The sequence below is a fragment of the Phoenix dactylifera genome, chromosome 1 (genome assembly GCF_051530095.1).
Source record: "Phoenix dactylifera cultivar Ajwa chromosome 1, Ajwa_hap1_PhDact_Kaust_v1.1, whole genome shotgun sequence".
NCBI lineage: Eukaryota > Viridiplantae > Streptophyta > Magnoliopsida > Arecales > Arecaceae > Phoenix > Phoenix dactylifera.
The window spans coordinates 15,481,377-15,553,465 of NC_143190.1; the positions used below are offsets into that span (position 1 = coordinate 15,481,377).

Here is a 72,089-nt window from a genome sequence, read left to right on the forward strand (position 1 = left end):
ATTCTGTATACCTTCCATAATACTCTCTGCCCTTGTCTCATCTAACAATTTTAATTTTCTTTTCGGTTTGTTTCTCTACCTCTGCTTTATATATTTTGAAAGCATCAAGCGCCTCAGTTTTATCATATAAAAGATAGAGACACATATATCGAGTATGGTTATCAATGAATGAGATAAAATATCTCTAACCATTCAGACAAGGTGGGGTAAATGGTCCACAAAGATATGTGTGTATTATCTGAAGAGTCTCAAAACTCCTTTTGGCTCCTTTAGTGGTCTTGTTGGTTTGCTTTCCCTTTATGCAATCTACACAAGTACCAAAGTTGATAAAATCAAGAGTACTAGTACCCCTTCATTTATTAACCTCTTTATTCTTGCCATTGAGATATGTCCTAATCACATATGCTATAATAACGAGGAGTTCTTCTTAATAATATTCCTCTTTATGCCAATCTCATCATGCAAGTTCGAAAAATTAGTTTCATACGTAGGATCTAAAATAATTTTGAATAAACCATCCATCTAAAAACCATCACCAACAACATCATTGTTTTTCATCAAAACAAGTTTTTTATTATTGAAATTGAATTCATAACCAAATGACAATAGTCTTGAAACATAAATCAAATTTTTAGAAAAAGATGGAATATAAAAGGTTCTTTCTAGATCCAAAACATAACCAAAATGCAAAACTAATCTAAATGTTCCAACTCCTTCGACTGATGAACTCATCCCATTTTCCGAATAGATGCATCGTTGACTTGTTGTTGGTTTTCTTAGGGAGAGGAAGCCATGCATGATATTGGTAATGTGAATTGTAGTACCAGAATCAATCCACCATGTATTATTAGGAACATTAACAAAATTAGACTCATAACACACAAGAGATAGTGGATTACCTTTCTTCTCGAGCCACTTCTTGTGTGTGGCGTAATCCTTCTTCATGTGTCCCTTTTTCTTGCAAAAGAAGCATGCAATCTTATTGCCTTCATGCTTAAAAGACACTTTAGCATTCTTTCCTTTAGAGTCACCTTTTCCTTTATGAGTTTTTTCTTTTCGTTAAAATGTTAAATTAGCTACTTTAAGTGTCTCATGTTTTAATCTCTTCCTCTTGAACACACATGGTCAAGAGTTCATTAATCGACCATTTTTCCTTATGTGTTATAGAAAATTTTAAAAAGACCATATTCCTTAGGAAGAGAGTTCAAAATAAAATGTACCAAAAATGACTCTAAAATTTATGTCTCTAAACCTCTGAGTTGAGCAGCAATGTCCCGGATCTCCATATTGTGTTGACGCACACCTTTAGAACCATTATGCCTCATGTCTGAAAGTTTTTTTATCAGGGTGCTAGCCAAGGCCTTATTAGAGTTGATAAACTGCTCTTCTATGGCCTTCATGAAATCTTTTGCCTTATAGTAATCAGGGATTGAACCCCTGATACCCTTACTGATATGAGACTTAATGAGTATCAAACTTAAGCGATTAGATTGCTCCCACCGCTCATAAGAAGCCTTATCAGTTGGTGAACTTGATTCCGTGGGGATGGGTGGTTCATCTACATAAAGCGCCAAATCAAGGTTCATGCACCCCAAAGTCAATAAAAACTTATCTTTTCAGTCAAAATAATTATCACCACTTAATAATGGAACCCGAGATGATTTAGTACTAAAAAACATAGTAGAAATTGTGGAGTAATTGAGTATTCCCTAATTGATTTTGATGAGCACAAAGCATTATGAGTATGTCTTATGTTGTACTAATGAATTTAATCTAGTGTTTCAAGCAAATCTTTATGAATTTCTATTTAAGTACCTCGAGCTTTGGTTCAAAATATTTTGGCTAAGTATTTGACTCAATTTGAACCAAAGTCTGCATCACGAGTCGACTCCAGAACTTTGCGAGTCGACTCCGGGACACTTAAAGTTTCTGGCATAAGCTCGAGTCGACTCCAGGACTATCCGAGTCGACTCCGACTGAGAACAGACAGAAAGACAGAACGATGAATTTTAGACACTGTTAGCGAGTCGACTCCAAAAGGTTTCGAGTCGACTTCGATGCTTGACGAGTCGACTCCAGATGGTCCCGAGTCGACTCCAAAGGGTAACAGACAGAAAGACAGAACGATGGATTTTAGACCCTGTTACCGAGTCGACTCCAGAAGGTTTCGAGTCGACTTCGATTCTTGGCGAGTCGACTCCCAGTATGTCCGAGTCGACTCCCAGAGGAAAGCAGTCTGAAAAGGCAGAGAATCAGCTTTCAGAGACCCTGTGAACGAGTCGACTCCAAGTGTTCCAGAGTCGACCCCCAAGATAGTCGAGTCGACTCCAGTAAGGTCTGAGTCGACTCCAAGATAGAAATGTTCAAAAGACAGAGAATCGATTTTTCGATCTCTGAGAACGAGTCATCTTCCGAAAATATCGAGTCGCCTCTCAAGTCAGCTAAGTCGACTCCAAGTAAACCCGAGTCGACTCAAGGAAGAAAAACAGAAAGTTGAGCTTCTGGAACCCTATGAACGAGCCGACCCCTAAGTGCCTGAGTCATCTCCAGCTGTTGGCGAGTCGACTCTAGTTTGGTCCGAGTCGACCCCAGGACGAGGCATACACTTTAATTCAAATCTGGAATAGCGGGCGAGTCGTATTTCAATAAAGTGCGAGTCGACTCCAGATCGCACGAGTCGACTTCGATCCCAACGGATACATTGTCAGATTGTGCAGACGGATCAGAACGGCTCCAAATCACTCTCTAACTGCTAGTTTTCGAAAGAAATCACTTAATGTTGCCCAAGGTGACAATCCAAGAGGGGGGGGGGGGGGTGAATTGGTTTCTTCTCAATTTTGGTGTTTTAAAAGCTTTCTTAATTAAGTGCGGTGGTTGCTTTCTTAGATTATTTGAATGAGTTAAACTAGAACAAAGATGGAAGATAATGCAAGAATAAATGTAAACACAAGCACAACACAAACACAACAATATATAGTGGTTCGGTGCTCTCCTTGGCACCTACGTCCACTCCCCAAGCGACCCCTTGGGAATTCACTATAATCTCGCGGATTACAGTTGGATTGTTTTCCGGGCTCACAATCTAAAAACCTTTGTTGGTTTTACGGGCTCACCAACGAACCTATACACTTTGGTTTTCCGGGTTCACCAAAAACCTTTGTTGGTTTTACGGGCTCACCAACGAACCTATGTTGGTTTTACGGGCTCACCAACGAACCTTTACACTTTGGTTTTCCGGGTTCACCAAAAACCTTTGTTGGTTTTGCGGGCTAACCAACGAACCTTTACAGAGTGTTTGACAAACAAAAAGAAAAGATTCAAACTCCTAAATGAGCATATGAAACAATATAAACTACAAAGAAGAGTTAGAAAGTATTTATCGCTTTGAAGTGGCTTTGCTCTTCTTTGTCAAGGATGCTTCACTCTTCAAGGAAGGATGGAGCTCTTGATGCCTCTTTGAAACTGCTCAATCCCTTTCTTTGATTGTTGAATGAAGCTCTTGATGAAGGAGATTAGGGCTCTTTTGTTTTCTTGTGTATTCTTTGATATCCCTCTCAAAAGTTCTTCTCTCTTGGGAAGGACAAAAAGTACATCTGCAGAACTAGCCGTTACTGTTCAGCCCGTGTTTGGGTCGGCTCAACCTGTCCTTGGGTCGACCCAACTTTGCCTTGGGTCGACTCAAACATTCCTTGGGTCGACCCTCTCAGAAACCACAGAAACCTCAATTTCAGCCTTCCTTCCCATGGGTCGACCCAACCATTCTTTGGGTCGACTCAAAGTTCACTTGGGTCGACTCAACTTCTTCTTGGGTCGACCCTCTCAGTAATTCCAGAGAACCATTTTCTGTCTGTCTTTCTGTCTTGCCTTTGGGTCGACCCTCTCAGGGTTTGGGTCGACTCAAGCTTGGGTCGACTCAACCACTGTGTGGGTCGACCCTCTCAGTAAATCCAGAGAGCATTCTTCTGTTATGTTTTGAGGTTCTTTGGAGGTTGGGTCGACTCATGCTTACCTTGGGTCGACCCAACTCACTGTTCATTTGTGCCATTTTGCAGGAGTGTGCCAGATGACTTCTTGATGTACCGGGGTCGACCCAATCAACCTGTGGGTCGACTCAAACCATACTTTGCTGCATTCTTAAGGTTAGATTCATCCAAATGAACAAGGCCATTTATCCATTTTCAATTAAACAAATATACTAAGAGTAATGAACTTATAAATGAAGTATCAATTTAACTTATAGCATGCTCTAGATAATTGCTTGTTAATCATCAAAATAACACTATCATCCTCAATCTCCCCCTTTTTGATGATTACAAAATAAAGAGTATAAGCCTATTGATACTTGTCTTTAAAATCAGTTTATAAAAGGGATTAAACTGCTGAATTTCAGCTTTTCATATATACTTGTGAAATCTCCCCCTATATCATTTAAATGTTGCCAATTTGACTCTTTGAATTGCTCCCCCTTTCATTTATAATTCATTAGCGATGAAACTTCAAAAATTTGAGATAATATGAGTTTCAGGCTATGTATCGGGGTGCGAGAGGTGCGTGCCAAATTCTGAATTTATATGTGACAAATTCTGAATTGTGATATAAATTTTTGATTTGATCAATTTCATTGTACAAATCGCTCCCCCTTAGATGTATAAACTTTCTTATATGATTTTCAATTTGTTTGCCCATTCATTTCTCTTTTCTTTACATAACTTCTTTATTCACTTTTTCTCCCAAAATTAATACTCTTTCTTTATTCACTTTCTTTACATACTCTAAACACTATCTTTACTTCTCCCATTTTTGTTATACATATCTTTACTTCTCCCAAAATTAATACTCTTTCTTTACTTCTCAAATAAAATACTCTTTCTTTTCTTAAATTGATATACTCTTTCTTTTCTTCTCCCCCTTTTTGTTATCATCAAAAAAAAATATATATATGGGGAAGAATGCAATAAATAACAAACTTCAAATTTCATTGATCAAAATAGGAACATTTTCATACATGAATGTCAAAAACAAAAGCAGATACAATGTTCCTTAATCAAGATTTAAAGATACATATCATAAAAGCAAAATATATATGAGAACTAGATACATATCCTAGTCTCTAAACAAGATCGTGAGACTCTCCCGGATCGCTTGGCTACGGCTCTCTCGGGTCCCATTTCTCTAAGATCTTGAAGTAATCTACTGTTTGGAGATGATTGGAGAAGATTTGAGAGTGGAAAATAAGGTTTTCGGAAGAGGACAAAGGGTAAATAGTGCCCTAGATAGCTCACGGGTCCCCCTTTTAACAGTGGGATCCCGACGTTGGGTCGACTCAAGAAACTTCTTGGGTCGACTCAACGTTGGGTCGACCCTATTCTGTGTTGGGTTGACCCAAGTGCAGAATTTTTCTTTTGCTTCTAAAAATTTTTCTTGCTTCCAATCCTTATAAATTCTTTCTGGGACAATGATACGTGAGTAAGGAATCTATAGATAACAAGTTTGACTCATGTTTCATGGATTTTTAGAAATTGGAGAAATGTATCATGAGACTACTTGCTCCCTTTTATATTTCTTCAATAAAAAGGATCACATATACCTAATTCTCTCCTTAGCGTGCAGAATCTATCTTCACTCAAGGATTTTGTGAATATGTCGGCTAATTATTTTTCAGTACATATATGCTCAATACATATGTTTCTATTTTGCACACGATCCCTAATAAAATGATATCTTATTTCTATGTGTTTGGCTTTAGGAATGAGATATTAAGGATGTAAGCCAGAAGTGATCTCTAAATGTAGATTCCAAAGATATTTTTCAAATCAAGTGTAGATGGAATCTTTTTCAAGTTATTTCAAGGAGTATCAAGAATAATATTCAAAGAAGGCACGAATGAAAACTCAACATCTTTATATATATATATATATATATATATTAAGTATATAACAAGATGAGAGCAATCTAATTAATTTTCAGAGTATAGTATAAGAGCAAATAAAGATCAAAACTTATATACTCGAAAAACATAAGATTATGTTGAATCCTTAATTCTTAATGACTTCAAAGTTCTTTCATGATATAAAAGTATTGGGGCATATATACCAAAACATGAATTTATGCAGTGTAGGATATAAAATTCAAGGCTTTGAAAGTTCTTTTAGAGCTCTCTTAAAAACTTTCTTTTACTCCTTTAAAGATCATAGCATCAAAATCAATTAAAATGAATTGGCTCAGGATTGAAACACCAAAGTGCAAGCCAATAAGAACTCATAAGTAGATTCCAAGATAAATTTTCAAAACTAAGACAGATGGAATCCTTTTCAATTAAATTTTCAGAAATAAATGATTTACCGATGAATACAGATGGAAATCCAACTTTCAAAAGATATTCAATGAAGCATAAAGTTTAATACCACTTTACATTTAGTATTCTTTGTCTCATCTTTAGATGCGAATTTATACGATTAAGTTCTATATGATCTCTCACTCTGAAATTTTCTTTCTCCCCCTTAATTAATCATTCCATTTGAGAGTTTAAAGTTTGAAGATAATTTTCAATAAAGAGATTGAGTATTTAAAGCTCCCCCTCAAAAGATGCATTTTCTTTCAAACCTTTTTTTTTGTTCTTCTATAATATCAAGAATGTAGAGTGATCTAGAATTTTTCAAAATTTATAGCAATCACTCTTTTTAATCTTTCAAGAATAAATTATATTTTCTTTTTTTTTTTGAATATGTATGGAAATATTAATCAGAAAATAATTCTTTTGAAGCTCAAATTTCTTTCAAAAGTAATTACATTTTCTTTCCTATAAGAATTATTGAAGTGAGTTGAAATATTCTAAGCTTTAGGATCATTAACTCTCTTCTTAAAAATAGCTTTTCTTTTTAATGATAGAAGCATTTAATTATGTAGGAGTGTATATTCAAAATATTAATTTCTTAGTCATAGTTTTTCAGCAATGTATATATGAAGCACCATAAATCTTTTTAATATCAAAATAATATCATATGTTTAGAACCATTTATTTGCAATCAAGATCATTGAAAAACGCATCATTTAGACTAATTTTAATAAACTTATAAGATAGAAAATGATATGTTTCAGATGCGTATCGGAGCAAACAATCAAGGCATCAAAATTAATTCTATTTTTCTTAGACCGTAGTTTTCATCTAGGAATCATATTGAGTTATTCCTCAAAATGATGCAATCATTGAAGTATATAATGAAAGTTACAAAAATGCAATGATAGAAGCATTTTTTTAAATTAAGTTTAAGCTTTTATACAAAATCAGATTCTGAATTTCATAAAAATTTTCAAGGAGGCTTTCAGGATTATAATTTGAGATATGCATCTTCTACATTGTAGCTCATCTTAAATTATTAAGATTGAAAACACATATTTCAAGAACATTAGAGCACATCCAGAATCTTTGTAATTCATATTGAATTTTGGTACAAATTGGAGGACATTATGTACTAATGTTAGACAAGATAAAAGATAAATCAGAATCAATTCATTTTGCCTAATTTGCAAATTCAAATTATTCTTTTCTTTTATTTTTCAAAATATATTCATTAAAACAAAATGATGTTGTTGTTGGTAATAACATGTTTCAATCAAATTTTATAGGCATGAAGCATTACAAGTTATATTTAGGAAAGATCTTTGTTATTTGAATATTGAAAACACATAATTCATAACATCATGTTACATGCAAAACATAATATGCATTAAGTCATAACATCATGTATTAAAACATTAAGAGCAAGCATGTCAAGGATCAAAATTTATTCTTTTTAAATAAACTCTCCCTATTTATATATAATTCTACACTGATTTTATCCTAAAGGTGTGTTTTCAAGTGATCGAAACTTCATTTGGCTTTTCACAAGCTTTTTATATACTTTTATTTATCTTGTCATTCATTTCCTCATTTTTGAATTTCTTCCTTTAACCACTTAGTGAACATTCTAATCTTCATTTCTTTTGGTCTTACTTTTCTATGCTCTATACTCTATTTGCTCCCTATCCGGTAGAGTTGGAAGGGGCACGAGGTACTACTACTAGCCTCCCTCTTGTGCCGTCCCTAATATGCCCTACACCGAATAGTTGGGTCAAATAGTGTCGGGTACTACCACTAGCCTCCCCATTGACACCATCCCTATGATGAGCAATATAGAAGGGTTAAAATGTTCACTTCAAACTTTTCTTGTAATTAATTACGGATTTTATCTCTTCCAAAGGAATGTTTATATTAGTCTTACAAATGTGCCAAATATATTATGCTTGTTTTGCTTTTCCTAAAGATTGGAGCATTTGCCTTTACTTAGATTTTACTTTCCTTGAATAATTGTTCATTTTCTTTTCCTTATCTCTCCCTCTTTTTGTTATTCTCAAGTAATTTACATGAAAGAGCAGAATAAAGAATTAATCTAATATGCTGCATATAAATGTATATCATGCAAACAACATTTTCATTATGCCCAATGATTCATAGCTTATCACAAGTTATTTTGAATTAGAGATTTGAGGCATAAACTTGTGTATTTCATGGTTATGCATTATATAGGAAAAAGTAAACTTCAATTTAATCACACCATTAAACAATTATCACTAGCATGAGAATGAAGCATGATATCAAGATGATTAGCAATTAAAGGTTTAATCATGCTACCATATAATTTCAGACTATTAATTTTGCTCAACTAACTCACAAGAGAAGAGTTTAGATTACCAGTACATTTAGCATTCTTCAAGCCAAATACCTTTTAGATTCTTTACACCCTTAGCTGAAGAAAATCTTCCTCTTTTTTTGTTTCCAAGGGAATGTTTATTGTATCTTTCATCGAGGTGTCCTTCAAGTTGAAATTTCTTGCTCACAAATCCTGTATCATTAGCAAAATCTTTTTCTTTTCTTGAAGGCAATTCATTAGGTTCTCTAGGATACAAAAACATTCATACAACATATCTCTTAACTAGATGACTCAACATGAGACATGACAATAATTGAATTTGAGTCACTTTACTCAAGAGATTGCCTAAATATAAGCAAGCACAAGTCACTTGAACTAAAGAGATAACTTCATTAAGTAAAATGGTTCAAGGACAAGCATGTGAGGCAATAGAAGGATTCATCAAGGTCAAATCAATTTTTTTTTTTATTTTCAGAATTAATTTAGCTTAGATTCTATTTGCTTAAGATAATTATCAATAAGATATACAAGTTGAGTTTTAATCAAATTATCTTAAACAATTGTTTCTATCAAAATTCAGATTGTTACATAGAATCAAAGTGATAAACTATATTCTCAATAAAAGATCTAGTTTTAATAAGAATAATATAAATTGATCTTTCTACAACTAGTATCTTTTCATTGAATATTCTATATGCATTGCTTAAAGAGTAATATCCAAAGAAATACTTGTTTTATCAGATTTGGCATATATTTCATTCTTGAGAACATAATATGTATAACTGAAAAACATGAAGGTATGCAACATTTGATTTTTTGTTTTTCATGAGTTCATATGGGGTTTTCTTTAAAAATAGATTTAATAGAAACCTTATAATATGACAAGCTGTGATGATAGTATTAATCAACTGCTATCACGAAGCATTGTCCTTACACAACAAAGATTCTATTTTTTTTTTATTTTTATAACCCCTATATGCAATAGTGTTCTTGGTGCAAGCACAATTGTATTCAATACCATTTTATCAATAAATTGGTTTTCAAAGCTGTGCCATGAATTTTCACAGTTTGCAAACCTTTTTCATTTGAAACCTTTTGTAAGTTTGTGCCAAAGCAGAAAATATTTCAATTTAAGTGCCAAGAATAAAACCAACATTAGCTTTGAGAAATCATCCATAATTACAAAATTAGAGAGCTTATCTCCTAGGTTCACAATCCTAGAGATCCAAATAAGTTCTTATGGAGAATTTCCAACGGCTAAAAGGTGGAAACAATATTTTCAAATTTAGAAATGATTCTAGTTTATTTTTCTAGATGACATACATAGAAAACTTTGACCTTGCAAAAATTAATTTAAGTGAACCAATGACAAGGTCTTTTGAGATTAAGTCCATACTAGTATGAGTTGATTTTATATGCCAAAAGTGGTTTCTTTAATCTTGGTATTCATAGTGCATATATTTAAAGGCATACCAAGTATACATTCTCATGTCTATGATCAATAAGATAATACCATTGATAAAAACTCTCAATCAAGTAGATAGAGAATTCATAGAGTTATTCTTAATAAATTGATTAATCATTTAGCAACTTATCCAGCAGTAAGTAAGGCATACTATAAAATGAAGTGATTTGATTATATTTTTAAAAATATTACCTATATCACAAAATTGATTAATACCTCCAATTTATGTTTTAATTAGATACTAAGGCAAAGAGAATGAGATGCAAGGATTACTAATTTCATTATTCTTTTCATTTCAATTATTTTTCTAAAGTATATTTTAAGTTTCATTCTTTAATATATGTCTAGAGCACCCAATTTCTAAATTAGCATCTTTTGTTGGAGCCTTGAGTGCTAGACACACCTACAGAAAATATTCAGATTTTCAACTTAGGAACCCAAGCTCTTTTGGGTCCTTGTAGGTTAGCTATTATTGTTCCTTTTAGAACCCATATTTTCTTAATGGCTATTTTGTCCATAGGCTTGCAGAATTTAGGATTATAAGGAATGTATTTCTGCATACTCTTATTAAATTTAACAAACATTGATTTAATATAAGTGGATGATGGATTTTTAATTTTCTGTTTTTGTTCATTAGGTTCATCAGATAAATTAGAATCTGTTTTAGGATAGATAGTGGAGGATTTAACACATATATCATTAAGGAATTTTTGTGTGTACCAAGATTGATATCCTAATCCAGCCTTTTCAAATTCAGCTCTTTGATTATTTATCATTAAGTTCAGTTTTTCAGAGCTGATAGTAAATTTTTCAACTATAGGCTTAAATTTGTTAACTTCTTTAGTTAGCCTTTCATTGTCTTCTGAAAGTAATTTATTATTTTTCTGAGTTATATTATAGCTCTCAGCAAGAGATAGATTTTTCTGATTTAGCTTTTTATTCTTTAAACTAAGCTTCTTATATTCTAAGTATAAATCAGAAAAAGCATCATGAAGTTCATCAAATGTAAAATCAGATTGAGCTTCAGTATGTACTTGATTTTTGAATGAGAAATCACTTTGTGTTCGAGTACATACCTCATCTTCATGTGCTCCAAAGCATAGATTTTCAGTTTCAGTTTGATGCTCTTCTTCTTCGGAACTAGTTTCAAATTCACTAGAAACGTTAGTGCATTCATATTTAACTTCAAGCATATTCCATATTTCCTTAGCAGTTATGCAAAAAGATATGCTATTAAGTTCACTATCATCCAATGCACAATATAGAATATTCATGGCTTTTGCATTTTGCTGAGCCCTTTCTTTATCATGATTAGTGTTTGTGTGTAGCCCATTGACTATGATACTCCATAAATCGTAGTCATATGCTTGAATGAAAATGCGCATGCGTGCTTTCCAATATGTGTAGTTTATACCATCAAATAGTGGAGGTCTATCAATTAATTGTCCCTCACTCATAGAATATCCCACTTGGGTTGTCATGATCTTTAACTCTTGATTGTGAGATCAATGAGTACTATTAGAGCACCTTGCTCTGATACCACTTGTTGCCCAAGGTGACAATCCAAGAGGGGGGGGGTGAATTGGTTTCTTCTCAATTTTGGTGTTCTAAAAGCTTTCTTAATTAAGTGCGGTGGTTGCTTTCTTAGATTATTTGAATGAGTTAAACTAGAACAAAGATGGAAGATAATGCAAGAATAAATGTAAACACAAGCACAACACAAACACAACAATATATAGTGGTTCGGTGCTCTCCTTGGCACCTACGTCCACTCCCCAAGCGACCCCTTGGGAATTCACTATAATCTCGCGGATTACAGTTGGATTGTTTTCCGGGCTCACAATCCAAAAACCTTTGTTGGTTTTACGGGCTCACCAACGAACCTATACACTTTGGTTTTCCGGGTTCACCAAAAACCTTTGTTGGTTTTACGGGCTCACCAACGAACCTATGTTGGTTTTACGGGCTCACCAACGAACCTTTACACTTTGGTTTTCCGGGTTCACCAAAAACCTTTGTTGGTTTTGCGGGCTAACCAACGAACCTTTACAGAGTGTATGAAACAATATAAACTACAAAGAAGAGTTAGAAAGTATTTATCGCTTTGAAGTGGCTTTGCTCTTCTTTGTCAAGGATGCTTCACTCTTCAAGGGAGGATGGAGCTCTTGATGCCTCTTTGAAACTGCTCAATCCCTTTCTTTGATTGTTGAATGAAGTTCTTGATGAAGGAGATTAGGGCTCTTTTGTTTTCTTGTGTATTCTTTGTGGAGTGATCGATTAAAACCCCGTTTGATTTTGATGAGCTCAAAGCATTGGAGTATATCTTGTGATTACTAATGAATTCTGTTACGGGGGGTTCCCCGAATTTAGTCCCACATCGGCTAATCAGCGGGAAGGTCTGTGCCATATAATGGGGGGCTCAATCACCCTTCCCTTAGGAGGCGCCTTTTGTGGGGCAAAACCGTGAGGCGCCGTGAGGAGGGCTCCGGGTACGCTCGACCCCCAAATCGGACCCAAAGCGGACAATACCTTCTGAGGGACACTCTCTCTTCCCCTGCTCGGCTGGTGTGTGGGCTCTGCTGGTGACGGGGTGCAAATCCCGCATCAGATGGCGCTAGAAGGAGGGCCTCGGCCCTCCGCCTATCCAGTAAGGAGCCGACCCGGGCACAGGACCTCCCCGCTGGGGGGGCTGTGTTACGGGGGGTTCCCCGAATTTAGTCCCACATCGGCTAATCAGCGGGAAGGTCTGTGCCATATAATGGGGGGCTCAATCACCCTTCCCTTAGGAGGCGCCTTTTGTGGGGCAAAACCGTGAGGCGCCGTGAGGAGGGCTCCGGGTACGCTCGACCCCCAAATCGGACCCAAAGCGGACAATACCTTCTGAGGGACACTCTCTCTTCCCCTGCTCGGCTGGTGTGTGGGCTCTGCTGGTGACGGGGTGCAAATCCCGCATCAAATTCAATTGAGTGTTTCAGTGAAAATCCTGTCCAAGTGTCTCTAGACTTGGTTCATAGCATTTTGGATAAGTTAAGAAGTCTGCATGAACCAGTGTCTGAGATACGAGTCGACTCCCGAGTTTCACGAGTCGACTCCAAGCGTATCAAGGTCACTGGCACGAGCTCGAGTCGACTCCTGATCAGTACGAGTCGACTCCGACTGAAAACAGACAGAAGGACAGAAGAGCAGTTTTTCAGGTCTGAGATTCGAGTCGACTCCAGTGGAACGCGAGTCGACTCCCAGCGGTACACACAAAAAAAGTCAGAGAGCGTTTTATGGACTCTGAGATTCAAGTCGACTCCAGTGGAACGCGAGTCGACTCCCAGCGGTACACAAAGAAAAAGTCAGAGAGCGTTTTATGGACTCTGAGATTCGAGTCGACTCCCGCAGTACGCGAGTCGACTCCGAGACTGTGTGACCATCGACAGACAGAAGACCATGTTACTGCCTCTGAGATTCGAGTCGACTCCCAGACAGCTCGAGTCGACTCCAAGACAAGCTTCACGTCAAAAGGCAGAAGACCAACTTTCGGAAACTGAGAGCCGAGTCGACTCCAAGGAAGTTCGAGTCGACTCCAAGACTGGATGAGCCAAAAGACAGAGAATCGGGAGTTCGGGCTCTGAGATTCGAGTCGACTCCCAGGACAGTCGAGTCGACTCGAGTGGACAAAATTCAAATTTGGATCCACGGACTACAGAGGATGAGGCGACTCCAAAATTGCCAGGTCAGCGCCAGAAGTTGGCGAGTCGACTCCGGGTCAAGACGAGTCGACTCCCAGTCAAGACGGCAACTTTAATTCAAACTGGGAACAGTTGCCGAGTCGACTCCGGAAAAGCTCGAGTCGACTCCTGCTACAGCCGAGTCGACTCCTGATCGCGCGAGTCGACTCCAACCCACCAACGGTCACATTGTCAAGCTACGCAGAGTGTGCAGAACGGCCAGAAAAAGCAGAGTAACGGCTAGTTTCCGTGGGGGTTGGCTTAAATAGCCACAGAAGACTGTAGCAAGGCAGAGAACACACATTCCACTCCTAGCATTCAAGTCTTCAAGCTCTCTAAGTGCTCTTCAACGAGAAAAAGGGAAGATCTGTATTTACTGCTCCACCAACATCTTCCCAGCATTCAAAGCTTCCTCCTCCTGCTTTCAAGTCGATCACTCTTTCAAGAGGAGACCGGAGTTCCAGAAGCCACACCTCTTCACCATCTTAAAAGCGTTTGAGGGCTTCTAACTCCTTTACGATTATATTGTTTTAAATCTGCTTTTTGAGAAGCTATTTTCTGTTTTCTTCTATCTCGTATATTTACTTGATTCAATCGGGGAATTGAATCAAGGGGATTAAGGTTGGTTGGTGAGCCGTTTTAAAACCAACGAGTGTAAGGGTTTGATTGTGAGCCCGGAAAAACAATCGGGGTTGGTTCTAGTCGGTGAGCCTGGGAAAACCGACCGAGTTCGTTGTGAGCTCGTAAAACAACAAGTTCGGTTGTGAGCTTGCAAAACAACCGGCTGTAATCCAAGGGGGTTATAGTGAAATTTCCAAGTGAGACTTGGGGAGTGGACGTAGGAGCAAGGGTTAGCTCCGAACCACTATAAAACTTTGTGTTTGTAGTGCATTGTCTCTCATCTTCTTTCCCACACATTACTCACAGCACTTAGCTTTAATTAAATAACTGGCTATAGTATTTAGTTAATCATCCACAAAGTTTTAATTAGCTAAGTTAATTTAAAAACCCAATTCACCCCCCCCCCCCTCTTGGGTTGTCTATCTGGGCAACAAGTGGTATCAGAGCCAAAAACTCTTCCACTCAAGAGTTAAAAGATCAAAATGACAACCCCATTTGGATCTTCTCACATTGAGGGTCAGTCCACCCAAAGACCTCCTTTCTTCAATGGATCCGACTACTCATACTGGAAGGCTAGGATGAGAATATTCATCCAAGCCCAAGACTATGAGATGTGGACCATTGTAGTGAATGGCCCATACATCCCATCCACATATGTAGAGGGTGTTAAGGTACCCAAACTAGAAACGGATTAGGATGAACATGACATGAGGAAGGCACAACTAAACTCTAAAGCAATGAATGTGTTTTATTGTGCCTTAGACCGTAATGAATTCAATAGAGTTTCAACTTGTAATTCTGCAAAAAAAATTTGGGACAGACTTGAAGTGACCCATGAGGGCACGAATCAAGTCAAGGAATCCAAAATAAACATCTTGGTTCATAAATATGAACTATTTAAAATGGATTCAAATGAAACAATCACAAGCATGTTCACTAGGTTTACTGATATTGTCAATGGCCTAAAAAGCCTTGGCAAGAACTATACTAACAGTGAACTTGTCAGGAAAATCCTTCGGTGTCTACCAAGGTCGTGGGAAGCCAAGGTGACGGCGATCCAAGAAGCTAAAGACTTGAACAAGCTTCAACTTGAAGAGCTCCTTGGATCCCTGATGACGCATGAGCTTACCATGAAACAACACAACGAGGAAGAGTCCTCCCGTAAGAAAAAGGTAATAGCTTTAAAATCTACTTCTTCTAACAAGGACCTGTCTTGCAGCAGCAGCAGTGAAGAGGAAGAAGATGAGGAAGATGGTGGTGAGGCACTTCTTGTGCGCAAGTTCAAGAAGTTTATCAACCACAAGAAGACGTATCATCAAAGGAGAGGTCCCTCAAATTCCTACCGCAGAGACAAAGGTAAGGAAAGGGAAAATGAGGGGATTGGGTGTTACGAGTGCAAGAAGCCGGGACACATAAGAGCAGAGTGCCCCTTACTGAAGAAGGGGAGTAAGTACAAGAAGAAGAAGGCACTTGTCACCACCCTATCGGACTCCGACGCATCATCTTCATCATCGGATGAAGAACAAGAAGAGAAGGCCAATTTCTGTTTCATGGCCAACGAAAATGAGGTAATTTCCGATACGCATTTTGATTTTACATTTGATGAACTTTATGATGCGTTCAATGAATTAATGATTGAGTATAAGAATATAAATGTTAAAAACAGAGAACTAAAAGTAACTAACCAAAGTTATATTCATAAGCATGATTCATTAATTAAGGATAAAGATAATCTCACCAAAGAAAATCTAGAACTTAAGACAAGCAACCAACTCCTAATTAAGAAGACTAACACCTTAACGAAAGATATTGAGAAACTAACAAAGGAATTTTCAGATCTCAAAAACCATAAACAAGTCTTAAACAAGGATCTAACTAAAGAGCTAAATGATCTAAAAACCGAAAATCAGACATTAACTAAAGAACTAAACAAATACAAACCCTTAGTTGAAAAATTCACATATAGTTCTGAAAAGTTAAACATGATACTTAATAATCAACGAGCCGTATTTAATAAAGCGGGTTTAGGGTATAAACCAAGGAATAAGCAAAAATTTCTTAGTAACTTCTTTGTTAAAGCTGGGGAAACTAAAATTAAGAAAATAACTTGCTTTTGTTGTGGAATAGTAGGACATAAAGCAAAATGCATGTAATTTTAGGAAAAGTAAAACTAAAAGAAAAAATAAAAGGGTATGGGTTCCAAAAGGAACCAACTTGACTAACCATGAAGGACCCAAGAAAACTTGTGTACCTAAGATGACATGATTTGCTTGTGTAGGAGTGTCTTGCAGCCAAGGTCAACAAAAACTGCTGGTATTTGGATAGTGGCTGTTCAAGGCACATGACGGGTGATAAAGATCAATTTTTCACCCTTGAAGCTAAGAAGGGAGGTGCTGTGACTTTTGGAGACAACAACCAAGGTCACATCATTGGTATTGGTAAAGTTCAAATCACCCCTTCTATCTTTATAGATAATGTTAGATATGTTGATGGTCTTAAGCATAACTTGTTAAGCATTAGTCAATTATGTGATAAAGGATATGATGTTATGTTTCAACCATCACTATGTATTATAACAAATCCTAATGATAATAGTTTAGTTTTTAAAGGGATGAGACGTGGAAATGTATATGTGGTAGATCTAGAAGACCTTACAAAACATAACCAATGTTTAGTTGTAAATGAAACTAAAGAAAATGATGCTAGTTGGTTATGGCACCGTAAGTTAGGTCATGCAAGCATGGACACAATAACTAAACTAGTTAAAAGAGACTCCGTGATAGGTTTGCCAAAATTAAAATTTGAAAAGAATAAAATATGTGAAGCATGTCAATTTGGCAAACAATCTAGAAACTCTTTTAAATCCATAAAATGTGTCTCTACTTCTAGGCCTCTAGAATTACTACACATGGACCTATTTGGTCCAACTAGAACAACAAGCCTAGGTGGAAATAAATATGGTCTAATTATAGTAGATGATTACTCTAGGTACACATGGGTCATGTTTCTAGCGCATAAGGATCAAGCATTTTCTATGTTTAAGAAGTTCCATAAGGAAGTAACAAATGCTAGAGAGTCCTCAGTTATAGCTATTAGAAGTGACCATGGTACCGAATTCGAAAATCAATTATTTGATGAATTTTGTAGTAAAAAGGGGATAACCCATAATTTCTCAGCACCTAGGACACCACAACAAAATGGAGTTGTGGAAAGGAAAAATAGAACCCTAGAGGAAATGGCTAGAACGATGTTATGTGAAAGTAACCTCCCTAAGTACTTTTGGGGAGAAGCCATTAATACTTCTTGCCATGTATTAAATAGAGTTCTATTAAGACCCATCATAAAGAAAACACTATATGAACTGTGGAAAAACAGAAAACCAAAGGTTAACTATTTTCATGTTTTCGGATGTAGGTGTTTTGTACATAATAATGGGAAAGATAATCTAGGGAAATTTGATCCAAAATCTGATGAAGGAATATTCCTAGGTTATTCTACAACTAGTAAAGCCTATAGAATCTTTAATAAAAGAACCCTAGTTATAGAAGAATCTATACATGTTGTTTTTGATGACTCTAGTGACATCTCATCTAGTAAGAAGGTTAATTTTGATGATGATATTGAAATACTTGAAGAAAAGATAGATGAGATGGGATTACAAGATGATAATCAAAAGTTGATTGAAGGAGAATCATCAAACCAAGAGCCTATAGTGGATCATGGGCTAACTAAAGCTTGGAGGTATGCTCATGGGCATCCTAAGGAACTAATTCTAGATGATCCATCCCAACCCGTTAGGACTAGAGCATCCCTTAGAAATTTGAATAACCATCTAGCTTTTGTTTCACACTTTGAGCCCAAACATATAGAAGAAGCCGAAAATGATGTAAATTGGATAAATGCAATGCAAGAAGAACTAAACCAATTTACTAGAAACAAAGTGTGGGATCTAGTAGAGAGACCTTCTGAATATCCAATTATAGGTACAAAATGGATATATAAAAATAAGCTAGATGAAAATGGAATTGTTATAAGGAATAAGGCTAGACTAGTAGCAAAGGGTTATAATCAAGAAGAAGGTATAGACTTTGATGAAACCTTTGCTCCCGTAGCTAGACTTGAGGCTATTAGACTATTATTAGCATATGCATGCTCTAAGGACTTCAAGCTATATCAAATGGATGTAAAAAGTGCTTTTCTAAATGGGTTTATTAATGAGGAGGTATATGTGGAACAACCTCCTGGTTTTGAAAATCATCAATACCCCAATCATGTGTATAAACTGAACAAAGCACTTTATGGACTAAAACAAGCACCTAGAGCATGGTATGAGAGACTTAGTAAATTTCTATTAGAACATGAATTCTCTAGGGGAAATGTAGATACAACATTATTTCTGAAAAAGAAAAATAAGGATATGTTATTAGTACAGATTTATGTTGATGATATCATTTTCGGTGCTACTAACAATCGCCTCTGCAAGGAATTTGCTGATTTGATGTAGAGTGAGTTTGAGATGAGCATGATGGGAGAGCTGAACTACTTCCTCGGGCTTCAAATCAAACAATCTGAAGGAGGCATCTTCATCAATCAAGCCAAATATATCAAGGAGATGCTCAAGAAGTTTGATATGGAGGGAAACAAGTCAATCAGCACCCCCATGAGCTCATCATGTAAGTTAGACCAAGATGAATCAGGTAAATCTGTAGATCAAAAACTTTATAGAGGTATGATAGGTTCTTTACTGTATCTTACTGCAAGTAGGCCTGATATTATGTTTAGTGTGTGCATGTGTGCTAGATATCAGGCTAATCCTAAAGAATCACACCTAGCTGCAGTTAAGAGAATCTTTAAATACTTAATAGGAACTAAGAACATAGGGCTGTGGTACTCTAAAGAATCTAGCCTAAACTTAATAGGGTACACAGATTCAGACTTCGCTGGATGTAAGCTTGATAGAAAAAGTACCAGCGGGTCTTGTCAATTTCTAGGAGAAAACCTAATCTCATGGTTTAGCAAGAAACAAAACTCGGTTGCATTATCCACTGCAGAAGCTGAATATGTTGCAGCCGGGAGTTGTTGTGCTCAAATCTTGTGGATTAAACAACAATTAGAAGATTATGGCATTAAACAAGATAAAATCCCCATTAATTGTGATAATACAAGTGCCATAAACCTAACTAAAAATCCAATTCAACACTCAAGAACTAAACACATTGAGATAAGACATCACTTCATAAGAGATCATGTATTGAATGGTGATGTGACTCTCCAATTTGTTTGTACTGATAATCAATTAGCAGATATTTTCACAAAACCCCTAAGTGAAGAGAGGTTCAGTGTACTTAGGAGGGGATTAGGAGTGATTGACCCATCCTAGTGGGAGTTTCCACTAGATTAATTGATTTTGATGATTAAAATGAGGTTAAAATAGAGTTTCTATTCAATGATCATCAAATCAGATCCCAACTAGGTGATTTTCCCTCATTTGGCACGGTTATAGCATGATTTTTAAGTGCGTGCCAAAGTTAGAGACGACTCGAGTAAGTTTCAGAGCCGGGTCCTAAGGGGGAGTCGACTCGCGCATTTGGGGGAGTCGACTCGCAAAGTTGGCAGCTGAGGGGGAGTCGACTCGCACATTGTCGGGAGTCGACTCGAAGTCTACAGGCGCATAAGGAGAGTCGACTCGCGCATTTTCTGGAGTCGACTCGAGGTCGAGTCGACTCGCGACTCAGGGGAGTCGACTCGCAGTCGGGATCCGACTTTTTAACCCTAGGTTTGTCGTTTCGCAAACACTTTTTCTCAAGCCGCCACTGTTCACAAAGCCCTAGAGCCGACTCCTAGGTCATCCTCGATCGTCTCCAAGCCCTTTTCCCGTCGATTCTTCGCCGGACATTGAGTTTCCGTCCGTTCCTAGGTCTTTTCAGGTCAGTCCCGAGCTTCCTCTATCGATCCTTCTTCGTTCTCTAGGTTTTCATCTCGTTTAGGTCAAGATGCCTCGTAAGGGAGTTGTTAGAAAGAGGTCCCGTCCCGTGGCCGGTCCCGAGCGGCGCTCCAAGGCGCGGCACGATCCCGCGAGGCAACCTCCTCCGGATCGTTCCCCGCCTAGGGTGGTTCATGTTAGGCCGTTGGCCGGGAAGGTCGTCACCTCCGGGAGGTATGTCACTTTCGACTATCTCTCCCGGGAAGGATTCACCATAGGCGATAGGCTTAGAGCCCAGGGTCTAGAGTACTTCCTCACCTTGGACCTTCCCACCTATCCTGGCCTAGTTCAAGAGTTCTACAGTACCGTCCATCGGGGAGATGGAGGTATTGAGGGCACGGTATTAGGTGTCCCATTGCGTGTCACAGAGGACCTCATTGCCCATATCCTCCACCTTCCATTAGTAGGGGTGGCTCCTGCACATCCTGAGGATAGATTTGAGGCCCTTACGATCGTCTTAGGGCATCCACCTCAGTCTCCCCTAGATGAGGTATCTGCTAGCTCACTTCCTATTGAAGTGAGAATCCTTTTGAGCATTTTGTCCAGGTCCATCTTCCCTAAGACAGGGAGATTTGATTTTGTGAATGAGAGGGACCTAGCTATTATGTCTTACATTCTTCAGGACACCCCGGTCAACTTCCCCAAGCTCATTTATAGGTATATGTGTGAGCCCCTGGATAGACCTAGGCTCTCCCTCCCATACGGAATGATATTCACTCTTCTCTTTAGGCAGTACGAAATTTCCATTCCTGAGAAGGAACCCTCTCGTGCCTTGCGATGGACTGATCGCTTGGGTACGGGGACCATGCACAGGATGGGATTTCGGAAGAGAGAAGGGATCTGGGTTAGGAAGTCCACTCTCACCGCTCAGACCACCAGACCATCACCCAGTCCTGAGCCAGATTCTGACTACCCAGAGTTCCCAGACCATCCAGACCTTCCATCCACTCCTCCTGCTCCTACCACCTCTGCCGGACCTTCCTCCTCAGCTCCACCATCTATGGAGGTCCGTATTGATCCAGAGCAGCTCCGGGAGCTGCGGCAGGAGATCGTCTGAGATTTGAGGGACGAGCTGCTCCGGGAGCTCCGAGGTTCCGTGCCAGCTCCCACTCCTGCACCCACTCCATCCTCAGCATTGGTCCCATCCTTGACAGCCGTGACAGACATGACGGCTGAGGTGCGGCAGGAGATCTACAACATCAGGACCCTGGTGCAGGCCCAGTTCCACAGCATGAGCGAGGTCACGAGCACCACGAGGAGGATGCGGGATGACATCCGCCGTGACATGCACACCACCACCGAGGGGGCCGAGCGCTTGTCGAATGTGCTCATCGACAAGCTGGACGCACTTCAGACCTCGGTGACTGGGCTTCAGACGTCGGTGACTGAGCTCTCCACTACACATAGCAGGGCCACCACGTCTATTATCACGCAGCTGGGCCATGTTACAGAGGCAGTCGCCCTCCTCATGGAGCAGAGCCGATTGAGAGGAGGAGTCACATCCTCGAGAGGAGGAGCTACATCCTCCAGAGGAGGAGATGTATCCTCGAGAGGGGGAGCTACATCCTCCAGAGGAGGAGATGTATCCTCGAGAGGGGGAGCCACATCCTCCAGAGGAGGAGATGTATCCTCGAGAGGGGGAGCCACATCCTCGAGGAGGTCATAGATGATTTTGAGTTGTGTTTTGTCTTCTTTTGTATTGTTCTTGCTTTACCTATTGTATGCTCAAATGTATTCACCTTCATATCAATACAATGAGTAGACATCTTATCTTCATTTCTGTGCCATTTGATGATTGACTGTGCCATTTGTGCCATTGATTGTGTGTGATTACCTCCTTTTTGGTATGATGACAAAAAGGGGGAGAAATGTGTAAGTATAAAATATGTAAAAGGGGAGAAATATTAAAAAATATGTAAAAGAAATCAATGGAAATAAATAAAACGATAAACTCTTAAAAACACACATAAATTTGTTCTAAGTGGATTCGGTACCTCGAGGCTCATTATCTCTCTTTTGGGGCTCCTAATGGAGTAATCTCCAGAATCTATTCAAGGGATATTCGGAGATTAGCTGAATCCTACTCAAGAACAAATTGACAGATTTTCCCTCTAAAAACAAAAATTTTAGTTCAAAAATTTCAAAGCATTAAAAGGAAATTCAGAAAATCAAAACATAGTTGAATGCATATGTTGAGGGGGAGAATCTGAATTTTAATCAAGCTAAATCATTAATGTCATATAAGCCAAACAATTGATTGCAGAATATGAAGGCTTATATAATTCCAAATAAAAGGGGGAACTTTAACTCCGAAATTTAATGTTTCACTCCTTTCAAACTTGGATAAATTAAATTATCAGACATTTGAATTCATTTATGGAGTTTATTTCATTATTTACTGAGCAACTCATTTTACATATACTCAAAGTTTTGTCATCATCAAAAAGGGGGAGATTGTGGAGTGATCGATTAAAACCCCGTTTGATTTTGATGAGCTCAAAGCATTGGAGTATATCTTGTGATTACTAATGAATTCAATTGAGTGTTTCAGTGAAAATCCTGTCCAAGTGTCTCTAGACTTGGTTCATAGCATTTTGGATAAGTTAAGAAGTCTGCATGAACCAGTGTCTGAGATACGAGTCGACTCCCGAGTTTCACGAGTCGACTCCAAGCGTATCAAGATCACTGGCACGAGCTCGAGTCGACTCCTGATCAGTACGAGTCGACTCCGACTGAAAACAGACAGAAGGACAGAAGAGCAGTTTTTCAGGTCTGAGATTCGAGTCGACTCCAGTGGAACGCGAGTCGACTCCCAGCGGTACACACAGAAAAAGTTAGAGAGCGTTTTATGGACTCTGAGATTCGAGTCGACTCCAGTGGAACGCGAGTCGACTCCCAGCGGTACACAAAGAAAAAGTCAGAGAGCATTTTATGGACTCTGAGATTTGAGTCGACTCCCGCAGTACGCGAGTCGACTCCGAGACTGTGCGACCATCGACAGACAGAAGACCATGTTACTGCCTCTGAGATTCGAGTCGACTCCCAGACAGCTCGAGTCGACTCCAAGACAAGCTTCACGTCAAAAGGCAGAAGACCAACTTTCGGAAACTGAGAGCCGAGTCGACTCCAAGGAAGTTCGAGTCGACTCCAAGACTGGATGAGCCAAAAGACAGAGAATCGGGAGTTCGGGCTCTGAGATTCGAGTCGACTCCCAGGACAGTCGAGTCGACTCGAGTGGACAAAATTCAAATTTGGATCCACGGACTACAGAGGATGAGGCGACTCCAAAATTGCCAGGTCAGCGCCAGAAGTTGGCGAGTCGACTCCGGGTCAAGACGAGTCGACTCCCAGTCAAGACGGCAACTTTAATTCAAACTGGGAACAGTTGCCGAGTCGACTCCGGAAAAGCTCGAGTCGACTCCTGCTACAGCCGAGTCGACTCCTGATCGCGCGAGTCGACTCCAACCCACCAACGGTCACATTGTCAGGCTGCGCAGAGTGTGCAGAACGGCCAGAAAAAGCAGAGTAACGGCTAGTTTCCGTGGGGGTTGGCTTAAATAGCCACAGAAGACTGTAGCAAGGCAGAGAACACACATTCCACTCCTAGCATTCAAGTCTTCAAGCTCTCTAAGTGCTCTTCAACGAGAAAAAAGGAAGATCTGCATTTACTGCTCCACCAACATCTTCCCAGCATTCAAAGATTCCTCCTCCTGCTTTCAAGTCGATCACTCTTTCAAGAGGAGACCGGAGTTCCAGAAGCCACACCTCTTCACCATCTTAAAAGCGTTTGAGGGCTTCTAACTCCTTTACGATTATATTGTTTTAAATCTGCTTTTTGAGAAGCTATTTTCTGTTTTCTTCTATCTCGTGTATTTACTTGATTCAATCGGGGGATTGAATCAAGAGGATTAAGGTTGGTTGGTGAGCCGTTTTAAAACCAACGAGTGTAAGGGTTTGATTGTGAGCCCGGGAAAACAATCGGGGTTGGTTCTAGTCGGTGAGCCTGGGAAAACCGACCGAGTTCGTTGTGAGCTCGTAAAACAACAAGTTCGGTTGTGAGCTTGCAAAACAACCGGCTGTAATCCAAGGGGGTTATAGTGAAATTCCCTAGTGAGACTTGGGGAGTGGACGTAGGAGCAAGGGTTAGCTCCGAACCACTATAAAACTTTGTGTTTGTAGTGCATTGTCTCTCATCTTCTTTCCCACACATTACTCACAGCACTTAGCTTTAATTAAATAACTGGCTATAGTATTTAGTTAATCATCCACAAAGTTTTAATTAGCTAAGTTAATTTAAAAACCCAATTCACCCCCCCCCCTCTTGGGTTGTCTATCTGGGCAACATTCTTTGATATCCCTCTCAAAAGTTCTTCTCTCTTGGGAAGGACAAAAAGTACATCTGCAGAACTAGCCGTTACTGTTCAGCCCGTGTTTGGGTCGGCTCAACCTGTCCTTGGGTCGACCCAACTTTGCCTTGGGTCGACTCAAACATTCCTTGGGTCGACCCTCTCAGAAACCACAGAAACCTCAATTTCAGCCTTCCTTCCCATGGGTCGACCCAACCATTCTTTGGGTCGACTCAAAGTTCACTTGGGTCGACTCAACTTCTTCTTGGGTCGACCCTCTCAGTAATTCCAGAGAACCATTTTCTGTCTGTCTTTCTGTCTTGCCTTTGGGTCGACCCTCTCAGGGTTTGGGTCGACTCAAGCTTGGGTCGACTCAACCACTGTGTGGGTCGACCCTCTCAGTAAATCCAGAGAGCATTCTTCTGTTGTGTTTTGAGGTTCTTTGGAGGTTGGGTCGACTCATACTTACCTTGGGTCGACCCAACTCACTGTTCATTTGTGCCATTTTTGCAGGAGTGTGCCAGATGACTTCTTGATGTACCGGGGTCGACCCAATCAACCTGTGGGTCGACTCAAACCACACTTTGCTGCATTCTCAAGGTTAGATTCATCCAAATGAACAAGGCCATTTATCCATTTTCAATTAAACAAATATACTGAGAGTAATGAACTTATAAATGAAGTATCAATTTAACTTATAGCATGCTCTAGATAATTGCTTGTTAATCATCAAAATAACACTATCATCCTCACTTAAATAGCCAGAGTGAATAGTAGTAGACAACAAGAGAGCTATACCATCTGAGCATTAAAGCATTTCAACCACCAAGAGCTTCCGTAGAGTGAATCCAAGAAAAAGAAGGAAGAAGTGCATTCAACTCAAACCAAAAAGTGCTTCCTTCGCATTCAAGGCTCTACTACTGTCCTCCATCCTTCGGCACATTCAAGAGGAGACTCAGAAATCGAGAAGCCCCCACTTCCTCATCTAAAATCTATTTGAGGGCTTTTAACTCAACTTTGTTTATATTGTCTCACATTTGCTTTTTTAGAAGCTTTTTTGTGAACTATAAACTCTTATTTTGTATACTGGATTCAATTCCTGATTGAATCAAGGGTTGTAAGGTTTGTTGGTGAGCCAAAGATAAAACCAACGGTGTAAGGTTGTGGTTGGTGAACCGGGAAAAACCAACTGGGTTTGATTATGAATCCGAAAAAACAATCGAGTGGTTCTAGTCGGTGAGCTTGTCAAAACCGACCGAGTTCGTTGTGACCTCATGAAAACAACAAGTTGGGTTGTGAGCTTGTAAGACAACCGGCTGTAATCCTAGAGATTATAGTGAACTCCCAAGTGCGGCTTGGGGAGTGGACATAGGAGCAAGAGTTGGCTCCGAACCACTATAAATCTCTCTGTGTTTGTATTGCACCTTGTCTCTTTCACTCTCTTCACTCATTGCATCTTGTGATCTAACTAATTCATTTGCAGTAGGTTTAGTTAATCACTCACCTTATTTTTAATTGGTCAATAATTAATTAAAACCCAATTCACCCCCCCTCTTGGGTTGTCTCCTTGGGCAACAAGTGGTATCAGAGCAGGTGCTCTCATATCGATTAGTGTTACAATCCTTAAAAAAAGTAAAAGATTAAGATGACAACCCCTTTTGGATGTTTCCTTAGTGAGGGGCAATCCACCAATAGGCCTCCATTATTCAATGGAGCTAACTATACCTATTGGAAGGCTAGAATGAGGATATTTATCCAAGCCCAAGATTATGATGTTTGGAGCATCATAGTTAATGGACCGTATATTCCTTCTATCTATGTTGATAACATTGCTATACCCAAGCTTGAAAAAGATTGAGATGATAATGATAGAAGGAAGGCACAACTAAATGCCAAAGCAATGAATGTTCTTTATTGTGCCTTGGATCCTAATGAATTCAATAAAATTTCTACTTGTAACTCTGCAAAAGAGATATGGGATAGACTTGAAGTGACCCACGAGGGCACAAATCAAGTCAAGGAATCTAAAATCAACATGCTAGTTCATAAATATGAACTATTTAAAATGGAATCTAATGAAACCATCTCTTGCATGTTCACCAGATTTACTGATATTGTCAACGGCTTAAAAAGCCTTGGCAAAAGTTATACTAACAGTGATCTTATCAGAAAAATTCTCCGTTATTTACCAAGGTCAAGGGAAGCCAAGGTCACAGCAATCCAAGAAGCAAAAAACTTGAACAAACTGCCACTCGATGAGCTCCTTGGATCTCTAATGACGCATGAGCTCACAATGAAACAACACAGTGAAGAAGAATCCTCCTATAAGAAAAAAGTAATTGCCCTCAAGTCTACCTCTTCTAACAAAGATCTTTCTTGTAGTGGCAGTAGTGAAGAAGAAGACAATGAGGAAGATGAAGAAGAGGCTCTCCTTGTGCGAAAAATTAGAAGATTCATCAATCGGAAGAAGCCCTTCCATAAGAAGAGATTTTCTTCGAGTTCCTTCAATAAGGATAAAGGTAAGAAAAGGAAAAGTGAGGGAATCGGATACTATGAATGCAAGAAGCCGGGTCATTTCAGAGCCGACTGTTCCTTGCTGAAGAAGGGCAACAAGTACAAGAAGAATAAAGCTCTTGTCACCACCTGGACTGACTCCGACAAGTTATCATCATCATCAGAAGAGGAATAAGAGAAAAAGGCCAATTTCTACTTTATGGCAAATAAAAATGAGGTAATATCTAAAACTCATTTAGATTTTACCTTTGAAGAATTGTATGATGCCTTTAATGAACTAATTGATAAATATAGGACAATAAAATTTAAAAACAAAGAATTGAAGCTAACTAATCAATCTTATATTCATAAAAATGATAAATTGATTAAGGATAAGAAATCTATTGTCAAAGAAAATTTAGAACTTAAAAACAGTAATCAAACTCTAAAAGATAACTTTACAAAAGATTTAAACTTACTAAAAACAGAAAAACTGAACTTAACAAAAGAACTTGAAAAATATAAATCTATTGTTGAGAAGTTTACTTATAGCTCTGAAAAACTAGAAATGATTCTTAATAGTCAAAGAGCTGTATTTAATAGAGCCGGTTTAGGGTATAAGTCTAAGAACAAGCAAAAATTTCTTAAAAACTTCTTTGTAAAAGCCGGTGAAAGTAAAGCTAAAGATGTAACCTGTTTTTGTTAAGGTAGAGTAGGAAATAAAGCTAATATGTGTAACCATAGAAAAATAAAAGCTAAAAGAAAGATTAAAAAGGTTTGGGTTCCAAAAGAAACTAACATAACTAACCTTGAAGGACCAAAGAAAACTTGGGTACCTAAGACTATATGATTTCCTTATGTAGGAGTATCTTGCAGCCAAGCTCAATAAACACTGTTGGTATTTGGATAGTGGCTGCTCAAGACACATGACGGGTGACAAGGAGCAATTCTTCATCCTAGAGTCTAAGAAAGAAAGTGCGGTGACTTTTGGAGACAATAACCAAGGTCACATCATTGATATCAGTAAAATACAAATCACACCTTCAACCTTTGTTGATAATGTTCGGTTTGTAGATGGTCTCAAGCATAACTTACTTAGCGTTAGTCAATCATGCGATAGAGGTTTTGATGTTTTGTTTAAGCCATCTATGTGCATCATAACCAATTCAATTGACAATAACTTAGTTTTTAAAGGATTAAGACGTGGCAATGTTTACGTAGTAGATCTTGATGATCTTGCTAAAAACAGCCGCTGCTTAGTAGCTAATGATACTAAGCTCAATGAGGCAAGTTGGTTATGGCATCGTAAATTAGGTCACGCAAGCATGGACACACTATCTAAATTAATCAAAAGAGATTCTGTGATTGGTTTGCCAAAGCTGAAATTTGAGAAAAATAAAATTTGTAGAACGTGTCAATTTGGCAAACAATCTAGAAGTTCTTTTAAGTCTATAAATTGTGTCCTACTACTAGACCTCTTGAGCTACTTCACATGGACTTTTTTGGACCAACTAGGACCATAAGCCTTGGTGGAAATAAGTATGGTCTTGTCATAATAGATGATTTTTCTAGATACACATGGGTTATATTTTTAGCTCATAAAGATGAAGCATTTTCAGTATTTAAGAAATTCCATAAGGAAGTAACTAACAAAAAAAACACTTCAGTTATAGCTATTAGGAGTGATTATGGAACGGAATTTGAAAATCATCTATTTGAAAAATTTTGTAGTAAAAAGGGGATAATTCATAATTTTTCTGCACCTAGGACTCCACAACAAAATGGAGTGGTGGAAAGAAAGAATAGAACCCTAGAGAAAATAGCTAGGACCATGTTGTGTGAAAGTGATCTCTCAAAGTATTTTTGGGGTGAAGCTATTAACACATCATGTTATATTCTAAATAGAGTTCTATTGAGACCAATTATAAAGAAAACACCTTATGAACTTTGGAGAGGTAGAAAGCCCAAAGTAAACTACTTTCATGTTTTTGATTGTAGGTGTTGCATTCATAATAATGGCAAAGATAACTTAGGTAAATTTGATTCCAAATCTGATGAAGGTATCTTTTTAGGATATTCTACATCAAGTAGGGCATATAGAATCTTCAACAAAAGAACTCTTATTATTGAAGAATCTATTCATATTGTTTTTGATGAGACTAATGATGCTTTCTCTAGCAAGAGAGTAGCTTTTGATGATGATGCAGGGATACCTGAGGAAAAGATGGATGACATGACCTTGCAAGAGGATGAACCGAAGTAAATTGAAGAGACTTCAATAAGCCAAGAGGTAATTGCTGAACATGGGCTTACAAAGGCTTGGAGGTATGCTCATGGTCACCCTAAAGAGTTAATCTTAGATGATCCATCTCAACCTGTTAGAACTAAAGCCTCTCTTAGAAACTTAAATAATCATCTTGCATTTGTTTCACATTTAGAACCTAAAAATATTGAAGAAGCTGAAAATGATGTAAATTGGATAAATGCTATGCAAGAGGAACTAAACCAATTTACAAGAAATAAAGTATGGAACTTAGTTGAAAGACCCTCTGAATACTCAACAATTGGAACCAAATGGGTGTACAAAAATAAACTTGATGAAAATGGAGTTGTGGTTAGAAACAAAGCTAGACTAGTAACAAAGGGCTATAATCAAGAGGAAGGTATAGATTTTGATGAGACATTTGCTCCTGTGGCTAGACTTGAAGCAATTAGACTGTTACTTGCATTTGCATGTTTTAAAGATTTCAAATTATTTCAAATGGATGTAAAAAGTGCTTTCTTGAATGGGTATATTAATGAGGATGTAGAACAACCTCCTGGTTTTGAAAATCATTAATATCTTAACCATGTTTACAAATTAAATAAAGCACTTTATGGTCTAAAACAAGCCCCTAGAGCATAGTATGAAAAATTTAGCAAATTTCTATTAGACCATGAATTTTCTAGAGGGAATGTCGATACAACCTTATTTTTGAAAAAAAAATAAAGATATGTTAGTAGTACAGATTTATGTAGATGATATTATTTTCGGTGCTACTAACAATCATTTTTGTGAAGAATTTGCTGAATTAATGCAGAGTGAATTTGAGATGAGCATGATGGAAGAGTTGAACTACTTCCTCGAACTTCAAATCAAACAATCTAAGGAAGGGATTTTCATCAATCAAGCTAAGTACACCAAGAAAATGCTAAAGAAATTTGATATGGATGGAAACAAGTCAATTGGCACCCCCATGAGCTCATCATGCAAACTAGACAAAGATGAATCAGATAAGTCATTAGATCAAAAGCTGTATAGAGATATGATCAGATCATTGTTATATCTTACAGCAAGTAGACCTGATATCATGTTTAGTGTATGCATGTGTGCTAGATATCAATCTAATCCTAAGGAATCACACCTAATTGCAGTTAAAAGAATCTTTAAGTATTTAATAGGAACAAAAGATATACTATTGTGGTACTCTGAAGAATCAAGCATAGACTTAATAGGGTACACTGATTCTGATTTTGCTGGTTGTAAACTTGATAGAAAAAGCACCAGCGGGTCATGTCAATTCTTAGGAGAAAACTTAATCTCATGGTTTAGCAAGAAACAAAACTCGGTTGCACTATCTACGATGGAGGCCGAATATGTTGCTGCCGGAAGTTGTTGTGCTCAAATTTTATGGATCAAGCAACAACATGAATATTATGGCATTAAACAAAATAAGCTTTCCATAAATTATGATAATACAAGTGCCATAAATCTAACTAAAAATCCAATTCAGCACTCAAGAACTAAACATATTGAGATAAGACATTACTTCATAAGAGATCATGTGTTAAATGGTGATGTGATGCTTGAATTCATTTGTACTGATGATCAACTTGCTGACATCTTCACAAAACCTTTAAGTGAAGATCGATTTTGTGTTCTTAGAAGAGGTTTAGGAGTAATTGATTCATTTTTTTGATTCTTGTCTCTCATTCATAAATCTTGATCATTAAGTTATGTTTGATATAGTATTCCATGTTTATGATCATCAAATCATTCCTTAAGCTCTAAAGATTACTACTTCTCTCTCCTTTGGCACGGTTCTAACTTAGATTTTGGTGTGTGCCAGAGCTCGAGTCGACTCAGATGATTCTGAGAGTCGACTCGTGGGCGAGTCGACTCGTGGAAGAGTCGACTCGTGGGCGAGTCGACTCGTGAATTTTCCAGAGTCGACTCGAAGTCGGAAATCTGTCTTTTAATCCTAAACAAAATAAGTTTTCTCAATCTTTTTTTTTCAGCCGTCACTGTTCCAAAACCCTCGAGTCGTCTCCTCCGATCGTCTCCGCCTTCTCTCTTCACTTCTCCTCCATTTTTCCTCCCTTTTTATGTCTCTCCGTCCTTGGGTAGGTCAAGATGCCTAGGAAAGCCGTTGTCCCTAACCAGAAGAGACCTCTTGCAGCGAGCGGCGCCAAGAGACGGTCCAAGGCGCGGAATGAACCCGTGAGGTCACCACCTTCGGTTCCCTCTCCGCCTCGGTCGACTTCCTCGCCTTCGTGCGCCGGGAGGGTTTTCTCAACCGGAAGGAAGGTCGATTTTAACTTCCTCTCCCATGAAGGGTTCACTCTAGGGCATCGTCTTAGGGTTCAAGATTTAGAGTACTTTTGTTCCCTTGACCTTCCTACATATCCTGGGTTAGTCCGATAATTCTATGGCATCGTCACACGGGGTAGTGGTGGTATTCAAAGGAGGGTAGCCAACATTCCCATCTGCATCTTGGAGGACCTCATTGCACGAGTCCTCCACCTCTCTCGAAAGGGTATAGCTCCCACTCACCCTACTGATAGGTCTGAGGCCCTTACGACCATTCTAGGGAGAGTACCCCAATCCCCCATTGAGGAGATTTTTGCAAATCAGCTCTCTTCTAAAATGCGCCTCCTACTTAGTATCATCTCTCGCACCCTCTTTTCCAAAACTGGTAGATTTGATTTCATTTCTGAAAAAGATCTAGCCTTAATGTTCAATATCTTACATGACGTTCCTCTCAACTTCCCAAAACTTATTTACAGTTATATTAGTGAACCCCTAGATAAACCTACATTGAGTCTCCCCTACGGTATGCTCTTCACATTGATCTTTAGGGAGTTAGAGATTCCTATCCCTGAAGGGGAACCCTCTCGTTCACTCCGTTATATGGACTATATGAATGAGGGGACTCTCCACCGAATGGGATTCCATAAGGTTGAGGGTACATGGGTTAGGAAATCCTCTACCTCCATACCATCTGACCCCACTGCTCCTCACTCTCCCACTTCTGACCATGACCAGGATATCTCCGCAGATCCTTCCACCTTCCCATCCAGTGCTGGCCCTTCATCCACTGCCGGCCCCTCATCCTCTGCTGGCCCTTCATCCACAGTGCCACCATCTCAGCAGCCTCTAGAGGTCAGGCTTAGTACTGAACAGCTTAGAGCTTTGAGGGACGACATTGTGAGGAAACTCAGAGGTACCACTAGTACACCCTCCACTGACTTGACCCCCTCTACTGTAGCAGTGTCTGTTATGATTGTTGAAGTCAAGGAGCTGTCCAGTATGAGGAGTCTTATTCAGGGTCAGTATATGAGATTCTCCGAAATTCAGGAAGCTACCAAGCAAATGCAAGACTCGATGAGGTCTGAGCTACTGAACCTGAATCAAGGAGCAGAAAGGGTAGCAAACGCAGTAATAGATAAACTTGATACAATCAACAACAGCGTAACCCAACTGACCCAAACTCAAGCTAGGACTACTTCAGAAATTATTGCGCAACTGGAAAATATCTCTGAAGAAGTTCGGTTGCTTCTGGAGTGTCAGCGAAGAAATCTGGGAGCTTCATCTTCTTCTTCTAGACGTCCTTAAACTTGTATTTTGTTTTATTGTCATTTAAAGTTCTTCTGGACTTTCAATTATTGTACTCAAATTTTATAATACTTACAATGAATTGAAAAAGTCTTTTCTAAAAACTTGTGTACATTGTGCTTTCTATGTTATGAGTATTGTGTTATGAGTATTGTGTACATTGACTCTTTGATACTTCACCTTTTTGCTATGATGACAAAAAGGGGGAGAACATATGATATAATTGCAAGTAAATGGAATCACTAAACAAGAAAATTTTTAAGCAAAATGTGATTTGTTCTTAGTGGATTCGATACCTCGAGGTTCATTATTCCTCCATTGGGGCTCCTCAAGGAGTAATCTTCAGAATCTATTCAAAGGATATTCGGAGAATAGTTGAATCATATTAAAGAACAAATCGTCAGATTTTTTCTTTTATAATTAAGAACTTAAGTTCAAATTTACAGCATTAAAAGAAATTTAAGAAAACTTGAACAAAGTTCAAACAAAATTGAATGCACATATTGAGGAAAAGAATCTGAAATTCTAAGAAAGCAAATTAATTAAAAGAATATAAGCCAAACAATTGGTTGTATGATTTGAAGGCTTATATAATTCCAAATGAAAGGGGGAGCTTTAATTTCAAAGTATACTGACTCAAACCTTTCAATTTTGGATACACTAAATGACTAGACATTTGAATTCATTTCAAAACTTTACCTATAAATCATTCTTTGAATGGATAATTCACTTTACAAATACTCAATATTTTGTCATCATCAAAAAGGGGAGATTGTGGAGTAATTGAGTATTCCCTAATTGATTTTGATGAGCACAAAGCATTATGAGTATGTCTTATATTATACTAATGAATTCAATCTAGTGTTTCAGGCAAATCTTTATAAATTTTTGTTTAAGTGCCTCGAGCTTTGGTTCAAAATATTTTGGCTAAGTATTTGACTAAATTTGAACCAAAGTCTGCATCACGAGTCGACTCCGGAACTTTGCGAGTCGACTCCGGGACACTTAAAGTTTCTGGCACAAGCTCGAGTCGACTCCGACTGAGAATAGAAAGAAAGACAGAATGATGAATTTTAGACCCTGTTAGTGAGTCGATTCCAAAAGGTTTCGAGTCGACTCCGATGCTTGGCAAGTCGACTCTAGATGGTCCCGAGTCGACTCCAAAGGGTAACAGACAGAAAGACAGAACGATGGATTTTAGACCCTGTTACCAAGTCGACTCCAGAAGGTTGCGAGTCGACTCCGATTCTTGGCGAGTCGACTCCCAGAGGAAAGCAGACTGAAAAGGCAAAGAATCAGCTTTCGGAGATCCTGTGAACGAGTCGACTCCAAGTGTTCCAGAGTCGACCCCCAAGATAGTCGAGTCGACTCCAGTAAGGTCTGAGTCGACTCCAAGATAGAAATGTTCAAAAGACAGAGAATCAATTTTTCGGTCTCTGAGAACGAGTCATCTCCCGAAAATATCAAGTCGCCTCTCAAGTCAGCCAAGTCGACTTCAAGTAAACCCGAGTCGACTCGAGGAAGAAAAATAGAAAGTTGAGCTTCTGGAACCCTATGAACGAGCCGACCCCTAAGTGCCCGAGTCGTCTCCAGCTGTTGGCGAGTCGACTCTAGTTTGGTCCGAGTCGACCCCAGGACGAGGCATACACTTTAATTCAAATCTGGAATAGCGGGCGAGTCGACTCCAGTAACAGCCGAATCGACTCTAGATCGCACGAGTCGACTCCAATCCCAACGGATACATTGTCAGATTGTGCAGACGGATCAGAACGGCTCCAAATCACTCTCTAACGGCTAGTTTTCGAAAGGAATCACTTAAATAGCCAGAGTGAATAGTAGTAGACAACAAGAGAGCTATTCCATCTGAGCATTAAAGTATTTCAACCACCAAGAGCTTCCGTAGAGTGAATTCAAGAAAGAGAAGGCTTCAACTCAAACCTAAAAGTGCTTCCTTCGCATTCAAGGCTCTACTACTGTCCTCCATGCTTCGGCACATTCAAGAGGAGACTCAGAAATCGAGAAGCCCCCACTTCCTCATCTAAAATCTGTTTGAGGGCTTTTAACTCAACTTTGTTTATATTGTCTCACACTTGCTTTTTCAGAAGCTTTCTTGTGAACTATAAACTCTTATTTTGTATACTTGATTCAATCAGGGAATTGAATCAAGGGTTGTAAGGTTTGTTGGTGAGCCAAAGATAAAACCAACAGTGTAAGGTTGTGGTTGGTGAATCGGAAAAAACCAACTAGGTTTGATTGTGAACCCGGAAAAATAATCGAGTGGTTCTAGTCGGTGAGCCTGTCAAAATCGACCGAGTTCGTTGTGACCTCATGAAAACAACAAGTTGGGTTGTGAGCTTGTAAAATAATTGGCTGTAATCCTAGAGATTATAGTGAACTCCCAAGTGCGGCTTGGGGAGTGGACGTAGGAGCAAGAGTTGGCTCTGAACCACTATAAATCTCTCTGTGTTTGTATTGCACCTTGTCTCTTTCATTCTCTTCACTCATTGCATCACCTTATTTTTAATTGGTCAATAATTAATTAAAACCCAATTCACCCCCCCCCCCTCTTGGGTTGTCTCCTTGAGCAACAGAAATAACTGCAAAAACTAAGAACATATTATGCTCTGAAATATTTCAAAAGTAAATTCAAACCTCCTTGTGGGCAAAGGTTGCAATATGCATTGAATTCACTTAAACTTCATTAATAAGACTAGTAAATATCATACACTAAAAATAAGAAAATTTCATTATCTGTGGACATAGAAAATTCTCATTTTAGTGATGAATCCACTATCTTATTCCAATTAAGACAATAAAATAATTATTTTTCTATGGGCATAATAATTATTTTATTAACCTAATTGCAATATTGGATAGTATTTAATTCCTTAATTTTGTCTCACAACTTTGAATGTGATCCAAAATTACAGTCACAATAATTAAGATGCTGTGGCTACTCCCAAATTATTATGACATTTTCTTTAAAAAACGGTATCAAAATAAGGCTTTAATGGGATAAATACTTTATATGAATTATTATAATTCATTTTAATTTCCCAAATAATAACTTTCTGTTTTTCCAAAGAAACAATAATGTCATGAGATTGATCATCCTTAAATAATCAAGATTCATCATAAGAAAGTATCTAAATTGATTATTTATGTAATAAAATTCATTATAGGGATCAATATATAATTATCAGTGTACTGTTCTGTAATGAAACTTGAGTATAGGGACCAAATAAATATATTTGAGGACCTTTATGTAATAAAACTTTCTTCTAAGGATCACATGTAAGTTTCTGAAGACCTTTTTGTGGAATAACGTACTGTGAGGATCAATTAAATATATTTAAGGATATTTATGTAATCAATTTTCTTCTAGGGATCACATATAAATTTCTCAAGCCCATTTTCTGAAATAACATACTGTCAAGGGTTAACTGTAAAAAACATAATATAGGCCAAGTTTTCGGCTGAAACCCAAAAATCCGAAACCTATTAATCCCTTCAATTTTTTTTTATTATTGGCCAAATGGATTCAGGTTTTGGATTTCGGGTCGAAAACCCAGAAACCCGAAACCTCTTAATTCCCTTTTTTTTTTTTTTTTTTTTTTTTTTTTTTTTTTTTTAACTGAATTCGGATTTCAGGTCGGATTCCGAAGCCCGAAACCCGAATCCAAAACTTGATCTTCCTCCTGATCGAAAGGAGGAGAAGGGGCCAAAACCAGTGACCCTTCTCGCCCAAACGGTTGCGGTGGCCACCGAAATCTTTTGCACAGCAGCCAGCCGCCTTGTCCTCTCCCTGCCGACCACCGCTTTTCCGGCGATCGAGGGGAGAACTGCTGATAAACGATGGTTCTTTTTCATGGCCGTCGGGAAGAAGCCCTCTCTCTTTTTTTCGGCACAGTGGCGCGGCCAATCGGAGACTCACGGCCGCGCCTAGCCAGTGGCCATTTCGGCCACCAGGGGAGGAGGCCCCGGCGCCTCACCACTGCAAGCCGGCGGCGTGCGTGGCCCTCTCTCCCCTTTTCCCCTCCTCCCGCGTCGGCCATGGCAGCCATGGTGGGTCGCAGCGGCGAGCCGGACGTCGGTGCTGGCTCGCCAGGGCGATAGGCCGCAGTGGGGGCAGCCATGGCTGCCTCTTTTGTTTTTCAAACATGAGCAACAGATTCCGAAAGAAGCATGGGGTGAAAATTTTAGTCCTACATCGGTTTTCCAAGATCCTTATACATGCTTAAATAACATAGATTCTTTACTTATGCCAAACAGTATGAGCGAGAGGGCAGCTTTGATACCACAATATAGGGTAAACAATGAGCAACGGAATAATAAACAAATAAAAAATTTTTACTAATCTCTGTCCATCGCTATTCAAGCACAAAGACGTCACATGAGAGAGAAAAGAGATTCGTCACATGAGAGAGAAAAGAGATTCGGGTTCGGGTTCTGAGTGCCTGAGGTAAGGGATGCACAAACTATTTATAACACGTATTCTTGATCCACGGACTATTCCTAATGCTAGATTAGGAACTCATATTCTTATTTATAAAATTTATCTATTATAGTTTTCATCCATCACGGATCTATGTTTTTATTTGATTGAATTTAATCACCACTTAAACGAGATTGTATTTCTCTTGATGTAAAAAAAATTAATCAAGTGGGCCACATCAAGTCAGGACACGGACACGTCCTAACACTGGTTAAATAGACGTAATACTTTTCAGAGAACTGCAGTAACCTGCTTGCAGTTGGAAATCAAAAGACTGCTGTCTGTTCCATTCGGTGCTTGTGTTGATCAGATGCTGCGAATACTTGCTAAAAGAATCATGTGGATTGTGCGAGACTAATTTAGATTTATTATGGGCTGTTTTATAGGATGTGGGGGCATTAATTTGTTTTAGTAACACATCAAAAATAAATCTAGATTGGGGGAGCAGTGCATCCAAGTTTTTCGGGAAGAAACAGCGTTAAATCGCCATGGCATCAATGCAAGCAATCCTTTGGAAGGAAGAGTACTGATGACAAAAGACAGTTTTCCAGACTTAAGAGGGATGTTTGTGTCAACGTGAAGAAGCTGCTGCTCAAATTGCACAAGCAACCTCTTGTAAAGGAGTCCGGAATGGACCGGAATTGTGCTTTGTTCAGTGGGACCGTGCAGTGCTAAAGTCAAGTCAGGCAGAAAGCAGAGCAATCAGCGAGTTATCATCAGCTATTCAGCTCTTCTTTTGTGTGAGGATTTCTGTTGCTGAAGTATTCCATTTGGTGAATTATATACCACCTGTTGCAATATTAATCTCATTGCCTTTCACTCTCAACTTTCCTCCCTCAAATTTGAGCCTGCTCCAGAAATGATCATTAGCTGTTTTCCTGAGCCAAATCTGGGTCCTATCCTCAAACTCAGCTAGGGTGAGTTGCTGAAAAATTTGCACTTCAAAACAAAAAAATAAGTCAAAATCTTCCGCATAAAGAAATTTCTTTCCTTCTCATTTGATGTCAAGAATGAAATAAAGATTTAGGCCGCACTGCCTTTTTAGTCCCTGATCATATGCCACAAAGAAATGATGCAAGAACAGCCCCATATGCTGTAGGAATGAAAACAGAACACACCCATGTACTGAAGGAATGAGAACCAATTCTTTCTTATCCGCAGACAGAAACAGGGGATGCCACCTTATCATATACATGGAGGCAGAAAGAATAGCTCGCCGCCCCACTAGTACTCATGCTGATGTGCCTGCACCGAAACGACCGAGGATGGTGAGTGGGAGAGCATAGACACTGCTTCGGCCCACAGCCAGGCGAGGAAGAAGCTGCCGCCTTGTTCACCTCATTGATGGCTGTAAGGAGATGGGACCGCCATCGCAGCTGAAGGGTGTAGCCATGGGGAAGCAGAGGTAGACGAGGATGACACGTATACTGGTGGTGGTGAAAGGAAAGGTGCATAATTGTGAAGGTGAAGGTTATGGGATTAAGGTAGTGGACTGGTGAGGGAAAAAGACTGAAACAATGGGTAGGAAAAGAGCAAAGAGGTTGAGATGAATAAGCAAGCTGTTTGACCGGTTTGCAACTCAGTATGTTTAATCTCTTATAAACTTCTCCCATTTATTTATCCTTTGTTCTCATCTGCCAAAGAGCTAGGAAGATTTTTTTTATTTAACCAAGGGTCAACACCCTCTGAAATCGAACCCCCTCTTCTTAAATAGCAAATGTTTATGCCATCCGAACTAAATTTGGTGATGATTTTTAGATTATTATTATCATCTTCTTTCTGCTGCCCACACACCTTAGGATTATCCCGATGCTCATTGAATTAAAAAAGAAAAGTTTCGGCTGTATGTTAAATTTTTAACTAATAATTATGAAGTCTTAATTCTGACCACTTGCTGACTAAGAATGGCTAATATACAATATTAACTATTAAACAACTATAAACAGTTGATTGAAATAAAATATACTTAAAGATTTGATGGTTTTGTTTGTTATTTTCATCTCTTCCGATGTCGATCTGGTTGCATGATTATGATCAGATGCAGCACTTTCAGATTTTTCCATTCTGCGACTCTGGCTAAAGAAGAGAGGGGTCGAACTGCGTGAGGTTAGGGGGGAGCATGTCCTGCAAGGTGAAGAGAGTTGGAGGAAAAGAAGCTACAAATACCTAAGTGTCTGCTTAGAAAAGAAAATGGAGGGAGCCAAAAGACTAAAAAAAGGGGAGGTGGACACTGAGGAACTGACTAAGCATCTGTCTTGTAATGGGAAATCCAGATATTTTTCCTGGATTAATTGCTCTGTTGTCCTCGTTAAACAAAAAAAATTATGCTAAAAGGGGAGGAGGGTACTCAGAAGCTGATCTGGAAAAATGAAATAAGTCAGCTCCAGAATACAGAGAAGATTACAGAACTTCCAAAATGAGTTACAAGACAAAAACGAGAGAGAATAATTAATCAGAATGGATTTCAATACTTGTATTGCTGCAAGAATCACTCCCCCTTTTGCTTCACATCAGCAGAACTAAATATATAAATATTCATGCCCGTATTGGACGTCAGGATGGGAATAAAAGAAACAGAAGAATAACCTCATCCAGGTGTTGATAATAACCATAATAGATAACATAATCACCAGTCAGTTCACAAATCACAACAGGCATATGCATTGTTTATTTAGAACACTTGTGTGCTGTCTCAGTCATATTATATATGTTACAAAGACTGTTCTAATCCACAACAAACAGACGAATGACAAAAAAGTTTTGCCCTGATAAATAAGCAACAACTAAAAAAGCATGACCCAGAAAGGTATTTTACCACAAGCATTAGTCATCACTGAACAAAGAACACAGACAAGAAATCAATCAGAAAGTCTACAGCAGACATCAAAAAGGCACAAATTTATCCATGATCAAAAGTGAAATGACTCACCTCAGGGTAGCAATCCTGACGAATGATTTTCTGAGTTTCTGGATTTACATTTAGTGAGCAAGAAATTTTTCCCTGCAGAAAAAGAAAAGAGAAGAAGATCAAAATTTATTAGAGACCTGATATGCATTGCAGTACAAAATGATCATAACATGTTCTCTAGTTTTAATGCACAAACTATAACCACCTAAGAGAGGATAAAAAGAGGAGCACTTCAAGAATGAGAGCATCACTTGCAGCTCTTCCCTACCTCGCTTGTAAACACATTATCCCTTACAAAAGGGTCAGAAAGGGACAGAAGCATCTTGGGATGATGTCAAGCATCATGTGACACTGAGCAAGAGTTGAGGCATCAGGAAACAAGATATTGAAGATAGTGCACTAGCATGAGTGCGTTGATAAACCAAAATGACCATAGGTGACTTGTCTTTCAACAAATGACTCAGATTATAATTGGCAAAAGACAGTTTTAGACTTTTCTCACACCATCATTGGACCCTAGGATGATGATTTCGGCCGTACATCTCTCATTTGTACCCCTGGTAGCCCTTATATCTATGTCATCTAGCTTCCCTTAATTCCAGCCAAACCCATGACCCACATGAACAGTATATGGAGCATCTGCACACAGCAAGGAGAACAACTGCAAAGAATCTATAGCACCAGAAATTATGGACCCCCAAAATCGAGATTGCTCATATAAAAACTTTTCAACTAATGGCAGTAAGTGAATGCAGCATTTATTATTATAGAGGCTTACTTCAAAAAGGCCATCTTTACAGAAGTGTTAAATCTACTAGAGAATGCTGAAAGGAAAATTGAACAAGAACTAAGAAATGATGGCTCAAGGTATATTGCCGGCATAACTCTCGATACCCTAGCATATATGCTTTGTCCAGGTTCATAAAGAACAGCTCGACATCTTTCCATTAATTGCATAACCGGTAACATAGCCTCATTATTGACCTTCTGAGCATAACGCCATAACAGTTCTTTGAGATTGTCGATGTTCTCATTGATCTATTATATCCAATTAGTCTCAAAACTTGATATTGTGGCTTATACATTTAATTCCACAAATAGGTGTGCTTTTGCACAATTGTACATCACTTCTATTTTTATTTATAACAGTGTGGGTACCATAATATGACATTTTCTTGATTTCAAAAATCAAAATCTCATTATTTAAATACTAAACCAAATCAACTCAACATTTACCCTGAAGTTCCAACCTTGATTGGCATGTCATCTTCATCATGTAGCATAGTTTTCTTTTATTTGTTGATAATCACTTTTCTTTTCTAAACCACAACTGGCACTTGGTCAACATGGTTTGTTACCAGTCAAAATTGGTCGAAATTGCCTTATATTCAAAAGTTCCACAAGTTTCAATCAATTCCAACCAATTCAGTTTACTTTAGATAAGCTTGGCTAATTCCAACCACCTTTTTGTCAACTTTACTCAGAACTGATGTGTATAAAGGTTGAAAGCTCACATGTTTTTTCCCTCCCTTTTTCTGATAATTGATTACATTCATGAGTGACAAACTTGAGCTTTTAAGAAAAAATATTTTCACAAGTCAAAGGGAAAACTGAATTCCCTAATGTTAGTTATACTAATGTTTTAACTGCTACATACTAAGCAAGATCATAGATATCTTGTTTAAATTTCATAAAGTATCTCCAACCAACCAAAGAAGTAGTATATGCATGTATTTATTTATTTATTCATAAAATTAATAAATCTTTTATTATTTCAACATGAATGCATGCATTTGGTCTATGAGATTTTGGATGATGATACATACTAGTTCTCCAATTGTCCAACTTGTCCTAACTTTTCTTGTTTATCCTAGAACCTCTGATAAATAATTATTAATAATGTTTAAGAGTTTATAGCCACTGAATTCATACATGATGCATATAATATACTATAAAATGATATCAATATCTTTTATCAACTTCTTTCCTTTTATCTCTATGGGTTTTTTCTTTTTTTTTTCCAAGTTTTCCTAACAGAACCCCAAAATCTTGAACTTGGTTTTGAAGAAACGGCTAAAGTGATCTCATTTAGCCAAATCAAACCAAAACTGAACCCAAGTTTCTGATGGTTGCTTCTAGTAACTTGTGTTTTCAACAAACTTAATATATAGGTGCCAACTAGTGGAGTTGGTAAAATAATTGGGCTGCAGTGCTCGGTAACCTGTGTTCAAATCCTGCCTTCACCAGGTGAATCAGTGGGGGTAAATCCCTCCACTCTTCTCATCAGCAATAATAATGGTAATGACGACGACGACAATGCTGATATTTTATCTATGTATTCTATGAGTAGTTTGAAGGTATAAACTACAATTGAACTATAAAAGACCAAGAGCAAAACCAACATAACATGCAAGTCTGAAAAACGATGTCAACCTGCCTGAGAATTCTGCCTTTGGGGGGCCTGGCCTGCTCTGGCACATGGCCTCCACCACTAACCGCTAATAGCTAGCACTAACCCTAATTAGGCTGTGTTGTTCTGTGAGAATTTTATATTATCCTAGCATTTTACAAAGAGTAATTGCAAGTTTTCTAGCGCGAACCACATTTCATAGAAGCTTTTCTATCATCAAACTATGCTTTCTCAGCCGCACTTCATGTCCTAACATAGTTCTATTACAACAATGCATCAGAAGATATCAACTTTCCAACTGCATCATCCAAAATCTGATATCAACAAACAGAGAATTATTAACACAATAAAGCACTTTTATGCCAATAGGGTTACCATAGTAAAACTGATGAAACTGTCTTGTACTTCAGCAACGCTAAGCATTTATATTTACTAGTGGTTAACTATTCTTCAATGACTATTACATAGGTTGGGGTAGATGCTGGACATTCATAGTATGCGGCTGGCTCAGAGAGACATGAGACTAAGCACCTTTTGGAGCAAGATTTCCATTGGGCATAAATTGGTAGGCTGAAGTCCTGTGATCTTTTTATGGAAGCTGAAGTTGAAATGAAATTCTGTAGGGACATGGAGATTTATTCAATGTCCAACTAAGGTTCTTAAGCATAGTAACAATTTGCTAAGCATATATTTTACTTGTCCATTTCGTGTTTGGATGGCCGAACATCTGCAGGCTGGCAATAGTGACTAGAACCTTAACTGAGAGGTTGTAGAATCATTTCTAACATTCTGTGACCCATTCATGATGTCAATAATGTCCTTCATACTAATGGAGAAAAAACGAAATTGGAGAACTTATTTTAAACAACCTTAACTAATCTGGAATCTTGTGTTAGTGGTGGAAGGAACAACAATTTGGAAATCCGATGTCATGTTGAATAAAATTCAAAAACTCCCTCCTGTAAAATAATAGATCATGCCTTGATATTAACTACAGGATTCACAATTTCAGAACAGATCACTACTGGAACACTTATTCTGGGTGCAAGTAGAAACACTTTTCGAATCATGTTGAATAGAAAAGAAACAATTCAAGATGATTGAATACGAATTTTAATTAGGAAATCAGAGCACAAGTTTGTAGTGCTGCACATCATTTCGCACTGGTGTGTATAATGCATTAATATTGGGCTGCCATCAATGATGTAGAGGCACCAACTCTTATACCATGCTCCTAGCCTATCATCAGAGTACAAACTGCAGAAATGCTATGATAAGTACAAGCATTTTTTTGTCTGTTGATAGCAAAGTAATTGATGGTGCTAAGTTCATGCCTCAAACCTTTAAGCAGAGATCATAAATCAAGACTAATATTCTGCAGGCTGATCGATGGAATATATCCAAATATTACAGATCTAGAGTTTGCAGTCATAAATATTACAAGGCATGCAAATTCTTAAATCCATTCTCCTGAAGTTCCAGGCTATAAGAATGATCAATAAAGATTACTTGTTTCACATTCACAATTTTTAATCTTATACTAGCTGATCAGTAATTATTCATCTTCTTCACATAAAGGAAAAGAAGGCGAGCTAGCTACTTCTTGTAACCACTTTGACAGAGAAGTGCCAAATAAACTCACAACATTCAACTCAAAAAGAAAATTACAGAAAGAAAAGTACTTTTTTTGTAACAGAACACTAACAATTAATTCAATACAGCTGAAACAAACAAATTAGTAATTAAGAGCATGGATGAATGGAGAGGAAGAAAAGGATTTTTTCTTTTTTTGCGCGTGGGTGTGTGTGTCAAACCTGAACAGGGAATTCAAAGAAGAAGAGACGCAGCTTGCCCTGGACCTCGGTGATCGCATCCAGCGGTAGGAAACCCCTGGCGATATCCTCGATCAGATAGAAGGCATCATTGAGGACCTCGATCCCGTCAAGCTGGAGCTCGGCGTCGACATACGACACCCCCCTTGCCCTCACGTGCCCGCCGTCAGAGGTCGCGTTCCCAAGCCGCCGGCCGCGGTAGCCGATGGAGACTGCGAGGGAGCGGTAGTCCAGGGCGAAGAAGTCCTGGTTCCGGACCCGGATCCGGAGACCGAGGGAGACATCGATGGCGGCGCGGGGTGGCGGGGAGACGCGGAGGCGGTCGAGGCGGAGGCGGGCGACCTGGATGTCGGGGTCGGAGGGCCAGATGAAGAAGATGGCGGATGCGATGAGGATGGCGGAGATGAAGAGGGAGGAGGCGGAGAAGAAGGATCTGAAGCAGCGGCAGCGGCAGGGGCCCCGGCGGCGCCGGCGGACGGGGTAGGCCGGGAGGAGGACGTAGGCGGGGGGTTCGTGGTAGGGGTCTTCAAGCTGGGAGACGGGGATGCCGTAGCACGGAGGCGGAGGCGGTGGAGGGAGGAGCGGCGCCGCCGGGTCTCCGGTTTTCGCCATCGTTCCGTCCGTCCGCTGGGTCTTCCCGGCGCTCCGAAATCCCAAATAACCCTTCTTTTGGAAGTTTTTATTGTTCCTGTTTCCTATTTGGATGGATAAATAATAAAAAGTTGATCAAGGATTCCGATCGCTTATCTCTTAGCTAAGACTTACCATCCAAGTCCAACGATCCTAGGTTAAATATGGATGGTAGGCAGGATGAGGAAACAAGCATTGGAAACACTCCTCAGATATGATTACTTCGCAAGAGCTGCGGTAGATGGTAAAATAGTAGGACAGATGGATGTTTTGCAGGCCTTCGCCGAGAAAAGGAAACGATCTTATCACTCGGGGAAACGGAATCGCAAAATGTATCACCATACACGTTATACTCTAGTTCTATTATATAATGCAAATTTTTTGATATGACTGTGCATAAGGTGTCTAACCATCAACCACTTATTTTTCATCAGCCTGCCGCTCCAAAGCACATGATTCTCCATGCTGGCTGATCGGTTCTTTCAATTTTGAAAATAAACCACGCAATAGCACGTATCCTGTAGGATAGGGATTACGGGTGTCGGTCCACAGGGACTGAAGAATAAGTTATTTTTCTTTTAAAAATAAATCAAAAAGAAGGATTTGCTAACTTGATTTAACTAAATTAAACTATGAGTACGGATTGGAATTTATCAGAGTAAATAGATCTAGGGTTTGGAATCCACCACATAGCATTGCATCAAGGATTGTGTTCTTAATTTTTGTCTTTTGGAGAGGCATGCAATTTTGGCTACAAGCCTTTTAAAATAAAAGCATAAAGAGTGTTAGGAAGATCCATCTTCGGTGTAGCATGAAGTGTCTACCTAAGTATGCTAATCTAGGATGCAGCACACTTCATCTTCCTAGGCATGGATCATCTTAGACTACTTTAGCAAACATGATTAGTAACTAGCATGCTCGAAATTTAAATATCATAAAGAAATATTTCATTGAAAATAAGAATTTAAACAAGCTCCAAAATAATAAAAAAGTAAGAACTACAATTGTCCTGATACATTGCTAGGGCTTCATCCAGCCCTAGACTAGACGTTTAGCCGAGCATGGCTTCCGGATGACCTCCCATCTTCAAATGAAATTGATCACCTCTCATTATTCCCAAAATATCACAACTCTTCTCTTTCCTCCCCTCTCTCTTCTTTTTTTTTATTTCTTTCTCTCGGCTTACTTCTTCTTCTTCTTCACCGAAACAGAGCCTCCCCCCTGTTTCTTTCTTCTCAACCGAGCTCTCTCCCTACCTCCCCCCCTTTCGAACGCCTCAGCCCCCTCCTTTTATAGCCGTCCGGCGCACGCGGAGAGAGGGAAGAAGGGATCACGGCGGCTGATTTCGGGGCGTGGTGCCGGGATGCAGATCGCGGGAGAGCAGGAAGAGGGGCCGCGGGATCTGGTCGGTGATGGCGGAGAGAGGTGCCGACTGATGAAGTGGCGGAGGATCTGGTCGCTCCGGATGCACCACGGGCGGAAGACGGGGCGACGATGCTGGGATTTCGACGCGGCTGGGTCGCTGATCTTGGAGGAGAAGACGCCGCACGCGATTGATGGCGGAGGGCCCGGGGACGACGACGACGTTGGGGCGTTCGGCTGGGACGAGCTCCTTCGATCGTGCGGGGGAGGATTGCATCGCGTGGGACTCGTGAACGGGCAGGGGGGGCGCTCTGTGAGGCGAGATCACGGGAAGAATAGATAGAGGGAGGAAGAAGATAAACAGTGAAACAATTATATATATATATATATTATATTATTTCTCGCTGTTCATATGAACAGTGTTTTTACGGGACACTGTTCATATGAACAGTGAATCCAGTGATTCTCCCGAAATTATTTTTATTTATTTTATTATATTAATTATCTTCTTTTTTTTGTTTTCAATTTATAAATTTTATATGAAGGCTAGTAAGGAATTAGTTGGGAATTGACTTTGGGTTTGAGGTGGGTCATGATGGTTGACTTGTCCTTGAGCCTATTGTCATTTAAATTTAATTCTTGCTAAGCTGCTTCAGATCGAACTCGACCAGGCAAGACTAAAAACCGGACCGTGACCTAATAAAAATGGTTAATCAAACCTTTGCCCCATATATAATTAATTATAACTTTCGATCGAATCAGGACCAAAACCCATTTAATTATAACCTTAGCTTGATTACAACTCCATCAGGTTACCAAATCGGGTCAACACAATCTCCTCCTTATATGTTTTCATGAACGATTACAACCAGGAGAGAGACAAGTTTAGAGTCTGTTTTGAGAAAAGAATTATTTACCTCTTACCATATTTTAAATTCAATTCAATGTTTATTTAATTTTATGGTAAAATATGTATTTATCAGTTTAAAAACATTGATAAGTGCTATGGAAAGATAACTAAATTATAAATTATTAAGCACTTATCACACCCCCAAACCTATGTTTTGCTAGTCCTCGAGCAAAATAAAACTAGAAAAGAAGAATTTTAACTCACTTTCGCAGGCATCGCGGTTACATTTACAATATGTAACAAGGCTTTAAACCCCTAGGTTACCCTAGTGGACGAGTTGTAGTCTCGTGAGGATTTTCAGTGAAGATACCCACAAACTTCAATAAATCATTTATCATATTGTTATTATTAATTTCTTTTCTTTTTTTTTAAATCAATTGGTCTATGAGGCGAAAATCAAATTCCAAATGCATACTAGCTAAGAATTTCGAAGACTCTGTTCTTCTTTTTTTTTTTTTTAAATCAAATTTAAGATACATAAATGATAAGAATTTCAAAGCACACATGGTTTTATTTACTAAGTCAGCCCAAATCCTAGGTCAAGATACAATTCAAGTTGAAGTCATTAAGTTTCAGTTAGGGAGTTGTAAGACTTATTTATACTGGAGTGCTTGGTGAAATCTGGACCGTACACAAGCTAAGGGTTCAGATCAACAAAATATTGCAAAGACTAGTAGTTTCCAAGGATTGGTCGAAAGGACCTGTTCACTGATTCAAAATCATCTTATCTGCAGGATTTCGAGAGTTGTGGATGTTTATTTTAGTACCTCACGGGCTTTATCTGTAATATTCCAGTTTACTCGAATTTTTACAACGACGGCTTTCACACTATTGTCTTTTCGGTCAATACAGCATTTTTTTTTCTTTTTTTTTCAGAAAGATATATAAATTATGCACTTTTACTCTTGTGGTGATTTTCCCGTATAACGAGCAATCAGTCGACAACTCTCACACCAGTTGGCATAAGGTGTCGGGCATCAAGACTCCCCTACGGACTTATGCTCGGAGTCCTCATTACAAGCCCACTTGACCTTTGACAATAGGTAGCCCTTTTCGATGTTCCTGACTAAATCCATTTTTATTGATTTTTTTTTTTATTGGATTAGATAAGTATGATTCATCAGGGTCCAAGGTTGCTACTATACTATCAACATTGATGACCCAAAGATTGATTCATAGATTGATTTTGATGATCACAAAACCTTGAAGTATAGATACTAATGTTTATGTTGCAAGGAGAAAGATATTTATTTTGCAAGGAACATAGCAAGTTGGAAGAACACAAGAAGGCCTCCAAAAGCTCTCAAGAAAAGTTAGAAGAAAGCTACAATTCATTGGCCCAAGTTTAAAGTTCAAAAGGTTCAAATTGGAGGAGTAAAATCAAAAGAAAAATTCGAAAGAATAGTCTTCGAGTCGACTCCTGAGGAATTCGAGTTGACTCCAATGTTTACCGAGTCGACTCCGGAAAAGTATGAGTCGACTCCTAGGAGTCACAGGCAGAAAAGTCAGAGAGCAGTTTTCGGGTTTGAGATTCGAGTCGACTCCAGTGGAACGCGAGTCGACTCCGATGGTTGGCAGGTCGACTCCAAAGAAAGCAAGAGTCGACTCTCAGCGGTACATAAAGAAAAAGTCAGAGAGCATTTCATGGACTCTAAGATTCGAGTCGACTCCCGCAATACACGAGTCGACTCCGAGACTGCGCGACCATCAACAGACAGAAAACCAAGTTACTGCCTCTGAGATTCGAGTCGACTCCCAGACAGCTCGAGTCGACTCCAAGGCAGCGCTACACCAAGATGGCAGAAGGCTGTGTTTCGCAAACTGAGAGCCGAGTCGACTCCAAGGAAGTTCGAGTCGACTCCAAGACTGGACGAGCCAAAAGACAAAGGATCGGGAGTTCGGGCTCTGAGATTCGAGTCGACTCCCAGGACAGTCGAGTCGACTCGAGAGGACAAAATTCAAAATTGGATCCACGGACTTCAGTGGATGAGCCGACTCCGAAATTGCCAAGTCAGCTCCAGAAGTTGGCGAGTCGACTCCAGGTTAAGACGAGTCGACTCCCAGTCGAGGCAAGCACATTAATTCAAATTTGGAACAGTGGCCGAGTCGTCTCCGGTAAAACACAAGCCGACTCCTGCAACAGGCGAGCCGACTCCTGATCGCGCGAGTCGACTCCGATCCCAACGGTAACATTGTCAGGAAATGCAGACTGTGTCCAACGGCTCTTTTTCTTGTCTCTAACGGCTATATTCTTGTTTCCACGCCATCTAAAGCTATAAAAACAAGAAGAGAGCTAGGGAAGAACTCATGGAAGTGGGAGAGATCATCTAGGAAAGAGATCTCAAAGAGATTACAAAGGAAATCTCCCATAAGCACAAAAGGGCCATCCAAAACGAAATAGAGAGAAGAAGAGCATCCAAGTGAATCCGAAAGCTTCCTCTCCATCCGTGTGCTGCCTCGGGGATCCTCTACTTCTTGCCAAATCAGAGGAGGATCAAGTAAAGAAGAAGCCGAGCTCCTCCATCTTCAAAACTCGTTTGAGGGCTTCTCTTTACTCTATTTGTTTATATTGTCATATTTGCTTGTTTAAGAAGCTTTGTTTTGTTTTTATTCTTTGTTTTAATATCTTGTAACTTGATTCAATCAAGGGATTGAATCAAGGGGTTAAAGGTTTGTTGGTGAGCCAAAGGGAAAACCAACGGTGTAAGGTTTGTTGGTGAGCCAAAGGGAAAACCAACGGGATTAAGGTTTGTTGGTGAGCCAAAGGGAAAACCAACGGGGCTTAGGTTTGTTGGTGAGCCGAGGGTAAAACCAACGTGTAAGGGTTTGATTGTGATCCCGGGAAAACAATCGGAGTGGTTCTAGTCGGTGAGCCTGGGAAAACCGACCGAGTTCGTTGTGACCTCGTAAAACAACAAGTTGGGTTGTGAGCTTGTAAAACAACCGGCTGTAATCGGTAGGATTATAGTGAAATTTCCAAGAGGTCTTGGGGAGTGGATGTAGGTGCTGGGGTGCACCGAACCACTATATGTCCTTTGTGTTTGTAATGCCTCTAGTTATTGTCTAACTAACACACTTACTTACTTAGATAAATTGCTTGCTTAATTCTTATCCGCACATCCTTTAGTTGCAAGCATATTTAATCAAGTCGAAGTCTATACATCAAACCCTTGCTAAGTTTAACTTTCACTGTGCATCTATACAACTTAGCATAGTTAATCATAAAGTTTTAGAAGTAGCATAAAAGTTTTAAAAGACCCAATTCACCCCCCCTCTTGGGTTGTATCTACTGGGCAACAAGTGGTATCAGAGCAGGTGCTCAAATATTATTTGTAGTCTTAACCGACTAGAGCCAAAGATCATGACAACTCAAATAGATAGTTTTCTAGGAGAAGGACAATCAATTGATACACCTCCACTGTTTAATGGTATAAACTATCCACATTGGAAAATACGCATGCGCATTTTCATTCAATCACAAAACTATTATCTATGGAAAATCATAATAAATGACCTTCACACACTCTCTCATATTAATGAGAAGGACTTAGCACAATTAAATGCTAATGCTATGAACATATTATATTGTGCTATTCAAGAAACAAAGTTTAATGAAATTTCTGCATGCTTATCTGCTAAGGAGATCTGGGATACTTTAGAAAATATTTATGATAAATCTCAGATTAGCTCTCATATGCTTCAATTATATACTAACAATGAGACTGCAGAAAAGGGTGATGAATCTCCCTCAATCGAGTCGACTCCAAGTAGCTCAGAGTCGACTCCCAAGTTAGTCGAGTCGACTCCAATAAGGTCTGAGTCGACTCCGAGGCAAATCAGCTTCCTAAAGACAAAGAAGAAGAGGAAGCAAGAAGAAAGGAAGAAAGAGGTAAAGCGCAAGAAAGCCTTGACCAAGAGAAAGTCAGACAAGGAATTGAAAGTTAGGAGCAACAATGAACTACAAGAGGTAACTAACTTATGTCTTATGGTACAAGAAGATAAAGTAGAATCTGAATCTAATCTTACACCAAATGACTTTCATGAAAAATATTCTTATGATGAACTTTTAAATGCTTTTCATGATTTGTATAGTGAATGTAGAAAATTAGCTAGGAAAAATAAAAATCTTAAAAAGCTAAATTTGGAAATTTCAAAAGAAAGAAATTCTATTACTGAAATACAAGACAAACTAAATTCTGAAAATAAAAGTTTAAGGTCATTTTCAGAAGAATTGATTCAGAAAAATCATAGCTTAATTAAAGAAAATCAAAACTTAAGTAAAAAAATTAATCAATTAAAATCTTTTATTAACAAATTCACCGTAAGTTCAGAACGATTAAAAATGATGTTTGAAAGCCAATATGTTGCTTGTGATAAATCAAAACTTGGCTTGATTCCTTTACTTAACAATAAATCTCTAGAGAAAAAGGTTATCAATTCATCAAGCAAACCATTAAATAAGATAAGTTATTTCAAAAATGAAAAGGATGGGAATAACAACTTTACCTATCGTTCTAGTATAATTAAATCAAATGGTAAAGTTATTACTATTAAACAGATATGGGTTCCAAAAGGAACCATATGTCCTAACTCTCAAGGACTCAAGCAAGCTTGGGTACCCAAAATGAGAAAATGAGGATGTACACATAGGTGTACCAAGATACCCATGGAACAAAAGAAACTTAAAATATACTTATGAAAAGTTATTAACAAAAATCAGTAATCCTTGCATCTCATCATTATTTTTGCTTAGTATTTGATATGAATTGCTAGTAGTGATCAATTTTGTGATATAGAAAATACTTTTGGAAATATGATCAAATCACTTCATAGTATACTTTACTCACTATTGGATAAGTTGCAAAATGATTAATTTATTAAGAATAATTCTATGAATTCTCTATATGCTTGATTGAGAGTTTTTATCCATGGCATTATTGTTTATTGATCATAGATATGATAATGTGTACTTGGTATGTTTTTAAATATATGCACTATGAATACCAAGATTAAAGAAACCATCTTTAGCATACAAAATCAACTCATGCTAGTATATACTTAATCTCAAAAGACCTTGCCATTGGCTTACTTAAATTATCTTCTTAGAGGTCAAAGTTTTGCTATGCATGCTAACTAAGGAAACAACCAAAAATCATTTCTAAATCTAAAGATGTTGTTTCCATCTCTAAGTTTTCAAAAGCTTACATTGGATTTGTTCTTGGAAAATAAACTTGAAAATATTTTCTGTATTTGCTGAATCTTGTAAAAGTGTTTCAAATGATAAAGGTTTCCTAACTGTGAAGATAAAGAGTATCATGGCACAGTGTTGAAAACCAAAATCCTGATAAAGTTTATGCAGAAATTAACTATTTCAGCACCAAGGACATCTTAAGTAAAATAGGGGTAATAGAATTCTTGAAGAAATGAAAAAGACAATTGTGTATGATAGTCATCTATTAAAAAGCTATCATCACTGCTTGTCATATATATGATTTCTATTAGATCTATTTTAGATGAAAACTCCTTTTAATCTTCTGAAAAATGGAAAATGAACCATTGCATATCTTTCATATTTTTCAGTCGTACATGTTATGCTTGATATGTTCTTATGAAAAATAATGCCAAATTTGATGGAGATATGTCTATCCTTGGATATCATTCATCAAGCAATGCATATAGAATATTCAATGAAAAGATTTTAGTTGCAAAAATATCAAGTCGTCTTATTCTCTGTGAGACTAATGATTTACTGTCAAGATACTAAGATCAAATTATATATGGTTAATCTTTTACATATAACAATCTGAAAACTTGTTAATAATTATAACAAAATTGAGTTTTTCAGAAATGCACTTAATGAAGAAAAATTGATAACTACTAAAAGACTGAATCAAGAAAAGATGAAATAGATCTTGATTCTTGCATGATTAAAAGTAAAGATCACCACTATCATTTGCTTGACTCATGAGCTTTATATTCTGTCAAATAAATGTGTAGAATTCACTCCTATGTGGTTATTTCATTAAAAAGTAGATCTATGTTAAATAACCACCATATTTAAAAATTACACATTACATATATGATAAAGCAATATGTGATTTAAAACAAGCATCAAAAGCTAGATATATAAAAGCTTAGGTAACCTTGTTGATAGAAAGTAATAGTGATAAATCTATGCATCAAAAAGAAGAATCTATGATATCTTGCTTGCTCATAGCACACATTGATGGCATCATTTTTGTTCTACCAATGAAAATTTATATGAATAGTTATATTGCAAGGTGAGTTTGAAATATGATGAATGAATTAACATCTTCTCTCAAACTCCAAATTAAGACAAACAGGAAAGGGGATCTTCATTGACCAACGTTAGTCCACAAGAAAACTCTTATAGAAGATTGGCATGAAGAAGGTATATCTATGACCCCATCTTGTAGAATTCGAAAAAGATGAGAAAAGTAGATCTATTGTGTTAAAGCTGTATTGAAGCATGATAGAATAATTATTTTATCATACAGCTAGTAGACCAGATTGTACGCTCATTATGTGACCGTGTGCAAGACTTCAATCTAATTTTAATGAATCATATTTTATTAATAACCAATAAATCATAATCTGAATTTTGATAGAAACAAACGGTTAAGATAAATTGATTAAAACTTAGTTAACATATCTTACTGATAATTATCTTAAGCAAATAGAATCTAAACTAAATTGATTTGATCTTGATAAATCTATCTATTGCCTCACATGCTTGAACTATCTTTCTATCTCTTTAGTTCAAGTGATATGTGCTTGCTAATATTTAGGCAATCTCTTGAGTAAAGTGACTCAACATGCAACTATTGTCATATCTTATATTGAGTCATCTAATTAAAAAATATATATGTTGGATGAATGCTTTGTATCTTAAAGAAACTAATGACCTTCCTTCAAGAAAGAAAAATGAAAAATTTCAACTTGAAGGATATCTTCATGTAAGATACACTAAACATTCACATGCAAACAATAGAGAGGATCTTCTTCAGCCAAAAGTTCACACATAAGAAATCTAGTTTGGCTTGAAGAACATATAATGAATAGGTAATTTTAGATACCTTTCTCACAAATTAATTGAGCAAAGTCAATAACTTAAATCCTATTATGGCATGATTAAATTCTTTAATTATTAATTTTTGATATCATGTCTATATGTGTATTGACTGACTTATACTTTTAGAAATTGTTTCATGGTTTGCTCAATCTAAAATATTTCTATGGCTGTATCATAACCATGAAATACACAAGTATATGATTAAAACTCTGATTTAGAATGACTTGTGAGAAGCTACGAATTCTTGGGCATAATGAAAATAGTGTTTGCATGATATACCTCTATACGATACATTTCATTATTTCTTTATTCTGCTCTTTCATGTAGATTACTTGAGAATAACAAAAAGAGAGAGAGAGATAAAGAAAAGAAAATGGACATTGTTCAAGAGATGAAAAATCTGAGCAAAGGCGAATACTTCAATCTTAAGGAAAAGCAAAACAAGCATAATATATTCGGCACATTTGGAAGGGATAAAATCCATAATTAATTACACTTAAACAGGGAGAATTCGAAGCAAACATTTTAATCCTTCTATATTGCTCATCATAGGGATGGTGCCAATGGGGAGGCTAGTGGTAGTACCCGGCACTATTTGACCCAACTATTCGGTGTAGGGCATATTAGGGACGGCACAAGAGGGAGGCTAGTGGTAGTACCTCGTGCCCCTTCCCAACTCCACCGGATAGGGAGCAAATAGAGTATAGAGCATAAGAAAGTAAAAATGAAAGACAAAGTAAATGAAAGTATATAAGAAGAATCAAGTCTTTTTTATCACTTGAAAACATAATTTAAGGATGAAATCAATGCAAGATAATATTTGAATAGGAGGAGTTTATTTGAAAAGAATTGATTTTGATCCTTGACATGCTTGTTCTTATTATTTTAATGTATGACTTAACACTTAATATAGTGTGCATATGGCATGATGTCTTGATTTATGGGTTCTCAATGTTTTACAATGCTTCATGCTTGGATAATTTGATTGAATATTTGGAATACTATATAAATTTTTTTTGTATTGTTAAAAAGAAATTTCAGATTTGTCATTCACAATCATCGTTAAAATCTGAAAGGTGAATAAATTTGTAAAAAGGAGAAGAGAAGGATATTTCTATTTAGGCAAAATGAATTGAGTTTGTTCTATCCTTCAAACCTTGGTATATAATGTGCTAAACATAAATACAAATATTCTGAATATCCTCTTATATGTGTGAAATATGTGTCTTCAATCATAATGATTTAAGATGAGCTACAATGTGGAAGATCCATATCTCAAATTATGACTTTAAAAGCCTCTATTGAAAATCTTTATGAAATTCAGAATCTGATTTTGTATAAAAGCTTAAACTCAATATGATTTCTAAATAAAATCTTAATTTAAGAAAAACAGAATTAATTTTGATGCCTTGGTTGATTGCTCCGATACGCATCCGAAACATATCATTTCTTATCTTCAAAGTATACTAATATTGGTCTAAATGATGTGTCTTTCAATGATCTTAATTGCAAACAAATATTTTTAAATATATGAGTTTATTTTGATATTAAAAAGATTTATTATGCTTCATGTATCCATTGCAGAAAAACTATAATTAAGAAATTGAGTTCTATAAATAGATATACTTCAATGATCATCTATATATTTTTCTCTCCTACATTATTAAAGACTTCCATCAATAGAGTGAATGATCTTAAAACTAGAAATATTTCAGTTCACTCAAATGACTCTAAAAGAAAGAAAATGTAAATGCTTTTGAAAGAAATTGAGCTTCAAATGAATCATTTTCTGATTAATATTTCTATACATTTTCTCTAAGATTAAGAGAAAGCATAACTTGTTCGTAAAGGATTAGAAAGAGTAATTACTACAAATTTTGGAATAATAGTAGATTACTCTACATTCTCGATATTACAGAATTTCAGTGTTATTCACGTTTATCACTAAAATCTGAAATTCAACAATTTAAAATGATTAAAGAAGAATGCATCTTTTGAGGGGGAGCTTTAGATATTCAGTATCCTATCCCAAAGACACTTTGTTTTGATGCATACTTTGAATTTTATGGATTGATTTTGATGAACCTCCTTATATTACAAGACACGCTTTAATTACCTTGAGATGAGTTCTATAAAGATTGTCTTATCTCAAACCTTGAGTCTTGTGAAAATAAGCTGAAACTTATAGAAAATATAGTTTTGAGATTGACAACCTTATTGAACATTATCTTAGGATTCTAAACTCTTAAATGGAATGATCAATTGAGGGGGAGAAAGAAAATTTTAGAAGAAGAGGTCTTATGGAACTTAATCGCATAAATCTATAACTAAAGGAGAGAGAAAGAACACTAAATGAAAAGTGATTCTAATACTCTCCAATATGTATCATATGAAATTTAAATATGAAAATCTGTATGATACACCTTGAGGCGTGTTATTTGGTTAGTATATCTCATGCATCACTCTCGAACCAAATTGCAAATCGTAAGAGCCTCTAATTTAATGAAAAAGGGGGAGAATAATGTGTTAAATTTTCTTGAGTATCTCTTAGAAAATCTATTTTTGGAACTTCACTAATGAGCTCTAATTGGCTTGCTTTTTGGAACTTCAATTTTGTGCAAATTCATTATTTTATGTATCAAATTGTGCTTATTTTCTAAAGAAATAAAAGAAAGTCTTTAAAAGAGCTCTAAGATGTATCAAAAATTGCATGAATGTATATTTTGATATTTGTGCCCCAATGCTCCTATTATCATAAAAGAACTTTGAAGTCATTAAGAAAATTAATTAAATTGCTCTCATGTTGATAAAATACTTAATAGATTGGGCAAAAGGTCTTAAATGAACAAGCTTTCATACTTAGTGAAGAGAGGTTAGATTTCCACTCATATTTTTTCCTTGAATATCATTTGTGGTACTTCTTGAATTAACCTAAGAAAGATTCCACCTACACTTGATTAGAAAACTATCTGTGGTATCAACTTAGAAAACTTCTTGAAAACTATCTTAATTGGCTCTGATCTGTGCTCACTAATCTGATTCCAATATTATTGCCTTAAGTTATATGATTCATATCCTTGCAATAATTTAACATTCAAATCAGAGTACAATAAGGGAAAGAAATATTTGAGTGTTCTTATCTTTGTGCTTAATGTTTCCCTATCTTTTTGATGTTGTCAAAAAGGGGGAGAAATATCTAAGTATATGCTCATAATGCCTTTATGCTTTGAATTGAATACAAATCAGCTTAAGATTGTGTTAAGCTGATTAAATCTAAAGCATTATCATGAAGTATGTTTTAAAAATATATGTTTTCTACTTCATGCAACTTTGCTATGTATTAGAAATATCTAAGTATATGCAAATATCTAAGTATATGCTCATAATGCCTTTATGCTTTGAATTGAATACAAATCAGCTTAAGATTGTGTTAAGCTGATTAAATCTAAAGCATTATCATGAAGTATGTTTTAAAAATATATGTTTTCTACTTCATGCAACTTTGCTATGTATTACTTCTAGAAAACAATATCTTTTATATTGCATATACTCCAAGTTTTGTCATCATCAAAAAGGGGGAGATTGATGACCCAAAGATTGATTCATAGATTGATTTTGATGATCACAAAACCTTGAAGTATAGATACTAATGTTTATGTTGCAAGGAGAAAGATATTTATTTTGCAAGGAACATAGCAAGTTGGAAGAACACAAGAAGGCCTCCAAAAGCTCTCAAGAAAAGTTAGAAGAAAGCTACAATTCATTGGCCCAAGTTTAAAGTTCAAAAGGTTCAAATTGGAGGAGTAAAATCAAAAGAAAAATTCGAAAGAATAGTCTTCGAGTCGACTCCTGAGGAATTTGAGTCGACTCCAATGTTTACCGAGTCGACTCCGGGAAAGTATGAGTCGACTCCTAGGAGTCACAGGCAGAAAAGTCAGAGAGCAGTTTTCGGGTCTGAGATTCGAGTCGACTCCAGTGGAACGCGAGTCGACTCCGATGGTTGGCAGGTCGACTCCAAAGAAAGCAAGAGTCGACTCTCAGCAGTACATAAAGAAAAAGTCAGAGAGCATTTCATGGACTCTGAGATTCGAGTCGACTCCCGCAATACACGAGTCGACTCCGAGACTGCGCGACCATCAACAGACAGAAAACCAAGTTACTGCCTCTGAGATTCGAGTCGACTCCCAGACAGCTCGAGTCGACTCCAAGGCAGCGCTACACCAAGATGGCAGAAGGCTGTGTTTCGCAAACTGAGAGCCGAGTCGACTCCAAGGAAGTTCGAGTCGACTCCAAGACTGGACGAGCCAAAAGACAAAGGATCGAGAGTTCGGGCTCTGAGATTCGAGTCAACTCCCAGGACAGTCGAGTCGACTCGAGAGGACAAAATTCAAAATTGGATCCACGGACTTCAGTGGATGAGCCGACTCCGAAATTGCCAAGTCAGCTCCAGAAGTTGGCGAGTCGACTCCAGGTTAAGACGAGTCGACTCCCAGTCGAGGCAAGCACATTAATTCAAATTTGGAACAGTGGCCGAGTCGTCTCCGGTAAAACACGAGCCGACTCCTGCAACAGGCGAGCCGACTCCTGATCGCGCGAGTCGACTCCGATCCCAACGGTAACATTGTCAGGAAATGCAGACTGTGTCCAACGGCTCTTTTTCTTGTCTCTAACGGCTATATTCTTGTTTCCACGCCATCTAAAGCTATAAAAACAAGAAGAGAGCTAGGGAAGAACTCATGGAAGTGGGAGAGATCATCTAGGAAAGAGATCTCAAAGAGATTACAAAGGAAATCTCCCATAAGCACAAAAGGGCCATCCAAAACGAAATAGAGAGAAGAAGAGCATCCAAGTGAATCCGAAAGCTTCCTCTCCATCCGTGTGTTGCCTCGGGGATCCTCTACTTCTTGCCAAATCAGAGGAGGATCAAGTAAAGAAGAAGCCGAGCTCCTCCATCTTCAAAACTCGTTTGAGGGCTTCTCTTTACTCTATTTGTTTATATTGTCATATTTGCTTGTTTAAGAAGCTTTGTTTTGTTTTTATTCTTTGTTTTAATATCTTGTAACTTGATTCAATCAAGGGATTGAATCAAGGGGTTAAAGGTTTGTTGGTGAGCCAAAGGGAAAACCAACGGTGTAAGGTTTGTTGGTGAGCCAAAGGGAAAACCAACGGGATTAAGGTTTGTTGGTGAGCCAAAGGGAAAACCAACGGGGCTTAGGTTTGTTGGTGAGCCGAGGGTAAAACCAACGTGTAAGGGTTTGATTGTGATCCCGGAAAAACAATCGGAGTGGTTCTAGTCGGTGAGCCTGGGAAAACCGACCGAGTTCGTTGTGACCTCGTAAAACAACAAGTTGGGTTGTGAGCTTGTAAAACAACCGGCTGTAATCGGTAGGATTATAGTGAAATTCCCAAGAGGTCTTGGGGAGTGGATGTAGGTGCTGGGGTGCACCGAACCACTATATGTCCTTTGTGTTTGTAATGCCTCTAGTTATTGTCTAACTAACACACTTACTTACTTAGATAAATTGCTTGCTTAATTCTTATCCGCACATCCTTTAGTTGCAAGCATATTTAATCAAGTCGAAGTCTATACATCAAACCCTTGCTAAGTTTAACTTTCACTGTGCATCTATACAACTTAGCATAGTTAATCATAAAGTTTTAGAAGTAGCATAAAAGTTTTAAAAGACCCAATTCACCCCCCCTCTTGGGTTGTATCTACTGGGCAACAAACATAATGTCGAGCCTAGACCTTAGAAGGGTCGGCCAGTGTGTAGTGAAATTCCAAAGTATTAATTAGCTTACAACTCCCTAAGAGAGACTTAATAAAAAGAACTTAAATTTGTATTACTTCCCACTAGTCATTGGGCTTTTAGATTTTATATACCTTGTGTGTTTATCATTCTCGCATAAATGTATATAAATTAGATTTTTTTTTTTAACAAAACCTTTTTTAATAATAAATACATTTTTTTTTAAAAAAAATATTTTTAATTTTTTTTAAAAAATGATTTTTTTTATTATTTTTTAACTTTTTTTATTATTTTATAAAAAATGAAAATAAACACATTTTTTTAAAAAAAATTTATTTTTTATTTTTTTTATTTTTTTCTTTTTTTAAAAAATGATTTTTTTAATTATTATTTTTTATTTTTTTATTTTTTTTATTTTTTTTGGATGAAAATCAAGATGAATACCCCCAAACCTAAACCTAACATTGTCCTCAATGTTCAGAAATAATCTAAGAGAATTGAGTTGCCTCCCAACAGGCGCTAAGTTTATTGTCTTCAGCCAGACACAGTGGGTCCTTAATTATTTTGATAAACAGGATTTGTTAAATTAAGGGATTCGATCAATTGCCCGTCGGCAACACAGTCTACATAAGGTTTTAACCTTTGACCATTGACTTTTAAAATATATCCACCATTGAGGTGTTGGATCTCCACTGCACCATAAGGAGAAACCTTTTTCACTACGAATGGTCCATCCCACCTAGAGCGAAGTTTACCCGGGAAGAGTCGCAACTTGGAATTGAACAGCCAAACCTTTTGACCAGGTTCGAAGGACTTACGGTTAATATTTTTATCATGAAAAGTCTTAGTCCTTGCTTTATAAATTTTAGCATTTTCATAAGCCTCATTACGCAATTCTTCAAGTTCACTTAGTTGGAGTTTTCGGTGAGGACCAGCTACTGCCATGTCTAAGTTAAATTTTTTTATAGCCCAGAAAGCTCTATGTTCAAGTTCTACCGGTAAGTGACAAGCTTTACCAAAAACTAATCGGTAGGGGGACATGCCAATAGGAGTTTTGTAGGCGGTACGGTAAGCCCAGAGTGCGTCATTTATCCTTTGAGACCAATCTTTTCTATCGGGACGTACCGTTTTCTCTAAGATGTGTTTTAACTCTCTATTGGACACCTCGACTTGTCCACTCGTTTGGGGATGGTATGGGGTAGCAACTTTGTGGGTGATGTTATATTTGCGAATCAAAGCCTCGAAAGATCGGTTGCAAAAATGAGATCCCCCATCACTGATAATGGCTCGGGGTGTACCAAAACGACAAAAGATGTTTTCATGTAAAAATTTAATCACAACCTTGTGGTCATTAGTTTTAGTGGCGACAGCTTCTACCCATTTTGAAACATAATCAACCCCTACCAGAATATATTCGAAACCAAAGGATGGTGGAAAAGGGCCCATGAAGTCAATACCCCAAACATCAAAGATTTCTACAATTAAAATAGGATTGAGAGGCATCATATCTCTACGAGAGATGGTACCCATCCGTTGGCACCGTTCACAAGTTTGGCAAAAGTTATGGGCATCTTTGAAAAGTGTGGGCCAATAAAATCCACTTTGTAAAACTTTTGCTGCAGTTTTTCTACCCCCAAAATGTCCCCCACAAGCTTGTGAATGGCAGAATGAAAGAATACTTTGAAATTCACATTCAGGGACACATCGACGGATGACTTGATCGGGACAATACTTGAATAAATCAGGATCATCCCAATAATAGAACTTTACTTGTGAAAAGAATCGGTTCTTATCTTGAGTTGACCAATCATCAGGAATTCGTCCTATGGCAAGGTAATTCACTATGTTTGCAAACCATGGCGTTTTTATTCTTTGTACCTCAAATAATTGTTCATCTGGAAAAGAATCGTGTAAGGGTGAGGTATTTTTACAAGAGAGCTCAAGAAGAATCCTAGATAAGTGGTCCGCTACGACATTTGCAGTTCCTTTCTTGTCACGAATTTCTAGGTCAAATTCTTGTAGTAAAAGAATCCATCGAATCAGACGGGGTTTGGTATCCTTCTTTGCAAGAAGGTGTCGAAGGGCAGCATGATCAGTGAATACGGTAACCTTGGATCCTAATAAGTAAGATCGAAACTTGTCTAGTGCGAATACTACCGCTAGCAATTCTTTCTCAGTGGTGGTGTAGTTTAATTGTGCATCTGAGAGTGCTTTACTAGCATAGTAAATGACATGAGGTACTTTATCTAGCCGTTGCCCTAAGACTGCCCCAATAGCATAGTCGGATGCATCACACATTAGTTCAAATGGAAGGGTCCAATTAGGGGGCCGTATGATAGGTGCAGTGGTCAATTTCGAGCGAAGATTTTCAAATGCCTCCTCGCATGTTTTATCAAAGACAAAGGGAGTGTCCTTGGCAAGAAGATTGCACAAGGGTTTGGAAATCTTACTGAAATCCTGAATAAAGCGACGGTAGAAACCAGCATGGCCAAGGAATGATCGGATTTGTTTCACAGTTTTTGGTGGAGGAAGATTAGAAATAAGATCGACTTTGGCTTTATCTACTTCAATGCCCCTCTTGGACACGACGTGTCCTAAAACTATGCCTTCTTGAACCATAAAATGGCTCTTTTCCCAACTTAGTACTAGGTTGGTCTCCTTACATCTTTTCAAAACTAAGGTCAAATTGTCTAGACAATCATCAAAAGATAGGCCAAAAACTGAGAAATCATCAATGAACACTTCTAGAAAGTTTTCCACCATATCTGAAAAGATGGCCATCATGCATCGTTGAAAAGTTGCGGGTGCATTACATAGTCCAAAAGGCATCCTCCTATATACAAATGTCCCAAATGGGCAAGTAAAGGTGGTTTTCTCTTGATCGTCCGGGTAGACAGGTACTTGATTATATCCAGAATAACCATCTAAGAAACAGTAGAAACCTTGACCAGCCAACCGTTCCAAAATTTGATCTATGAAAGGTAGAGAAAAATGGTCTTTCCTAGTCATCGAATTAAGTTTTCTATAGTCAATGCACACGCGCCAACCCGTGGTTGTGCGTGTTTGTATCAATTCTCCTTCCGTATTTTCAACCACAGTGATACCTGATTTCTTGGGTACCACTTGTGTCGGACTCACCCACTTACTATCAGAAATTGGATAAATGATTCCGGCATCTAATAACTTCACCACTTCTTTCTTGACTACCTCCTTCATGTTAGGATTGAGTCTTCTTTGCATTTCTCGGGTGGGCTTTGCATCATCTTCGAGATGAATTCGATGCATGCAAACAGAGGGGTCAACCCCTTTCAAATCGGCTACAGACCATCCTATGGCATGTTTATTCTCTTCTAGCACCCTCAAAAGTTTACCCTCCTGTTCAGTAGATAAGTTGGCTGCGATAATTACAGGGAGGCTATCTTCTGGTCCTAGAAAGGCATACTTAAGATTTGTTGGAAGTGGCTTTAACTCAAGTTTAGGTGGTGAATCAATGGAAGGACAAAGTGGCGCGCTAGCAGTGGGAGGAAGAGGTTCAGGTCGGCTCTTCCAAGGAAGGAAACTCACAGGAGATTGATTGTCAAGTAAGATGTTAACTTCTTCTATGGCCTTGTCTATATCAAAGTTGTCAATATCAAAATGGGCCAGACATGCCTCTAAGGGGTCATCTGCTAAGATATAGGGAAGGGCTTCCTCTACAAGATCATCCAATTCGTCAATTAGGCAACACTCGTCTTCCCTCACATGTTGGTCAGCGGCATGAAACACATTCAATTTAATTTTCATGTTCCCAAATGATATATCCATTGTCCCAGTTCTACAGTTGATGCATGCATTGGCTGTCGCTAAAAAGGGACGACCAAGAATCACAGGGATTTGTTTTTTTAGGTTGGGCACATGTTCCATGTCAAGAATGATAAAATCTACTGGAAAATAGAATTTGTCTACCTTGACAAGAACATCTTCAATCATCCCCCGTGGTATCTTCACAGATCGATCAGCCAATTGTAAGGACACCGAGGTAGGTTTTAATTCACCTAACCCAAATTTCTCATAGACTGAATAGGGTAGAAGATTTACACTTGCCCCTAGATCTAAGAGCGCTCGGTCAATGGAGTTATCTCCTATGACACAGGAAATAGTGGGAGCGCCAGGATCTTTGAATTTTGGAGGGGTGTTGTATTGGAGAATGGAACTTACCTGTTCAGTAAGTAAGACCTTTTTAGGCACATGTGTCCTAGATTTTCGCTTTTGGGTGCAAAGGTCTTTGAGAAATTTGGCATAGGAGGGAACTTGTTTGATGGCATCAAGAAGTGGAAGGTTGATTTTAACTTGTTTGAACACCTCTATCATCTCTTCTAGTGAAGTTCCCTTCTTGCCAAAGGGAGTGGGTGCATTAAGTGCTTCAGGAAATGGAGCCTTTGGAGTATGGGTTGTGACAGATGGTGGACTAGCTGAAGAAGGTTTTGGGTTTTCATGTGAAACATTCCTCTCCTCTTCTTCATCTTCCTTATTGTTACTCTCCCCAACCTTATTATCTATTATACGACCACTCCTTAGGGTAGTCAAAGCATTGGCTTGCTCATGATTTAGTCGGATTTCTTGAGCCACGTATTGTCCCCTTGGATTACTCATTGGTTGACTTGGAAGCTTACCTTCCTCTCGTTTATTTAATGCATTGGCTAGTTGACCATTTGGGATTCTAGCTTAGCAATTGATTGTGTGTGAGAGTGCAATAGTTGTGTATTTGCCTCCAAACCTTCAAGGGCAGTCAACACCTTCTCCTCAAAGGCTGTATTTCTTTGGGTTGGAGGAGGAGGATGCTGAAATTGGGTTGAGGGACGGTAGGGATGAAAATTCTGAGGGTTTTGAAAATTTTGGGAGAAGGGTTGGGAGGTATTAGAAGCTTGCTGCCTCCAAGAAAAATTTGGATGATTCCGCCATCCCGGATTATATGTATTGGAAAATGGATCATTACCCGGTCTGGGCTGTATTTGGGCAGCATTGATGTGTTTTTGCACGAGTTCGGGATATTGGGGTGCTGAGGGGCACTCATGAATTGGATGCGATGGGCTAGAACAGATAGCACACACTTGTGCTTGGGAAGAGCTAACGACATGTCCTCCTATCATTAGTTGGTCAATCTTATGGGACAATGCATCTACTTTGCTAGACAGGTCCATAGAATGACTTATTTCACAAATGGCCCCTTTTCTTTGAAAATTCGGGGATGCTTGACGAGAACATGAAGCATGGTGGAGGGAGTTTTCATTAAGATTTTCAAATAATTGCCATGCTTCATGCTCATTTCGAAGCATGAAAGTCCTCCCGCATGCAGCATCAATCATATGACGATTTCGTTCAGTCAATCCATTATAGAAGCATTGCACTAGCTGCCACTTAGGTATTTGATGATGTGGGCATTTACGGATTAGGTCACAAAATCTCTCCCAAGTTTCATGAAATTCTTCTCCCTCGGTTTGGGAGAAGCTTGTAATGGCACGTCTAAACTGGTTCGTTCTTCCTATGGGAAAGTATTTTTTAAAAAATTCTTGTTGCATTTGACCCCAGGAATGAATCGAATTGGCCTCTAAAGAATTCAGCCATTGTTTAGCTCTATCTTTAAGGGAGAAGAGGAATAATCTAAGTTTTAAAGCATCATCAGTGAAATTTTGAATCTTGACAGTGGTGCAAATCTCAAGGAATTCATCTAGGTGTTTATATGGGTCTTCATTGGTGAGCCCATAAAAAGATGGAAGCATTTGGATCACACTAGACTTTATTTCATATTGTACTGCTGCTACTTCAGGTAATCGAATGCAAGATGGGGAAGTGTAAATGGTGGGAGTAAAGTACTCCCTCAGGAGTTTGGGTTGTTCTTCAGCCATCTCAGGAGGTAGGGATGATTCTAATGTTTTGATCTTAGCTCGAATATTCCTAAGGGTTCGTTCTATTTCAGGGTCAAAAGGTAATAGCTCACGTACTCTAGAACGACTCCCTTGCATACATTAGTACTCGATCAGTCAAGCATGCAATAAAAGAAAAATACATCAGTCCTTGATTTGTCCTAAAATCACTAGACAGCTCCTAACTGGTTTGAAGAGGGCACCTAAGCCTCCAATCCGGTCTAATGAACCGAGTTAACCAGGTAAGCTCCCAGGTAAGTGGAGGGGTCACGATGCGTTCGCAAAGGTCCCACTTAAAACCCACTTGCCTCGAATAGATGAACTGTCTCCCTTATAGGAACAAAGCTTGCCTAGACATCAACTAAGCCACAGAGCGAAATTGGTGCAACCTTCGGTGATCTTCGTCCTATTGAGCTCGAATGTCCCTAGGGGCCAACGTCTAATTGATTTTAATTAAAGATGACACTATGTGAGATTGAGTTCACCTAAGTTGGGCAAGAGTCCGGTGATGAAATCCGGCTCTTATCTTGTTGGGGTGATTGCCCTTACTATGTGCAAATTGATTTGTGTATGTGTATCAGGCATGCATTCACAATTTTGCTGAAATTGAAATCAAACAATCACCACAAAATTTCAAGCTAATAATTAATTTAAATAAGAAAGATTTAGAGGTTACCAAAGGGAATTTCTCCAGCAATTTAATTTTTTTTTTTGCAAACCTCTACAGCATTTCTTTTCCGGCAGTTCTCCTTTTGATCATCCCAGATTTTTTCCTCGATTCCTGATCAAATAATATAAATAAAAATTAGTAAGGGAGAAAAAGAAGATAAGAAAAGTAACAATAATAGAAATTTTTTTTAAAGAATTTTTTTTTAATTTTTAAATAATTTTTTTTTAATAAGAAAAATAACTATGCTAGCAATCCCCGGCAACGGCGCCAAAAATTGATCGGTTCTTTCAATTTTGAAAATAAACCACGCAATAGCATGTATCCTGTAGGATAGGGATTACGGGTGTCGGTCCACAGGGATTGAAGAATAAGTTATTTTTCTTTTAAAAATAAATCAAAAAGAAGGATTTGCTAACTTGATTTAACTAAATTAAACTATGAGTACGGATTGGAATTTATCAGAGTAAATAGATCTAGGGTTTGGAATCCACCACATAGCATTGCATCAAGGATTGTGTTCTTAATTTTTGTCTTTTGGAGAGGCATGCAATTTTGGCTACAAGCCTTTTAAAATAAAAGCATAAAGAGTGTTAGGAAGATCCATCTTCGGTGTAGCATGAAGTGTCTACCTAAGTATGCTAATCTAGGATGCAGCACACTTCATCTTCCTAGGCATGGATCATCTTAGACTACTTTAGCAAACATGATTAGTAACTAGCATGCTCGAAATTTAAATATCATAAAGAAATATTTCATTGAAAATAAGAATTTAAACAAGCTCCAAAATAATAAAAAAGTAAGAACTACAATTGTCCTGATACATTGCTAGGGCTTCATCCAGCCCTAGACTAGACGTTTAGCCGAGCATGGCTTCCGGATGACCTCCCATCTTCAAATGAAATTGATCACCTCTCATTATTCCCAAAATATCACAACTCTTCTCTTTCCTCCCCTCTCTCTTCTTTTTTTTTATTTCTTTCTCTCGGCTTACTTCTTCTTCTTCTTCACCGAAACAGAGCCTCCCCCCTGTTTCTTTCTTCTCAACCGAGCTCTCTCCCTGCCTCCCCCCCTTTCGAACGCCTCAGCCCCCTCCTTTTATAGCCGTCCGGCGCACGCGGAGAGAGGGAAGAAGGGATCACGGCGGCTGATTTCGGGGCGTGGTGCCAGGATGCAGATCGCGGGAGAGCAGAAAGAGGGGCCGCAGGATCTGGTCGGTGATGGCGGAGAGAGGTGCCGACTGATGAAGTGGCGGAGGATCTGGTCGCTCCGGATGCACCACGGGCGGAAGACGGGGCGACGATGCTGGGATTTCGACGCGGCTGGGTCGCTGATCTTGGAGGAGAAGACGCCGCACGCGATTGATGGCGGAGGGCCCGGGGACGACGACGACGTTGGGGCGTTCGGCTGGGACGAGCTCCTTCGATCGCGCGGGGGAGGATTGCATCGCGTGGGACTCGTGAACGAGTAGGGGGGGCGCTCTGTGAGGCGAGATCACGGGAAGAATAGATAGAGGGAGGAAGAAGATAAACAGTGAAACAATTTTATATATATATATATTATATTATTTCTCACTGTTCATATGAACAGTGTTTTTACGGGACACTATTCATATGAACAGTGAATCCAGTGATTCTCCCGAAATTATTTTTATTTATTTTATTATATTAATTATCTTCTTTTTTTTGTTTTCAATTTATAAATTTTATATGAAGGCTAGTAAGGAATTGGTTGGGAATTGACTTTGGGTTTGAGGTGGGTCATGATGGTTGACTTGTCCTTGAGCCTATTGTCATTTAAATTTAATTCTTGCTAAGCTGCTTCAGATCGAACTCGACCAGGCAAGACTAAAAACCGGACCGTGACCTAATAAAAATGGTTAATCAAACCTTTGCCCCATATATAATTAATTATAACTTTCGATCGAATCAGGACCAAAACCCATTTAATTATAACCTTAGCTTGATTACAACTCCATCAGGTTACCAAATCAGGTCAACACAATCTCCTCCTTATATGTTTTCATGAACGATTACAACCAGGAGAGAGACAAGTTTAGAGTCTGTTTTGAGAAAAGAATTATTTACCTCTTACCATATTTTAAATTCATTTCAATGTTTATTTAATTTTATGGTAAAATATGTATTTATCAGTTTAAAAATATTGATAAGTGCTATGGAAAGATAACTAAATTATAAATTATTAAGCACTTATCACTGGCCATTGTCTTTTATTATTATTATTATTATTGGAGATAAAGATAATGGCCAACATATATAATGTCACATCCCAAATTTAGAATCTAGGTCCGGTACACGACACGGCCGCATACTCTCTAGGACAGAGCCCTAGAGAGTATGCAAGGCCTAAAAAAATATATTATAACCTCAATAATGATCTCAATTCATACCAAATAACAAAGTTATTTCAATTACAAAATTTGATCATCCAACCAATATCAGTAATGCTTTATCTAATCATCCCCTCCATATGTGATATCAACCATAGCCATGTACTATACAACCTGCAACTCTAAAAAAGAAAAAGAGGAAGGGATTGTGAGCTTTACAACCCAGTAAGAATTGCCACACATCCACACCAATACAATAATAATATAAATTTAAAAACCGCAAGAAATTGTTGCACACATCATGAAATCACAAATAAACTATTAATAATGTTCGAATAATCAGTATAAATATGTACATCAAATATCAATAAGAATCCAGCTACTTAAGAGTGATATATCATGCGATATCTCATAAATCTTCATTAGTGTTTTCAATACTTTTCATTCTATTCCTTTTTAACTTGATCCGGATCAATTATTTTTTCGACTTTGGGCTAAATCCCAGTCATATTCCAAGCTCATGACGGGGTAATCAATAGTATCACATTTCCAACCTGTGATGGGGCAATCATTAGTATCACATTTTCAATATGTGACGCGGCAATCAATAGTATTACGTTTCTAGCTTGTGACTGAACAATCGATAGTATCACATTTTCGACCTGTAATGGGGCAATCAATAATAACGAGATAAGCCCAAAGTCTTTGTTCATTGAATCAAGTTCATATCTACACATCAATTTCTTTTTATTTTCGGCTTTAGACTAACCATAATCACGTTTCTAGCCCGTGACAGGGCAACCAATATAATATGGTTAGTCCAGAGCACCACATTTATTAGTCTGATTATGCAAGTGTAAGTTATGCTCATATATGCATCTATTATACCATCAATCACAAACATACTTGATCAAAATATAATTTAATATAGAAATTATTATAAAATTATTTTTGCTTCTTATTTATATCATGCAGGTCGATGTACAAGAATTTTTCTCTCTTTACTGACAACACAGAAAGACTCTGTGATCTACAAACTAGGGTGCACAGAATCCTGCTCAACGTCCTCTTGCCCAAAAGATTGTTCTCCTACAGAACCAAGTCAACATCAAAAATTATTCGAGGTATGTTATAACCCAGAACCCTCTACTGATCCACTAAAGGAGTCCACCATCACGTAGCAACCCATGACTATCAAACAGCCCCCACAACCCATGATCTCCCTGGAACGATCTAGAGAGAGAAAGCACCAGCATGAAGAGAGTGAAACTAGAGTATAAGATCTCGTTAGGCTTTTTTCTGCCTGGATGACTGTAGCTCCATACAAAACAAGGCTTAACTATGAAAATAGATTCGTATAGAAAGATATACGAGGCCACAGGACAACTTGAATCAATCCGCACAACAAAAACCAATTCATATGATCAAGAAACATATATCCAATCAAGGCAAGAGAACATGTGTTATTAATTATGGGTCCAATGGTGGCTGACAACAATCAAATGCAGGATGGATAGGGTCGACTAATTAGCAGTGTTCGACGATCTATGTCGGTTCGCTTTACCAATAGAACCAGTCAAATTATAAAACAAAAATAAGACCAAAGTCGCAAAGAGAGAGAAATAAGAGAGAGAAACAATCCAAGTAGAGAGGAACAAGAGAGAGAAAGGAGAGAGGAAGAGAAAAGAGAGAGGAGAGAGAAAGAAGAGAGAGAAGACTCTCTTCTTTTTTCTCCAAACAAGGGAGAGCCCGATCACACCCTCTTCTTCTCGGATCGGGGGGGGGGGGCAAGGTGGTCGAGCTCTGACGACAGCGGCCTACAGCCACAGCACCATCGACGATGATAGTCGACTGACGGGAGGAAAGGAAGAAAGGAGGAAGAAAACCATCAAAGAATTGATCAAACTCGGCATGAACTATTTCTAACTCCCTAATTGGCAGCCACATGCTCTGGGTCCTAGACGGCAGCAAAGCTCAGCCTTTTTTCGGCGGCCGGTGGTGGGAAAACTTGAAAGAAGAAGACCAAAATAGGGCACCCTTGTTTTGGATTAAATCTCAGCGATTTGCCAACTCAAACCCAAGCAAGTACATCTATAAACCTAAGAAAAGAAGGAGAAGGGGACGAAGAGCTCTCACCTCGGTCCGGCGAGGTTCTGATGGCCCTTTCCAGTGACAAATCGAGGAGGAGGCTGGGAGAGGAAGACTTAAAATTGGCGGCCATTCCTGGTTCTTCATCGATGGTCCTAGGAGAAGGAAGGATCTTTTAATAGAGGAACTCTCAGAGTTCCAATCGGACTCAAATTGCTCTCGGGGAGTCTCTGACTCCACTGGAATCGAAGGAGAAAGAAGACTCCCATCGGAATCTTCTTCTCCACTTGTGCATCGTCGGGCTGGGCTAGGCCTCTTCGGGTCAGCCCACGAGCCCACGGCAAAGCTGGGCCAGGGGATTGGGCTGGCCTGGCCACTCCAGGCCGGCCCATGAGCCCTTAAAATTTTTTTTTTGCTGGATTATTACATACTCCCCCCTTTAAAAAATATTTGTCTTCAAACTTAACATACCTAAGGCTTCAAATTTTGAAAGTATGCAACC

General features: G+C 38.3%; 2 protein-coding genes across 3 annotated transcripts; both read right to left on the minus strand.

The window, feature by feature from the left end:
* Positions 1-1,238: 1,238 nt before the first annotated feature.
* On the minus strand, positions 1,239-1,586 carry LOC149768509 (uncharacterized). Its single transcript, XM_089929351.1, has one exon. It carries the CDS (start codon positions 1,584-1,586, stop codon positions 1,239-1,241), a length of 348 nt encoding a protein of 115 aa, XP_089785477.1.
* A 36,934-nt stretch (positions 1,587-38,520) lies between these two features.
* Positions 38,521-45,718, minus strand: LOC103698755 (uncharacterized). 2 transcript variants are annotated; one of them, XM_089930467.1, is made up of 3 exons: positions 44,817-45,718; positions 40,614-40,685; positions 38,521-38,929 (listed from the first exon to the last, which is right to left on the minus strand). In XM_089930467.1, exons 1-3 carry the CDS (start codon positions 45,444-45,446, stop codon positions 38,909-38,911), a joined length of 723 nt encoding a protein of 240 aa, XP_089786593.1. In that variant the 5' UTR covers positions 45,447-45,718; the 3' UTR covers positions 38,521-38,908. The 2 variants fall into 2 exon arrangements, with proteins under 2 accessions (XP_089786593.1, XP_088577148.2); XM_088721022.2 differs by lacking the exon at positions 38,521-38,929 and adding an exon at positions 40,322-40,517 and having other exon boundaries at positions 44,817-45,524.
* Between the last annotated feature and the right edge of the window lie 26,371 nt (positions 45,719-72,089).

Bases quoted from the DNA above. Each gene is read 5' to 3' on its own strand.
- LOC149768509 (XM_089929351.1), bottom strand. From the start codon at position 1,586: ATGAACCTTGATTTGGCGCTTTATGTAGATGAACCACCCATCCCCACG.
- LOC103698755 (XM_089930467.1), bottom strand. From the start codon at position 45,446: ATGGCGAAAACCGGAGACCCGGCGGCGCCGCTCCTCCCTCCACCGCCT. The intron at 40,686-44,816 runs GTTTGACACACA...CTTTTTCTGCAG, and splicing joins TCTTTGAATTCCCTGTTCAG to GGAAAAATTTCTTGCTCACT. The intron at 38,930-40,613 runs GTGAGTCATTTC...GTTTCGGTGCAG, and splicing joins GTCAGGATTGCTACCCTGAG to GCACATCAGCATGAGTACTA.